This window comes from Oncorhynchus gorbuscha, linkage group LG17 (genome assembly GCF_021184085.1).
Source record: "Oncorhynchus gorbuscha isolate QuinsamMale2020 ecotype Even-year linkage group LG17, OgorEven_v1.0, whole genome shotgun sequence".
NCBI lineage: Eukaryota > Metazoa > Chordata > Actinopteri > Salmoniformes > Salmonidae > Oncorhynchus > Oncorhynchus gorbuscha.
In genome coordinates, this window is record NC_060189.1 from 43,943,214 (window position 1) to 44,015,302 (window position 72,089).

At 45.4% G+C, this 72,089-nt stretch overlaps 2 protein-coding genes across 2 annotated transcripts in view; one reads left to right on the forward strand and one right to left on the reverse strand.

Moving 5' to 3' along the window:
* Nucleotides 1-415: 415 nt before the first annotated feature.
* crip2 (cysteine-rich protein 2) lies at nt 416-57,494 on the forward strand. The gene is made up of 8 exons (XM_046308771.1): nt 416-565; nt 37,692-37,786; nt 53,508-53,565; nt 55,731-55,865; nt 56,193-56,261; nt 56,449-56,543; nt 56,818-56,875; nt 57,113-57,494. The coding sequence occupies exons 1-8, from the start codon at nt 523-525 to the stop codon at nt 57,178-57,180; spliced, it is 621 nt and encodes a 206-aa protein (XP_046164727.1). The 5' UTR covers nt 416-522; the 3' UTR covers nt 57,181-57,494.
* Nucleotides 57,495-67,793: 10,299 nt separating this feature from the next.
* crip1 (cysteine-rich protein 1) overlaps nt 67,794-72,089 on the reverse strand; it is a 7,967-nt gene continuing 3,671 nt past the window's right edge. The window contains exons 2-5 of the mRNA XM_046309239.1: nt 69,976-70,070; nt 69,087-69,144; nt 68,262-68,315; nt 67,794-68,061 (exon numbers count right to left, since the gene is read on the reverse strand). Coding sequence (XP_046165195.1) covers nt 68,272-68,315; nt 69,087-69,144; nt 69,976-70,070 — 197 coding nt within the window. The 3' untranslated portion in view covers nt 67,794-68,061; nt 68,262-68,271. The remainder of the gene's footprint in view (nt 68,062-68,261; nt 68,316-69,086; nt 69,145-69,975; nt 70,071-72,089) is intronic.

The window sequence follows — 72,089 nt, forward strand, 5'->3', positions numbered from 1 at the left end:
TGTGTGTTTCCCTCTTCTCCCTATAACATGTTTTTCAGTGTGGAGTTTACATTGAACCGTCAAATGTCAAGGCACCATCATGAGATAAATGATTATACTATATTAGCCCCCATCTCTCTCCATGGCCATTCAATCAGCCAGATAACTGATTTCAAATGTCAACGTCTGCCATTATCACGCACGCCCGTAGAAATTCCTACTCCTCTTCAGTGAAAGAGCGCATTGTGAATCAAACAAACACTGCCTACTCGCCGAGTTGAGAAAAAAAAGAAGGGGTAAAAGGATAGCAGAAAGTGGGTGGTTGAGTCAGTGGCTGAGCGCTCCCGTCCCACTCCGTAGACATCACCGTGCTCTACCGACTCCCGCCGGATCAGTGACTGACCGCGCGCTGGACCAAAGAAGTGAGGCGCGAGAGGCGGGGTTTATGCAAATGAGGCGCAGTGAGGAGACGCTCGAGCTTCAGCGAGGCACTTTGTGACCACCACTTCATATGATCTTTCGTCGATATAAAATCATCGCAACATGGCTTCAAAGTGCCCCAAGTGTGACAAGACTGTGTATTTTGGTAAGTTACTTGAATTTCCTGACTCTACTCTAGTTTGTGCACATGGTTCGTTGAGATTTATTCGCGAAATGACACCCGTGGGAAAGGATGCAAAGACCGTAACCTGCCACAGCTAGGCTAGCCACGTTATTATGTAGGGCATGTCCTTACCCAAAATCACGACATTTGTGTTTAGGCCTACAAGTTGGCACAGTTTGGCATTGTTTTACAATAGCTAGCTAACGTTACTGTCATCGTTACTAATTATCAAGGAGGACCAGCTTATCTAAGTAGTAGTAAGTCTCTGCTTTGTTGTCAAAAAATAACTAACGCTAGATAATATATCAAGTAAGTTAAATGACTGGATTTGTAAATGTACTATACTCAATAGATGATTTTCTAAATCCTACATGGTCCTTTAGTGTTCAGCATGGCACGTTCCTGACAATCCTAAGGTTTAGAACAACAGTTTAGTGGACACATCCTATGCAGTGTAAATACTGGAGTGATAGTAGAGGATTGGACTAGCTAACGTTAGTGTCTGAAGAACATCCATTCAATCTCACAATAACATCCTTGCCAAAATATGGGACATTTGTATGTATGCATTAAAATGTTTTTACATTTTTTTAAATCCTAAAATATTAGATGAATCGCTCAGTTGACACAGAACTAGGTCATAGCAGTAGTACATTTGTTGTGCTTGGGATATATACGCCTATGGCAGCTTTGGAGTTTGCCGCTCAGTCAGTGTCCTTGCTCACTCACTCAGTGCCAAGTGTGTGATAATGCCATATGCTGAAAATACTCAATATGAAGGGAGGCAGTGTAGCCTAATTTGGTGGTCAAGCTGTTTCAGATGTACCAAACCTGCTGTTCTGTCAACCATATAATATGCCCAGTCTGGACCACAAAGATATCAAAAAACTACTTTGGCAGTGTAGAACTGTGATTTACACACACGTTTGTCATGATTAAATCAATCACCTGATCGACGTGTGTGTGCTTGTGTTTTGCTGTCATCATGGAAAAAAACACAGTTATTCCTGGCTAGTTCACATCCTATCTCTAACTACATCACACACACACGCTCCATCTAGAACAGTGCTTGAACTGGTCATGGGTTCCAAATCAATTATGTGGACACGCCTGTTATATAATAACAGGCAGTGCACATGGCAGCTGCTCCTCATCCTATGGGCCAATAGGGCTGTGACGGGCATGGCATTTTGGATGACAGTTACTGGTTTCATCACGTTGTAGAGTCCATGTTACCTCAGAAATGGACTCAACAGCACAAACGCCCGGGCCTCCTGTCGTCAGTCAGTTGTGCGTTCCTCACAGCACCAACAAAAACTTTTTTTTAAAAACGTTTATGACTGTTATTTTATTTTCATGACGGTCTTCATCCAAAACCGTCGGTTATACGGTAATTGTGCCAGCCACACTCCCTCAAGTCAGACAACTAGAAGCATACGGGTGTAGGATCTTCATTTGAGCCAGTTTGCTGGAAATGTTCTTTATTATGTGAATTGTAATTAATGGTCATTTTTGTAGGGCTGATACATTTTTTGGGAAGGGAAAATCAAATTACAAACGTCAGAAGACTTTTTAAAACCTCAAATACACTGGAACAGTGGTCACCAAGTGGTTGTTTCAAGTGCACTATAGGCCTACCGCTGGCCAATCCGATGGCTCAGATTAACGTGTCTGCAGTAGCGTGCCAGGCTTGAAAGAAAGCTACAGCAAAGTTTATACTGTGATATCTCAAACCTTTTAAAACTCATGACTAGAGAGACTGTCAACGAACACAGCAAAGTGCTGCTGTTTTTATGACTGAGTTCATGTTTAAGTTCTTACTCAACACTGTCAACATTTTTTATTCAACACTTTTCTAGGCTATTAAAATGTGCGTTCTTCCAACACTGCAGCAGTAATGAATGAGTAGGAAAGTGTAGCTATAGGCTTGCATTGTTATCATTAGAGGCTTGGGTCTTTATTAATATCGGGGAATATAGTTCGTAGGAGTAACAACATGAATTTGTGCATGAGGCAGGAATAATGCGGTGCGACTTGAGTTTCGCCATCAGCTGGAAGAAGGTGACACTTTTTGGTCCGTGGAGGGAGGAAAGGGAGAACGGAGGGATGTTGAGAGGCGGACCCTCAGTCTGCTGCTCTCTCCCTCACTCCTCTGAGACTGAACATCAGATGAAGGCACCATCTGCCCAGTAAAGTATTTAAATGTATGCAAGTAATACAACAACGGATATATTACCGGTGTGATCATATAGCCTAGCTCAAATTTTTACATATATAAAAAAACAAAAAATGCTCTGAACAACAATGCATTGGCAGTGCAATTCAAGCAAAGCCAATATGAGGTGCTAATATATTGGTCTTAAATCTGAGCAGTACATCTCGGCTTGCATTTTGACTTAGAAAGTGATTTTGACTTAGAAAAGGTTGGTGACCACTGCACCACAAACTTCAAATGTACTGTCATGTTTGTCATTCATTGTCATGTCTTGTCCCTGTGCTCCCCATGCTATTCGTTTCCCTCTGCTGGTCTTGTTTGGTTCTATCCTTCTCTCTCCCCCCTCCCTCTCTCACTCTCTCGCTCTCTCTTCTCTCTGTCGTTCCGTTCCTGCTCCCAGCTGTTCCTATTCCCCTAATCATCATTTAGTCTTTCCACACCTGTTCCCGATCCTTTCCCCTGATTAGACTCCCTATTTATTCCTTTGTGATCCGTTCCTGTTCCGTCGGTTCCTTGTTTTGTATTCCATGCTGTAATTGCGTTTCGCCCTGTCCTGTCGTGTTTTTTGCCGTGATTGTGTATCACCCTGTCCTGTCGTGTTTTGTGCCTTCTTCAGACGCTGCGTGTGAGCAGGTGTCTCAGTTGACTACGGCCTGCGCCTACCCGGGCGACCTGCAGTCTGTGGCCGCTTCTCCAGTTGTTTTCCCCTCTACTATCTAGAGGATTTCAGTTATTCGGTTTTGAGCATTAATAAACTCTGTTTCTGTTAAGTCGCGTTTGGGTCCTCCTTCACCTGCATAACAGAAGGAACCGACCAAAGAATGGACCCAGCGACTTCAGACGCTCGTTACACTGTCGTCGAGATCCAAGGAGCCATGCTCGGCAGACACGAGCAGGAATTGTCTGCTGCTCGCCATGCCGTGGAGAACCTGGCCGCTCAGGTTTCCGACCTCTCTGGACAGTTCCAGAGTCTACGTCTCGTGCCACCTGTTACTCCCTGGCCTGCCGAGCCTCCTGAACCCAGGGTTAATAACCCACCTTGCTACTCCGGGCAGCCCACTGAGTGCCGCTCCTTTCTCACGCAGTGTGAGATTGTGTTCTCTCTCAACCCCACACATACTCTAGAGAGAGAGCTCGGGTTGCTTTCGTCATTTCACTCCTTACTGGCCGGGCTCGAGAATGGGGCACAGCTATCTGGGAGGCAAGGGCTGATTGCTCTAACAGATTCCAGAACTTTAAAGAGGAGATGATTCGGGTTTTTGACCGTTCAGTTTTTGGTGAGGAGGCTTCTAGGGCCCTGGCTTCCTTATGCCAAGGTGAACGGTCCATAACGGATTATTCCATTGAGTTTCGCACTCTTGCTGCCTCTAGTGAGTGGAACGAGCCGGCGCTGCTCGCTCGTTTTCTGGAGGGACTCCACGCAGTGGTTAAGGATGAGATTCTCTCCCGGGAGGTTCCTTCAGATGTGGACTCCTTGATTGCTCTCGCCATCCGCATAGAACGACGGGTAGATCTTCGTCACCGGGCTCGTGGAAGAGAGCTCGCATCAACGGTGTTTCCCTGCTCCGCATCGCAACCATCTCCCTCTGGCTTTGAGACTGAGCCCATGCAGCTGGGAGGGATTCGCATCTCGAATAAGGAGAGGGAACAGAGGATCACCAACCGCCTGTGCCTCTATTGCGGAGTTGCTGGACATTTTGTTATTTCATGTCCAGTAAGAGGCCAGAGCCCATCAGTAAGCGGAGGGCTACTGGTGAGCGCTACTACTCAGGTCCCTTCATCTAGATCTTGTACTACTATGTCGGTCCATCTACGCTGGACCGGTTCGGGTGCTACATGCAGTGCTTTGATTGACTCTGGGGCTCAGGGTTGTTTCATGGACGAAGCATGGGCTCGGAAACATAACATTCCTTTCAGACCGTTAGACAGGCCTACGCCCATGTTTGCCTTAGATGGTAGTCATCTTCCCAGTATCAAATTTGAGACACTACCTTTAACTCTCACAGTATCTGGTAACCACAGTGAGACTATGTCTTTTTTGATTTTCCGTTCACCGTTTACACCTGTTGTTTTGGGTCACCCCTGGCTTGTATGTCATAATCCTTCTATTAATTGGTCTAGTAATTCTATCCTATCCTGGAACGTTTCTTGTCATGTGAAGTGTTTAATGTCTGCCATCCCTCCCATTTCTTCTGTCCCTACTTCTCAGGAGGAACCTGGCGATTTGACAGGAGTGCCGGAGGAATATCATGATCTGCGCACGGTCTTCAGTCGGTCCCGAGCCAACTCCCTTCCTCCTCACCGGTCGTATGATTGTAGTATTGATCTCCTTCCGGGGACCACTCCTCCTCGAGGTAGACTATACTCTCTGTCGGCTCCCGAACGTAAGGCTCTCGAGGATTATTTGTCTGTGTCTCTTGACGCCGGTACCATAGTGCCTTCTTCCTCTCCGGCCGGGGCGGGGTTCTTTTTTGTTAAGAAGAAGGACGGTACTCTGCGCCCCTGCGTGGATTATCGAGGGCTGAATGACATAACGGTTAAGAATCGTTATCCGCTTCCCCTTATGTCATCAGCCTTCGAGATTCTGCAGGGAGCCAGGTGCTTTACTAAGTTGGACCTTCGTAACGCTTACCATCTCGTGCGCATCAGAGAGGGGGGACGAGTGGAAAACGGCGTTTAATACTCCGTTAGGGCATTTTGAGTACCGGGTTCTGCCGTTCGGTCTCGCCAATGCGCCAGCTGTTTTTCAGGCATTAGTTAATGATGTTCTGAGAGACATGCTGAACATTTTTGTTTTTGTCTATCTTGACGATATCCTGATTTTTCTCCGTCACTCGAGATTCATGTTCAGCACGTTCGACGTGTTCTACAGCGCCTTTTAGAGAATTGTCTCTACGTAAAGGCTGAGAAGTGCTCTTTTCATGTCTCCTCCGTTACTTTTCTCGGTTCCGTTATTTCCGCTGAAGGCATTCAGATGGATTCCGCTAAGGTCCAAGCTGTCAGTGATTGGCCCGTTCCAAGGTCACGTGTCGAGTTGCAGCGCTTCTTAGGTTTCGCTAATTTCTATCGGCGTTTCATTCGTAATTTCGGTCAAGTTGCTGCCCCTCTCACAGCTCTTACTTCTGTCAAGACGTGTTTTAAGTGGTCCGGTTCCGCCCAGGGAGCTTTTGATCTTCTAAGAGAACGTTTTACGTCCGCTCCTATCCTCGTTACTCCTGACGTCACTAGACAATTCATTGTCGAGGTTGACGCTTCAGAGGTAGGCGTGGGAGCCATTCTATCCCAGCGCTCCCAGTCTGACGATAAGGTTCATCCTTGCGCTTATTTTTCTCATCGCCTGTCGCCATCTGAGCGCAACTATGATGTGGGTAACCGTGAACTGCTCGCCATCCGCTTAGCCCTAGGCGAATGGCGACAGTGGTTGGAGGGCGACCGTTCCTTTTGTCGTTTGGACAGACCATAAGAACCTTGAGTACATCCGTTCTGCCAAACGACTTAATGCCCGTCAAGCTCGTTGGGCGTTGTTTTTCGCTCGTTTCGAGTTTGTGATTTCTTACCGTCCGGGTAGCAAGAACACCAAGCCTGATGCCTTATCCCGTCTGTTTAGTTCTTCTGTGGCTTCTACTGATCCCGAGGGATTCTTCCTTATGGGCGTGTTGTCGGGTTAACAGTCTGGGGAATTGAAAGACAGGTTAAGCAAGCACTCACGCACACTGCGTCGCCGCGCGCTTGTCCTAGTAACCTCCTTTTCGTTCCTGTTTCCACTCGTCTGGCTGTTCTTCAGTGGGCTCACTCTGCCAAGTTAGCGGGTCATCCCGGTGTTCGAGGCACTCTTGCGTCTATTCGCCAGCGCTTTTGGTGGCCGACTCAGGAGCGTGACACGCGCCGTTTCGTGGCTGCCTGTTCGGACTGCGCGCAGACTAAGTCGGGTAACTCTCCTCCTGCCGGTCGTCTCAGACCGCTCCCCATTCCTTCTCGACCATGGTCTCACATTGCCTTAGACTTCATTACCGGTCTGCCTTTGTCTGCGGGGAAGACTGTGATTCTGACGGTTGTCGATAGGTTCTCTAAGGCGGCACATTTCATTCCCCTCGCTAAACTTCCTTCCGCTAAGGAGACGGCACAAATCATTATTGAGAATGTATTCAGAATTCATGGCCTCCCGTTAGACGCCGTTTCAGACAGAGGTCCGCAATTCACGTCACAGTTTTGGAGGGAGTTCTGTCGTTTGATTGGTGCGTCCGTCAGTCTCTCTTCCGGGTTTCATCCCCAGTCTAACGGTCAAGCAGAGAGGGCCAATCAGACGATTGGTCGCATACTACGCAGCCTTTCTTTCAGGAACCCTGCGTCTTGGGCAGAACAGCTCCCCTGGGCAGAATACGCTCACAATTCGCTTCCTTCGTCTGCTACCGGGTTATCTCCGTTTCAGAGTAGTCTGGGTTACCAGCCTCCTCTGTTCTCATCCCAGCTTGCCGAGTCCAGCGTTCCCTCCGCTCAAGCGTTTGTCCAACGTTGTGAGCGCACCTGGAGGAGGGTGAGGTCTGCACTTTGCCGTTACAGGGCACAGACGGTGAGAGCCGCCAATAAACGCAGGATTAAGAGTCCAAGGTATTGTTGCGGCCAGAGAGTGTGGCTTTCCACTCGCAACCTTCCTCTTACGACAGCTTCTCGTAAGTTGACTCCATGGTTCATTGGTCCGTTCCGTGTCTCCCAGGTCGTCAATCCTGTCGCTGTGCGACTGCTTCTTCCGCGACATCTTCGTCGCGTCCATCCTGTCTTCCATGTCTCCTGTGTTAAGCCCTTTCTTCGCACCCCCGTTCGTCTTCCCTCCCCCCCCCGTCCTTGTCGAGAGCGCACCTATTTACAAGGTACATAAAATTATGGACATGCGTTCTCGGGGACGGGGTCACCAATACCTAGTGGATTGGGAGGGTTACGGTCCTGAGGAGAGGAGTTGGGTTCCGTCTCGGGACGTGCTGGACCGTTCGCTCATCGATGATTTCCTCCGTTGCCGCCAGGATTCCTCCTCGAGTGCGCCAGGAGGCGCTCGGTGAGTGGGGGGGTACTGTCATGTTTGTCATTCATTGTCATGTCTTGTCCCTGTGCTCCCCATGCTATTCGTTTCCCTCTGCTGGTCTTGTTTGGTTCTATCCTTCTCTCTCCCCCTCCCTCTCTCACTCTCTCGCTCTCTCTTCTCTCTGTCGTTCCGTTCCTGCTCCCAGCTGTTCCTATTCCCCTAATCATCATTTAGTCTTTCCACACCTGTTCCCGATCCTTTCCCCTGATTAGACTCCCTATTTATTCCTTTGTGATCCGTTCCTGTTCCGTCGGTTCCTTGTTTTGTATTCCATGCTGTAATTGCGTTTCGCCCTGTCCTGTCGTGTTTTTTGCCGTGATTGTGTATCACCCTGTCCTGTCGTGTTTTGTGCCTTCTTCAGACGCTGCGTGTGAGCAGGTGTCTCAGTTGACTACGGCCTGCGCCTACCCGAAGCGACCTGCAGTCTGTGGCCGCTTCTCCAGTTGTTTTCCCCTCTACTATCTAGAGGATTTCAGTTATTCGGTTTTGAGCATTAATAAACTCTGTTTCTGTTAAGTCGCGTTTGGGTCCTCCTTCACCTGCATAACATGTACTGCATTGCAGGAAGGTTCTTCTGCGAAAGTGTGATCAAATTAACATCTTACATCTGTACTGCAGGCAAATAAGAATTGAGATGAGAACCAAGTAATACATTAATACTGGCATTTTTCTAATCTTAGCAGTAATTGATTACTCCCCATTTATTTATACATTTTTTTATGTAACACACACAAACAGGGAAACAGACAGACACACACAATGCGAGCACACAGGGGAAGGGAAACAGCCTATTGAAGTTATTTTTACTGGGACTGCGTGTGGTGGGGTGAAGTGTTCACATCACAGTTGGGTGGAGTGCTGCCTCCTGCCTGGAGCATGCAAGTTTATCTGAAGTGCAGAATGGGGTTGGTGCTGGGGTTATGTGAACAACTGATGCTGGGGTTATGTGAACAACTGATGCTGGGGCTATGTGAATAGTTTTTTTTTTTTTTTTTTTAATGTAACCTTTATTTAACTAGGTAAGTCAGTTAAGAACAAATTCTTATTTACAATGACGGCCTAGGAACAATGGGTTAACTGCCTTGTTCAGGGGAAAAACAATAGATTTCTACCTTGTCAGCTCGGGGATTCGATCTAGCAACCTTTCAGTTACTGACCCAACACTCTAGGCTACCTGCCACCCCATGTAGAGGATATGTGAACACAACAGTTGATTCTGGGGATACAGTAGCTGTAACTGACAGCAGTCAGTCAGTGACTAGCCTCAGTGGTTTGCTTCAGAAGTCAGAATGGGAGAGTGGGTGAGTGAGTGAGTGAGTGAGTGAGTAACTAACTATAGCAGGGATGGGCAATGGGGGTGGGGGCCACAACAAATCTGAACTCACCATGAGGGTTTGCAGTGGCTTGCTAATTATTACAAGTTTAGATAGCTGGCTAGACTAACTTACCTATTTTAAAAAAAAATGTTTGCTGACATGGGCTAATTGAGTGACTGTCAATTAACTGCTGATGCAAAAAAATTTTTATAAATTGCACCTTGTGTATTCTACTATTCTAACTCTCAGCATCAAGTTAAGACCCCGACCTAATAACCCAACCCAAAACATTTAGGGATTGTTCTTATTTGGGAGCGGGGACAGGTAAAATTGATCCGCAGGCCTACAAAAGCTCCACGGGCCTATTGATCTGCGGACCTACAAAAAGTAACAGTTTTACTGGGAATAGTTCACGCTGTGGCTAGTCAGAACAGTCAGTGATGAGACTTGTGTGGTTTTGTCTGCATCATAAGTGATTATTGGAGATTATACAACGGGTGGGTTTAATCCTGAATGCTGATTGGTTAAAACTGCATTCCAGCCAGTGTCTATTCCACAAGGTACCACCGGCTAAATCTATGACATTAAAATGCCTCTTTACTCTGTTCCATCTGACTGTGCAATCCACTGTCTCATCAGCCCAGCCAGGCAAGTTATAAACTTAATCTCTTCTTTAAAAATCATCTAGACATGATGAATTTTCGTTTTAGACTAACATTTCGTTTTCAACAGCAGAGATATTTATAAACCTTGCAGTCTGTCTCCCCGACATTTGCAACATTGTTTCAGTATTCAAATTCGATCTCCAGCTGTCCCATAGTAATGAAAGAGTCGGGACGAGACAGAAAGGCAGGCAGGATTTCTCAGCCAGTTGAAGTCATGAATCAGCTAGCATCATTTTTATGGATATATACAGTGCCTTCGGGAAGTATTCAGACCTCTTGACTTTTTCCACATTTTATTACGTTACAGCCTTTATTCTAAAATTGATTAGCAATCTACACACAAAAACCCATAAAGACAAAGCGAACACAGGTTTTTAGAAAATTATAAAAACAGAAATACCTTATTTACATAAGTATTCAGACCCTTTGTTATGAGACTTGAAATTGAGCTCAGGTGCATCCTGTTTCCTTTGATCCATCCTTGAGATGTTTCTACAACTTGATTGGAGACCAGCTGTGGTAAATTCAATTAATTGGACATGACACCTGTCTGTATAAGGTCCCACAGTTGACAGTGCATGTCAGAGCAAAAACCAAGCCATGAGGTAGAAGGAGTTGTCCATAGAGCTCCGAGAGGCACAGATTGTGTTGATGTACAGATCTGGGGAAGGGTACCAAAACATTTCTGTAACATTGAAGGTCCCCAAGAACACAGTGACCTCCATCATTCTTAAATGAAAGATGTTTGGAACCACCAAGACTCTTCCTAGGGCAGAAGGGCCTTGGTCAGGGAGGTGACCAACAACCCGATGGTCACTCTGACAGAGCTCTAGGGTTCCTCTGTGGAGATGGGAGAACCTTTCAGAAGGATAACCATCTCTGCAGCACTCCACCAATCAGGCCTTTATGGGAGAGTGGCCAGACGGAAGCCACTCCTCAGTAAAAGGCACATGACAACCCACTTGGAGTTTGCTTAAAGGCACCTAAATACTCTCGGGACCATGAGAAACAAAATTCTCTGGTCTGATGAAACCAAGATTGAAGTCTTTGGTCTGAATGCCAAGTGTCAAGTCTTGAGGAAACCTGGCACCATCCCCATGGTGAAGCAAGGTGGTGGCAGCATTATGCTGTGGGGATGTTTTTCAGTGGCAGGGACTGGGAGACTAGTCAGGATCAAGGCAAAGATGAACAGAGCAAAGGACAGAGATCCTTGATTAGAACTTGCTCCAGAGCGCTCGGGACCTCAGACTGGGGGCGACGGTTCACCTTCCAACAGGACAACAACCCTAAGCACACTGCCAAGACAACGCAGGAGTGGCTTCGGAATGTCCTTGAGTTGCCCGGCCAGAGGCCGAACATTACATTTACATTTACATTTAAGTCATTTAGCAGACGCTCTTATCCAGAGCGACTTACAAATTGGTGCATTCACCTTATGACATCCAGTGGAACAGTCACTTTACAATAGTGCATCTAAATCTTAAAGGGGGGTGAGAGGGATTACTTATCCTATCCTAGGTATTCCTTAAAGAGGTGGGGTTTCAGGTGTCTCCGGAAGGTGGTGATTGACTCCGCTTTCCTGGCGTTGTGAGGGAGTTTGTTCCACCATTGGGGGGCCAGAGCAGCGAACAGTTTTGACTGGGCTGAGCGGGAGCTGTACTTCCTCAGTGGTAGGGAGGCGAGCAGGCCAGAGGTGGATGAACGCAGTGCCCTTGTTTGGGTGTAGGGCCTGATCAGAGCCTGGAGGTACTGAGGTGCCGTTCCCCTCACAGCTCCGTAGGCAAGCACCATGGTCTTGTAGCGGATGCGAGCTTCAACTGGAAGCCAGTGGAGAGAGCGGAGGAGCGGGGTGACGTGAGAGAACTTGGGAAGGTTGAACACCAGACGGGCTGCGGCGTTCTGGATGAGTTGTAGGGGTTTAATGGCACAGGCAGGGAGCCCAGCCAACAGCGAGTTGCAGTAATCCAGACGGGAGATGACAAGTGCCTGGATTAGGACCTGCGCCGCTTCCTGTGTGAGGCAGGGTCGTACTCTGCGGATGTTGTAGAGCATGAACCTACAGGAACGGGCCACCGCCTTGATGTTAGTTGAGAACGACAGGGTGTTGTCCAGGATCACGCCAAGGTTCTTAGCGCTCTGGGAGGAGGACACAATGGAGTTGTCAACCGTGATGGCGAGATCATGGAACGGGCAGTCCTTCCCCGGGAGGAAGAGCAGCTCCATCTTGCCGAGGTTCAGCTTGAGGTGGTGATCCGTCATCCACACTGATATGTCTGCCAGACATGCAGAGATGCGATTCACCACCTGGTCATCAGAAGGGGGAAAGGAGAAGATTAATTGTGTGTCGTCTGCATAGCAATGATAGGAGAGACCATGTGAGGTTATGACAGAGCCAAGTGACTTGGTGTATAGCGAGAATAGGAGAGGGCCTAGAACAGAGCCCTGGGGGACACCAGTGGTGAGAGCGCGTGGTGAGGAGACAGATTCTCGCCACGCCACCTGGTAGGAGCGACCTGTCAGGTAGGACGCAATCCAAGCGTGGGCCGCGCCGGAGATGCCCAACTCGGAGAGGGTGGAGAGGAGTTTCTGATGGTTCACAGTATCGAAGGCAGCCGATAGGTCTAGAAGGATGAGAGCAGAGGAGAGAGTTAGCTATAGCAGTGCGGAGCGCCTCCGTGATACAGAGAAGAGCAGTCTCAGTTGAATGACTAGTCTTGAAACCTGACTGATTTGGATCAAGAAGGTCATTCTGAGAGAGATAGCGGGAGAGCTGGCCAAGGACGGCACGTTCAAGAGTTTTGGAGAGAAAAGAAAGAAGGATACTGGTCTGTAGTTGTTGACATCGGAGGGATCGAGTGTAGGTTTTCTCAGAAGGGGTGCAACTCTCGCTCTCTTGAAGACGGAAGGGACGTAGCCAGCGGTCAGGGATGAGTTGATGAGCGAGGTGAGGTAGGGGAGAAGGTCTCCGGAAATGGTCTGGAGAAGAGAGGAGGGGATAGGGTCAAGCGGGCAGGTTGTTGGGCGGCCGGCCGTCACAAGACGAGAGATTTCATCTGGAGAGAGAGGGGAGAAAGAGGTCAGAGCACAGGGTAGGGCAGTGTGAGCAGAACCAGCGGTGTCGTTTGACTTAGCAAACGAGGATCGGATGTCGTCGACCTTCTTTTCAAAATGGTTGACGAAGTCATCTGCAGAGAGGGAGGGGGGGGAGGATTCAGGAGGGAGGAGAAGGTGGCAAAGAGCTTCCTAGGGTTAGAGGCAGATGCTTGGAATTTAGAGTGGTAGAAAGTGGCTTTAGCAGCAGAGACAGAGGAGGAAAATGTAGAGAGGAGGGAGTGAAAGGATGCCAGATCCGCAGGGAGGCGAGTTTTCCTCCATTTCCGCTCGGCTGCCCGGAGCCATGTTCTGTGAGCTCGCAATGAATCATCAAGCCACGGAACTTGAACCCGATCGAACATCCCTGGAGATAATTGAAAATAGTTGTGCAGCAACGCTCCCTATCCAACCTGACAGAGCTTGGGAGGATCTGCAGAGAAGAATGGGAGAAACTCAAATACAGGTGTGCCAATCTTGTAGTGCCATACCAAAGAAGACTCAAGGCTGTAATTGCTGCCAAAGGTGCTTTAACAAAGTACTGAGTAAAGGGTCTGAATACTTATGTAATGGTGATATTTCCGTTTTTTATTTGTAATACATTTGCTAAAATTTCTAAAAAAAACTATTTTTGCTTTGTCATTATGGGGTATTGTGTATAGATTGATGAGGGGAAAAAACGATTGAATCCATTTTAGAATAAGGCTGTAAAATAACAAAATGTGAAAAAATAAGGGATGTGAATACTTTCCGAAGGCACTGTACAAAGACATGTAAATTGAAAACGGGTAAAACGAAATGAAGTGCAACTAGTTTGTTGTCTTTCTTGCTGCAGTTTGAGGTGATTGTGTTAGCTGTGTTGTTGGCTACATCCTCTGAACAACAGTGTCCTGATGACTGAGCACATTCTCAGGCGGAATCGCACCTCATTAGCACCTCATTAGCTCATTGTTATGGATGTATCCAAATACAGCTTTAAAAAATTAAAATGTGGCTACGTTGCTGTTATTCTGGCTGCACTTTTTGACATGACTGTAAGTTAGTCGTAAGAACATTGCCAGCCAGTATGTCAATTGACAATTTAGAATGAACGACTGGATCGCGTCCATAGATACAGGACAAAAAGACTGAACATCTGGGTCGCGTCTCTGGCAACCAAACCGATAGAACGAACGACCAGCCAGCTTGGGTAGCAACCCTAGATTTGTGTCGGGATTGTATTTTGTGGAAGGATGAAATCGTATGAATAAATGAATTAAAATATGAAAATATGTTAATCATTGTTTAAATATTTTGGTAACCCATTGTATAAAAATTATAATGCTCTCGAAGTCAGTGTTTGGAGGGTATATTGGCATTCTCCTAACACCCGTGCCACTATATCCTCCAAACACCAGCTTCTCTGGCATTATCACTTAAGTGAGTAAGTGATGCAGTCTAGTCTGGGCGAGGCAGTTGGAACATCAGGTGGACTTCACAAAGGAATTCTAGAATGCAACTGTGTAGAACGAGCTGGACTTGCTGCCTTGTTACAATACCACCTAGACAACTCTCTTTAACCACCCTACCTGACTCACTTTAGCTGGAAGCGGTTGCTGCTACTGAATGTGCTGCATGGATTCAAGCAGCATGGTGGTTGACATGCGCTTTATCGATTAGGCCTACTATGCACCTTGCGTCCTACTATGGAGAATGGCTATGCCAAAGAAAAATATAAAATCCATTTGGAAAAGGATCATCTTAGCTCAAGCATTTCTACATTGAATTCTATGTTTGCCAGTATATATTTGGCGTTGCCATCTGTAGAAAAGGACCCGCCTTGCCTTGTCCAACCTCGTTGTCCAGTAATTGGCATTGCCCAATATTGGAACAGCGGGCATTTTATCTATACCTATTTCTTTCTTTCATTATTTTTTAAATTCTCTCTCTTTCTTGATACTATATAGACTGTCGTTTTAAACCCTTGGTGGTAAGCCACTGTCTGGAATGGAAACTTTTGCTTCGAAAGGAAGTGTTTTATTATTTTCCATTTGTTCTTTATTGGGCTGCTGTTAGCAGATGGTGACATTTAGTCGCGAGTAACTTAATACACATGTTGACTGTGTTAGTGGCGTTTTAAAGCCTTTACAATCATCTTATTTCAAATGTATTTTTGGTGTTAAATCTCTGCTTAGCTTGTGTCTCTACTTATTCATAGTGTTTCTATCCCATGAAGAGAATCTGTACCAGATTAAAGAATCAAGAGTATAAAGTAGGGTGTTGTTTAGCCTATATTTAGGATTCTCACGAATTTAAGCTAACTTAATGAAATCAAAATACATCCATAATAAAACCTTAGCCCAAGTCTAGGCAGAGAAAGAATGCAGAATGTCCCTTGGGTTAGCCTAGGTCAGGATGACTGCTTCTTCACTCGTTGCCGAGAACTCTTAACTCCCAGAGTGCATGGTGCACATCTGTCAGAAGAGAGTTCTAGTGTTCCAACTGCTGCAGCTCTACCGATGTAAAACTGTATTGGAAATGCACAGGGACTATTGATTGACGTGACTAGGACAGAGACCCACAGGGAATTGTGTTTGTGAGTGCATGCATGGTGGCACGGCTCAGTAAACCAAACGTGGACCTGAAATAGGCTAAGTGGGCCAATATAATGGCAGGCAGCATCACTTGTGCACAGCATGATAAGTGAAAAACTAGGAAGTGAATGATGCTGTGCTGCCATGACTCTATTCTATGTTAAATCTCTCTCTCCATCCCGTAACAATGTGCATATTGCCAAAGCATATAATTCCACACACACAATTCCCTGTGGGTCTCTGTCCTTAAGTGATTCATTTACAATATTAACATAATTGAAATAATTATCATCAAGATTGTCAATGGGACAATCAGGAACAACAATAATCAAGGGTAAAAAAAATCCATACAATGGACAAAAGCAATGGCATAGAGGACATTTGCTGGTTGGTTGTTCTGTCAGACACTGTGCCTTCTTTTATGGCAGGCTGCAATGTAGTGCGCTGCCATCCCACAGCGCTATGCGTCATCCATCAGCAGGATGGGTAGCCTATCCTCATCAGAGAGGTCTTTGAACCTCTCTCTCTCTATCCCTCTACATCTCTTTATCCCTCTCTTTAAAAAAAAATCATACTCTTTCTAAACCCAGGCCTTAAATTCCTCTCCTGAATCTAAATGAGGTGGCAAGGGGAGCGAGGCGGGATGGGGCGAGTGGAGGGGAGTTGATTGACATGGCTTGGTCTTTATTTAAAGCGAGCCTCAAAGTGCCTCCTGCATTATAATGAGTAGCAACACCTCTATTCACACAAGGCTCTTTCTGTCTTTTTCTGTGTATAGTAGCTACATGCAGTTGTCCTTTCAGGTTGCTAGAATACCTTAGTCCTCCTCTGAGAACAGGCTCTCAGGGCAGAAGAGAAGGATACCCTATTTCCCACACCGTAGGCTACACACTCATACACACACTGACAGACACACACTGAAACACACACACCGTACACACACAATCTGCTCTTTCTCCCTGTTCATGGTGGAGGACCCTGTTTACCACTTGGCTGCCCCTGGGGCTGACTGAATGCTCCACATTAGGCCTAGGCTACGTTATGTAATGTAATTTCTTGATTTGGTGCCTCATGTGGCATTGGGTTGCATAATAACCCTCAGAGCCGCTGTGAAACTATAGCTGGTCAAGGAAGGGCCCTGTTGTCTATCTGTATGCCTCTTCCAGTCACAGTTTGATCCTCTAACAGAGATAACACTATTGCGTCCCAATGGCACCCAATCCCCTATGTATGCACTACTTTTGACCACTGCACATAGGGAAGTAGTGCACTGTATAGGGTGCCATTTGGGACGGACTATGCTGTGCCCTTAAAATGTTGGCTCCCGAGTGGCGCAGTGGTCTAAGGCACTGTACCTCAGTGCTAGAGGCATCACTACAGACACCCTGGTTCAAATCCAAGCTGTATCACAACCGGCCGTGATTGGGAGTCCCATAGGGCGGAGCACAATTCGTCCTGGTTTGGTCGGTGTAGGCCGTCATTGTAAATAAGAATTTGTTCTTAACTGACTTGCCTTGTTAAATAAAGGTTTAATAAAACAGACGGTCGGTGCCTTTCTCAGTTCTTAATAATCAAATGTGTCAGTCACAGACGGGTGCATGGGACTCAAGCAGAAAAATTAGATTATACTCTGTTAATCTCCAAAGGGAAATCTCTTTGGGATACTAACATGCATAGTAGAAAACCAAAATATAGAATAAATACCTTTTACAGTGCACACTGATACTGTCTAAACTCTATGGTTCCTTAGGATATGATCCTTAAATAGAACTGATGTTTAGGCCTAATTTGTTTTTAAAATTATTATTATTATATATCTACACTACCGTTTAAAAGTTTGGGGTTACTTCGAAATGTACTTTTTAAAGAAAAGCAATTTTTTTTGTCCAAGAAAGTAAAAGTGCAATATGTGCTATGTAAGAAAGCTAACGTTTCAGTTCCTTGCTCAGAACATATGAAAGCTGGTGGTTCCTTTTAACATGAGTCTTCAATATTCCCAGGTAAGAAGTTTTAGGTTGTAGTTATTATAGGAATTAAAGGACTATTTCCCTCCATACCATTTGTATTTCATTAACCTTTGACTATTGGCTGTTCTTATAGGCACTTTAGTATTGCCAGTGTAACAGTATAGCTTCCGTCCCACTCCTTGCTCCTCCCTGGGCTCGAACCAGCAACACAGTGACAACAGCCACCATCGAAGCAGCATTACCCATGCAGAGCAAGGGAAACAACCACCCCAAGTCTCAGAGCGAGTGAAGTTTGAAACGCTATTAGCGCGCGCCAACTAGCTAGCCATTTCACTTCGGTTACACCAGCCTCATCTCGGGAGTTGATAGGCTTGAAGTCATAAACAGCGCAATGCTTGACACTCTGGCAAAACGCACAAAAGTGCTGTTTGAATGAATGTTTACGTGCCTGCTTCTGCCTACCACCACTCAGTCAGATATGAATATGAATATATGCCATTTAGCAGACGCTTTTATCCAAAGCGACTTACAGTCATGTGTGCATACATTCTACGTATGGGTGGTCCCGGGAATCGAACCCACTACCCTGGCGTTACAAGCGCCATGCTCTACCAACTGAGCTACTTAGATACTTGTATGCTTGTAGGCTCAGTCAGATTATATGCAATGCAGGACACGCTAGATAATATCTAGTAATATCATCAACCATGTGTAGTTAACTAGTGATTATGATTTATTGTTTTTTATAAGATAAGTTTAATGCTAGCTAGCAACTTACCTTGGCTTACTGCATTCGCGTAACAGGCAGTTAGTCTCCTTGTGGAGTGCAACGAGAGAGAGGCAGGTCGTTATTGCGTTGGACTAGTTAACTGTAAGGTTACAAGTTTGGATCCCCCGAGCTGACATGGTGAAAATCTGTCGTTCTGCCCCTGAATGAGGCAGTTAACCCACCGTTTCTTGGCCGTCATTGAAAATAAGAATGTGTTCTTAACTGACTTGCCTAGTTAAATAAAGGTATAAAAAAAAATTTAATCGGCAAATCGTCGCCCAAAAATATTATGAAAACTTGAAATCGACCCTAATTAATCAGCCATTCCGATTAATCGGTCGACCTCTAGTCTCAGCGTCAGCTGTGAAGAGTCGACTCCGGGATGCTGGCCTTCTAGGCAGAGTTCCTCTGTCCAGTGTCTGTGTTCTTTTGTCCATCTTTATCTTTTCTTTTTATTGGCCAGTCTGAGATATGGCTTTTTCTTTGCAACTCTGCCTAGAAGGCCAGCATCCCGGCGGCAGATAGCCTAGTGATTAGAGCATTGGACTAGTAGCCGAAAGGTTACAAAATCAAATCCCCGAGCTGACAAGTTAAACATTTGTCATTCTGCCCCTGAACAAGGCAGTTAACCCACTGTTCCTAGGCCATCATTGAAAATAAGAATTTGTTCTTAACTGACTTGCCTAAATTAAGGTAAAATCAAATCCCAGAGTCACCTCTTCACTTCTTTAATCAGCACAACAGTTTTCAGCTGTGCTAACATTATTGCAAAAGGATTCTCTAATGATCAATTATCCTTTTATAATGACACATTTGAATTAGCTAACACAACGTACCATTGCTACATAGGAGTGAGGGTTGCTGATAATGGGCCTCTGTACGCCTATGTAGATATTCCATTCAAAATCTGCCATTTCCAGCATTAACAATGTCTACACGGTATTTCTGATCAATTTGATGTTATTTTAATGGACCAAAAAATTGCTTTTCTTTCAAAAAACAAGGACATTTTCTAAGTGAACCCAAACTTTTGAACGGTAGTGTATATTTTTTATATTAAGACATCCAATCTGACTGCAGTGAAGCCGCTCTAATTTGGTTTTGGTCTAGGTGCAGAAAATCATTCATTTACACCCCGCCTACCCCTTTTATCTTCCTTAGCCAATTCAGCTGAACACTACCAACTTGTGTAGTGAACTCACCGCGTCTGAGAGAACCTTTTATTTAAACACTTACTGTGCTCGCTCTGTGACTCTGTGAAGGTGATGTGAATTACAAATAGCATTTGGTTCCACAAGTAAACAGCAGCCAGACCACAGGTGCAAAGTAACTTGCATACAGTACAATAGGCATCTCAAATGGCACCCTATTCCCTAAATAGCACACTACTATTATCCAGAGCCCTATAGGCCCTGATCAAAAGTGGTGCACTATGTAGGAAACAGGGTGCCATTTGGGACACATGCTACATCATTAGTAATCATTAGCAGTAAGTCACACAGTCCTGTACTAGGCATTTCAGCCTAGTACTTCTCTGAGAGCTATGTTGACCTACATGTAGCCTAGACTCTCCAGTTCAGAACACAATGTCCTGGCTGGTTAGTGGTTGCAGATGAGTTGGAGCTGAGGCTGTGTCTTCCATATTTAACCCAACCCCTCGGAATCAAAGAGGAGCGGAGGGCTGCCTTAATCGACATCCACATTATCGGTGCCCGGAGAACAGCGGGTTAACTGCCTTGCTCAGGGGCAGAACGGCAGATTTTTACATTGTCAGCTCGTGGATATGATCCAGCAACCTATCAGTTACTGGCCCAACGCTCCTACCCGCCAGGCTACCTGCCGCCCCGAAAGGTGAACAAGGCAAGGCAGAGAGGCTATGAAAATGGTGCTTTCCTCTTGACCAGTACAGACTAGTGTTGCACGGTACCACAGTAATATCACGGTACCAAAACATCATGATACTTATGATACCAACATCTTCGAATACCGTTGTACCGTTTCATATGATACTACCACATTTTTCAGCCCTACAGATCGAAAGAACCCACTGGCGCCCGTTAGAGAATGTTGATATACTCAGTTTGGTTTATATATTCAGTTGAATTGAAACAACAGCCACTAGTCTCTTGTATGCATGGGTCCACTTCACTATCTACTTTACTTCTATGCCCACATCACGTGGCATCTGTGATCAGCCAGCCCCATCCCCTGCCAGCCCACTCTCACAGCTTCGCTCTGTCCACTCTTCATGTACATCTATTCCTCCAATCAGTGTAAAAAAAAATAGAATTTAGCAGTGATGGCGAGCAGGGATGCAGACAGACCCTGATGAGTCTTCTGTTGTTGTACATGAGTTGTACATTTGTTACATTGGAACAGCACAGGGCAAAGCAAGCCGTGTTGAAACATTGTATCATTTCATCGCCTGTTATAACCAAGATCACAGGCCCAGAATAGACTTTGCAAGTTGTCAGAGAGGGAATATGGAGCACCGTTTCGCGACAGGCATGTTTACAGCTTTACAGCAAAGAAAAGGCTCGTCTCTAGTGGAAGCGGTAAAAACAATATGACCCATATTACCAGAGATGTCTTTTTTTACTTTCTATCGGGATTCGCACACATTTGATATAATTTCACAAACCATGTCGCTGGCCATTTTAAAATAATCCTGTGTCGCAAATTTTTGGTTTGATAACAAACAACATTGTTCAGTCATGTCACCTAGCTAGCTAACAACCTGGTAATGTAACTTGACAGTAGGTTTAGGCTAATTTGATTGGCACAGGAAGAAAGGAAAAGATGTGCTTCAAAGGTAGGATTCATATAGGCCTAATGTAAGCCTAAAGTGTATCACAAATCAATTTCTTTCTGGTGCTCCTTAAATTTTGTTTGTGGCCTAACGTATTAAAAGTTGGGAGCAGTGTTTGTGGGAATCCCTACTGTTAACTAGTGACCGGCGAAGGGGCGTACACGTCGGCTGGCCTGAAGACATTTTTTGGTGTGCACGAACATCACAAAATGTCATCATAATATATGCATCAACTGTTCTAAAATGTTGCGGATGGGAAGCATATTGATTTCTGTGCGTAAAAATGAGCACGGGACCGGAGTGATTTTTTTTTTATCGGGATGGGACAGGAAACCTCCCGGGTTCTAGAACTGTTGCAGGATCAGGATATTTAGGGGAAAAAATGGACAGGACAAGACGGGAAGAATGAATTTTCACTCCCGTGTCAACCTGAATATGATCCTATGTAGTAGCAGCACATCACATAATTTTGAACAAACAAAACACGTAATTGAATCACAGACTTTCGGACTTTCTGTATTGCTAGCAGTGTAGCACTTACCCATCTTGACCCACTAATGAAAGGTCATCCCCATCACCCTCATGATGTGGTAGTTAACAAGGTCAACACTGTTTATGATGTGTCAAGTCCTAAAGGACAACTAGCCTGTTAAAAACAATGGTAACGTTTTACATTAAGGTATAGCCAGTGGGCAGTGTGAGTTCTGATGACAGCTGAACAAAACATATTTTGCTTCTACTGCTGAGAAGCAGACAGAGGTCAGAAAGCGATTGATATGCCTGATACTGTACCTGTCCTGTATAAGCAGCTTAGCTGTGCTTTGAGCTCCTGTGGTGAGCTATGCTCTCCTCTTCAGTCTGTGGTTCCTTTGATCTCCTCTGCATAGTAAATATGGTCTTATCTTTTATCTGGCTGAAATATGTGAAATAACTCTTGTGACGCTATCCCTTACGCTCTGTTAGCAACCTGGTTTAACCCTAGGATGGAGGTGTGCTTGTGTTTAACCCCCTGTTGGCAACCTGGTTTAACCCTAGGATGGAGGTGTGCTTGTGTTAACCTTTTGTTAGTAGCCTGGTTTAACCCTAGGATGGAGGTGTGGTTGTGTTTAACCCTCTGTTGGCAGCCTGGTTTAACCCTAGGATGGAGGTGTGCTTGTGTTAAGTCCTCCTATGTTACCTCATCCTTTTGACTCAGGACGACTACGTCTGGATGAGCCATTTTTGTAACAAAGCAAACCTACAGTTGACAATGTTCACAGTGTGGGTAAAACTTGACTGTAAGGGGCTGTAAGGTGCATGTGAGGCCACAGCAACTGTTCACAGAACTGGTCTATCATAGACACACATCGGTCTTCCGGCGCCGAGAGAGATGGCCGCCTCGCTTCGCGTTCCTAGGAAACTATGCAGTTTTGTTTTTTTACGTGTTATTTCTTACATTAGTACCCCAGGTCATCTTAGGTTTCATTACATACAGTCGAGAAGAACTACTGAATATAAGATCAGCGTCAACTCACCATCAGTACGACCAAGAATATGATTTTCGCGACGCGGATCCTGTGTTCTGCCTTTCAACCAGGACAACGGAATGGATCCCAGTCAGCGACCCCCAAAAAACGACTCAGTGAAAGAGGGAAACGAGGTGGTCTTCTGGTCAGACTCCGGAGACTGCACATCGTGCACCACTCCCTAGCATTCTTCTCGCCAATGTCCAGTCTCTTGACAACAAGGTTGATGAAATCCGAGCAAGGGTAGCATTCCAGAGGGACATCAGAGACTGTAACGTTCTTTGCTTCACGGAAACATGGCTCACTGGAGAGACGCTATCGGAGGCGGTGCAGCCAGCGGGTTTCTCCACGCATCGCGCCGACAGAAACATCTTTCTGGTAAGAAGAGGGGCGGGGGCCTATGCCTTATGGCTAACGAGACGCGGTGTGATCAAAGACACATACAGGAACTCAAATCCTTCTGTTCACCTGATTTAGAATTCCTCACAATCAAATGTAGACCGCATTATCTTCCAAGAGAATTCTCTTCGATTATAATCACAGCCGTATATACTCCCCCCCCCCAAGCAGACCCATCGATGGCTCTGAACAAACTTTATTTGACTCTTTGCAAACTGGAAACCATACATCCTGAGGCTGTATTCATTGTAGCCGAGGCTAATCTGAAAACAAGACTCCCTAAATTGTATCAGCATATTGATTGCGCAACCAGGGCTGGAAAAACCTTGAATCATTGTTACTCTAACTTCCGCGACGCATATAAGGCCCTGCCCCACCCTCCTTTCGGAAAACCTGACCACGACTACATTTTGTTGATCCCTGCCTACAGACAGAAACTAAAACAAGTAGCTCCCCCGCTGAGGTCTGTCCAACGCTGGTCCGACCAAGCTGATTCCACACTCCAAGACTGCTTCCATCACGTAGACTGGGATATGTTTCGTATTGCGTCAGATAACAACATTGACGAATACGCTGATTCAGTGTGCGAGTTCATTAGAACGTGCGTTGAAGATGTTGTTCCCATAGCAACGATTAAAACATTCCCTAACCAGAAACTGTGGATTGATGGCAGCATTCGCGTGAAACTGAAAGCGCGAACCACTGCTTTTAATCAGGGCAAGGTGACTGGTAACATGACCGAATACAAACAGTACAGTTATTCCCTCCGCAAGGCTATCAAACAAGCTAAGCGTCAGTATAGAGACAAAGTAGAATCTCAATTCAACGGCTCAGACACAAGAGGTGTGTGGCAGGGTCTACAGTCAATCACGGACGACAAGAAGAAAACCAGCCCAGTCACGGACCAGGATGTCTTGCTCCCAGGCAGACTAAATAACTTTTTTGCCCGCTTTGAGGACAATACAGTGCCACTGACACGGCCTGCAACGAAAACATGCAGACTCTCCTTCACTGCAGCCGAGGTGAGTAAAACATTTAAACGTGTTAACCCTCGCAAGGCTGCAGGCCCAGACGGCATCCCCAGCCGCGCCCTCAGAGCATGCGCAGACCAGCTGGCCGGTGTGTTTACAGACATATTCAATCAATCCCTATACCAGTCTGCTGTTCCCACATGCTTCAAGAGGGACACCATTGTTCCTGTTCCCAAGAAAGCTAAGGTAACTGAGCTAAACGACTACCGCCCCGTAGCATTCACTTCAGTCATCATGAAGTGCTTTGAGAGACTAGTCAAGGACCATATCACCTCCACCCTACCTGACACCCTAGACCCACTCCAATTAGCTTACCGCCCAAATAGGTCCACAGACGATGCAATCTCAACCACACTGCACACTGCCCTAACCCATCTGGACAAGAGGAATACCTATGTGAAAATGCTGTTCATCGACTACAGCTCGGCATTTAACACCATAGTGCCCTCCAAGCTCGTCATCAAGTTCCAGACCCTGGGTCTCGACCCCACCCTGTGCAACTGGGTACTGGAATTCCTGACGGGCCGCCCCCAGGTGATGGAGGGTAGGCAACAACATCTCCACCCCGCTGATCCTCAACACTGGGGCCCCACAAGGGTGCGTTCTGAGCCCTCTCCTGTACTCCCTGTTCACCCACGACTGCGTGGCCACGCACACCTCCAACTCAATCATCAAGTTTGCGGACGACACAACAGTGGTAGGCTTGATTACCAACAACAACGAGACGGCCTAAAGGGAGGAGGTGAGGGCCCTCGGAGTGTGGTGTCAGGAAAATAACCTCACACTCAACTTCAACAAAACTAAGGAGATGATTGTGGACTTCAGGAAACAGCAGAAGGAACACCCCCCTACCCACATCGATGGAACAGTAGTGGAGAGGGTAGTAAGTTTTAAGTTCCTCGGCGTACACATCACAGACAAACTGAATTGGTCCACCCACACAGACAGCATCGTGAAGAAGGCGCAGCAGCGCCTCTTCAACCTCAGGAGGCTGAAGAAATTTGACTTGTCACCAAAAGCACTCACAAACTTCTACAGATGCACAATCGAGAGCATCCTGTCGGGCTGTATCACCGCCTGGTACGGCAACTGCTCCGCCACAACCGTAAGGCTCTCCAGAGGGTAGTGAAGTCTGCACAACGCATCACCGGGTGCAAACTACCTGCCCTCCAGGACACCTACACCACCCGATGTCACAGGAAGGCCATAAAGATCATCAATGACAACAACTACCCGAGCCACTGCCTGTTCACCCCGCTATCATCCAGAAGGCGAGGTCAGTACAGGTGCATCAAGGCTGGGACAGAAGCTGTTTTTCAGTCTCTCGATCTCAAGGCCATCAGACTGTTAAACAGCCACCACTAACATTGAGTGGCTGCTGCCAGCCACTTTAATAATGGGAATTGATGGGAAATTATGTAAAATATATCACTAGCCACTTTAAACAATGCTACCTAATATAATGTTACATACCCTACATTATTCATCTCATATGCATACGTATATACTGTACTCTATATCATCGACTGCATCCTTATGTAATACATGTATCACTATCCACTTTAACTATGCCACTTTGTTTACATACTCATCTCATATGTATATACTGTACTCGATACCATCTACTGTATCTTGCCTATGCTGCTTTGTACCATCACTCATTCATATATCTTTATGTACATAATCTTTATCTTTATTACACTGTGTATAAGACAGTAGTTTTGGAATTGTTAGTTAGATTACTTGTTGGTTATTACTGCATTGTCGGAACTAGAAGCACAAGCATTTCGCTACACTCGCATTAACATCTGCTAACCATGTGTATGTGACAAATACAATTTGATTTGATTTCACAACCTTCTCTCCCAGGGAACATGGGAGTCATAAGGATGGATCTAATAGAATCAGCATTGAGGAAAATTTGTTTCTGAAAACATGCCAAGCCCGATATGAGATGAGCCATGTGATAGACTATATCTCAAAGGGGAAGTGCTACGCTGCTATCAGTGATACAGATTTAGCAGAAAGTCGATGATGTGCTGCTACTTTGGATCATGTTCAGCAGGGAAGCCATTAGGCCTACTGTGAGCGTTATTCTTTGGACAGTTAAGTTCTCTAGCCTTAGTGGGGTCTCTGTCTGTCTCTGTTTCTGTGTGTGCGTGCGAGCAAGCCCAGGCGCTTATGGTCTGTGAAAACAGGGAGGGTAATTACGCCAGACATTAGCGGTGTGGGGAAATTATAAGAGGGAACTAGTAATTTAACAAGGAGGTCTACAGGGGGAAGGCTTCTAATGGGCAAGTGTCCCAAACGGCTTAATTACAGCAGTTTAATTATCAACAACGAGCCAGAAGCACCCAAACACCATAACTCTCACACGTGACCCACACACAAACACAGCACACACACATTCAATGGTTTTTCTTTATTGTACTATTTTCTACATTGTAGAATAATAAACTAAATAACACATATCATGTAGTAACCAAAACAGTGTTCAAATCACAATATATTTTAGATTCTTCAAATGGCCACCCTTTACCTTGATGACAGCTTTGCAAACTCTTGGCATTCTCACCACCAGCTTCACCTGAAATGCTTTTCCAACCATCTTGAAGGAGTTCCCACATATGCCGAGCACTTGTTGGCTGCTTTTCCTTCACTCTGCGGTCCGACTCATCCCAAACCATCTCAATTTGGTTAAGGTCAGGAGATTGTGGAGGCCAGGTCATCTGATAGAGCACTCCATCACTCTCCTTTTTGGTAAAATAACCCTGTCCTGTTGAAAAACAAATTATAGTTCCACTAAGCCCAAACCAGATGGGATGGCGTATCGCTGCAGAAGGGTGTGGTAGCCATGCTGGTTAAGTGTGCCTTGAATTTTTTTTAAATTAGACAGTGTCACCAGCAAAGCACCATCACACCTCCTCCTCCATGCTGCACGGTGGGAAATACACATGCAGAGATCATCCGTGTCTCACAAAGACGGTGGTCGGAACCAAAAATCTCAAATTTAGACACGAGGCCACATTTCCACCGGTCTAATGTCCATTACTCGTGTATCTTGGCCCAAGCAAGTCTCTTCTTTTTATTGGTGTCCTTTAGTAGTGGTTTTTTTTGCAGCAATTCAACCATGAAGGCCTGATTTACGCAGTATCCTCTGATCAGTTGATGTTGAGATGTGTCTGTTACTTAAACTCTGTGAAGCATTTATTTGGGCTGCAATTTCTGAGGCTGGTAACTCTAATGAACTTCTCATCTGCAGCAGAGGTAACTCTGGGTCTATTTCTGTGGCGGTCCTCATGAGAGCCAGTTTCATCATAGCGCTTGATGGTTTTTGCGCCTGCACTTGAAGAAACTGTCAAAATTCTTGACATTTTTCGTATTGACTGACCTTCATGTTTTAAAGTAATGATAGACTATCGTTTCTCTTTGCTTATTTGAGCTGTTCTTGCCATAATATGGACATGGTCTTTTACCAAATAGGCCTATCCTCTGTATACACCCCATACCTTTTCACAACACAACTGATTAGCTCAAACGCATTAAGAAGGAAAGAAATTCCACAAATTAACTTTTAAGAAGGCACACCTGTTAATTGAAATGCATTCCAGGTGACTACCTCTTGAAGCTGGTGGAGAGAATGCCAAGAGTGTGCAAAGCTGTCATCAAGGCAAAGGGTGGCTATTTGAAGAATCTCAAATATAAAATATATTTTGATTGAACACTTTTTTTGGTTACTACATGATTCCATGTGTGTTATTTCATAGTTTTGATGTCTTCACTATTATTGTACAATGTAGAAAATAGTACAAAATAAAGAAACACCCTTGAATGAGTAGGTGTTCTAAAACTTTTGACCGGTGGTGTATGCAATACGCATGCTGCACCCACACATCTCTGTGGCTGTTAAACAAAGTCTGAGAAGTCATCGCAGACAAATAATCACTAGACTACTCCGCCTTGGACAACACTGACACAACTACCACCATGCAACAGTACTGCCACAGTACTGCCACAGCTACCTCGTATATAGACCTCTTATCATACTATAACTGAAAATTGTACTGAAATCCACTCAGAAGGAAGACAACATAATGACTTCTGCCCTCACATATCTGATAGTGTTTACCTCACACAACTATTACCATTTAACGACTGAGTAGATAGAAGCAATCTATGAATGATTGTATGAGTGGATGTGTGTGTATGTGTTGCAATTTAGGTGTCATTTATGTAGGCCTACAGTAGCTGCCTTATATTGATAAAGCCTAACATAGGGCCCTTTACATGGTTTGCCTGATTCCATTTCGTTTTTTCTCAAATACTGTTTTCTCCGTTTCATTTTTCCATGTTCCCGATAAAAAAAATGATGATAATGGTTTTTGCTCTCAAAATTACACTTTTTAAATATAAAAGCATGTTCTAAGTCCACAACAATGCTTAAACCACATCAGGAGACTTTTGAGGTCTGGGAAAAATAGAAGAAATGTGGCTTTTGAGGTGTAGTTAGGCTACCCTTTAATCCAAGTGCGCACCAGCAAGAGACCATTGTTTGGTTAGCGATGTTTTTGTGGTGCTCATGTGATTGCATAGTTTGCAAAGCAAATGGCTACTGAATTGATGCATATAATCATGATATCATTCTGTCAGGTAGGCACAGGTTACTTTGTAGTTCACATTTAATTGAGAAGGTTTATGGGAAAGCTTGTCATTAGAAGGTTGTCATTAGCATCATCGCTAACGGCTGTACAAAGTGTAGACATGCGCCTGCATCACATACAGGTGCATTCCTGTGCCGTTTCTGGAAGTTTGCGGGAAAACATGAACCACTGATGCATTTTGTTCATGTTTTATGATTAACTCGGGCAAATTAATGCGTTTTCTAATACGTTCAATAGTTGATGTCCTAATTTCAATACATTTTTGAATATTGTTAAATTCCGTTTTAATGTCTGGATTCCGTGACTTTGTTCGGGTTCTCCACAACGTGGATTTGATAGGGTCCTACTAATATTCCTGTCAGACGTTATTAACCTCTAACATAGACTTCAATATACTTGAAATACAGTCAGATTTGGGGTTAAATCTATTTAAATTCAGTCAATTCCAGAAGTAAACTGACATTTCTATTTCAATTCAAATTTTCCTCATTAAAAAGCAATTGAATTGGAATTGACCCCAACCCTGAATACAGTATATAAATTGTGTGTTTTTCATTGAATGTAAAGTATTTACATGTGTACTGTAGGTTAAATATTTCAAAATTACGGTTGGTTGGTTGGACTAATTTCTACATCAGCTGTAATGTGGACCCATCTGTTCTTCAGCCCTTCAACACTGTAAGCCCCCCCTCTCTCCTCCATTTCCCTTTCCTGTCCCATCCCCCCATCCATCCCTTCTCCTCTCCCCTATCCACTCCAGCTGAGTACACACAGGCATTTGTAGTCTACTCCGTTGTAACTATTGCAACGCTCCTTTGATAATGGCATGTCCAATTAACCAACATGCACCTGACTCTTGAGGGCTGAGGGGCCTATAGGGGCAGTGATAACAGAGAGATATAGTTTGTTTGTGTGTGAGACAGAGACAAAGGGCACAAACATACAGCAAAACAAACAACCATCCTCCCACATCCTCCCCTCTCCAGCAGCAGACAGGAAGGAACAACATTCAGCCTGTGTTCCCCCTCTGCATCCTCTCTCCATTCTGCTCTTTTTCAATTGAATACACACAACACCCCAAGGCCAAATGGCCTTTGCTGTGGTTAAGACAATGGCTATTCAACATTCACACAATCCCATGGCAAAGGTTGGCATTCTACATCTACATCCACTACCATCATTCATCGGACCCTGGCTTTGAATGTGGTTTGATTTGTGAGGTACCAGTTACATTCAACACTAGGGTTAAAGTCACTCTCAGACACTTGGTTTCTTGTTGCACATACATTAGAATATATTTTCAGCATCCAGCTCTTTAAAATCTGAATTCCAAATCTACCCTAGGACCACAGACATTATGGTGATACTGTAGCTGTCTATCTTTATTTAATGCTTTCTGATTGGCTGGGTGGACATGTGGTATATACAGCAGTTGGCTTCCACCCCTCTAATCTTCTCAGATCTACAGAAGTGGCTAGAGAGTAAAGGGTTGATTTGGCATTCAGCATTGGATGTGTCCCTCTGTGGGGTGTGATTGGTACAGCCTCTGGGACACATGTGTTTGGGTCAGCTCCTGCTCCCTCAGGCTGGCTGATGCAACACCAGTGAAACTATAGCCCAACTTCCCTTCAATTCCCTGGCTCTGGAGGTCGTCTGTCGCCTCAGTCAAGGCGAGGTTTCCTCTCTCGCTCTCTCCCGCTCTCTCTCTTCGTCCGTCTTTATCCTTGTCAGCGTCCCTCCCTGAATTTAACAACCTTGTGAATTGGGCTTGCTGACGTAAATGTTCTCTCCAGGCTGCAGCCTGGAGCAAAGTGGATAAGTTAAAATACTGGCATCCCGTCTGTCTGTATTAGTGTTGTCACAATACCAACATTTTACTAACAATACAATACCAGGTCAAGTATCACAGTGGGAAAAAAATCTGTGATCTAGAGTCCTGTTCGCCCCGTCCCCCGGACACTTGTTTCCATTTTCTAAATGTTCTGCTCACGTGCTACAGAAATGTCTGTCACTGAAATTCACGGGGCCAGACGGATTACCAGGAAGGTGTAAGATTACCAGGAAGCATGCGCGGACCAACTGGCAAGTATCATCACTGACATTTTCAACCTCTCCCTGACCGAGTCTGTAATACCTACATGTTTCAAGCAGACCACCATAGTCCCTGTGCCCAAGAAAGCGAAGGTAACCGGCCTGAATGACTACAGACCCGTAGCTCTCATGTCTGTAGACATGAAGTGCTTTGAAAAGCTGGTCATGGCTCACATAAAACCATCATCCCGGAAACCCTAGACCCACTCTAATTCGAATACCGCCCCAACAGATCCATGAATGATGCAATCTCAATCACACTCCACACTGACCTTTCCTACCTGGACAAAAGGCACACCTATGTGAGAATGCTGTTCATTGACTACAGCTCAGCGTTAAACACCATAGTGCCCACAAAGATCATCACTAAGCTAAGGACCCTGGGACTAAACACCTCCTTCAGCAACTGAATCCTGGACTTCCTGACGGGCCGCCCCCAAGTGGTAAGGTTAGGCAACAACACATCTGCCACGCTGATCCTCAACACCGTGGCCCCTCAGGGGTGCGTGCTTAGTCCCCTCCTGTACGCCCTGTTCACCCACAACACCATTATTAAGTTTGCTGACGACACAACAGTGGTAGGCCTGACCACTGACAACTATGTGACAGCCTATAGGGAGGAGATCAGAGACAACAACCTCTCCCTCAACGTGAGCATGACAAAGGAGCTGATTGTGCACTACAGGAAAATGAGGGCAGAGCACGCCCCCATTCACATCGACAGGCTGTAGTGGAGCGTATCGAGAGTTTCAAGTTTCTTGGTGTCCACATCATCAAAAGACTATCATGGTCCAAACATACCAAAGACGCCTTTTTTTCCCTCGGGAGACTGAAAAGATTTGGCATGGGTCCCAAGATCATCAAAAAGTTCTACAGATACACCATCGTGAGCATCCAGACCGGTTGCATCACCGTCTGGTATGGCAACTGCTTGGCATCCGACTGTAAGGCGCTACAGAGGGTAGTGCGTACAGCTCAGTACATCACTGCTTCCTGCCATCCAGGACCTATATACTAAGCGGTGTCAGAAATTGTCAAAGACTCCAGTCACGCAAGTCATAGAATGTTCTCTCTGCTACCGCACGGCAAGCGGTACTGGAGCGCAAAGTCTAGATCTAAAAGGCTCCTTAAAGGCTTTTACCCCTAAGCCATAAGACTGCTGAACAGTTAATCAAATGACCACCCGGACTATTTGCATTGACACCCCCCCCCCTTATTTTCTTGTGTAATTTAATGTTTATTTTGTTTTTTTACTTTAGTTTATTTTGGAAATATTTTCTTAACTCTATTTTAATTAAACTGCATTGTTGGGATTGTAAGTAAGCATTTCACAGTAAGGTCTACACCTGTTGTGACAAATACAATTTGATTTGGCTGGAGGAATGGGAGGAAGGAATATACACTGCTCAAAAAAATAAAGGGAACACTAAAATAACACATCATAGATCTGAATGAATGAAATATTCTTATTAAATACTTTTTTCTTTACATAGTTGAATGTGCTGACAACAATCACACAAAAATTATCAATGGAAATCCAAATTTACCAACCCATGGGGGTCTGGAAATTAAAGTGGAATACCACACTACAGGCCGATCCAACTTTGATGTAATGTCCTTAAAACAAGTCAAACTGAGGCTCAGTATTGTGTGTGGCCTCCACGTGCCTGTATGACCTCCCTACAACGCCTGGGTATACTCCTGATGAGGTGGCGGATGGTCTCCTGAGGGATCTCCTCCCAGACCTGGACTAAAGCATCCGCCAACTCCTGGACAGTTTGTGGTGCAACGTGGCGTTGGTGGATGGAGCGAGACATGATGTCCCAGATGTGCTCAATTGGATTCAGGTCTGGGGAACGGGCGGGCCAGTCCATAGCATCAATGCCTTCCTCTTGCAGGAACTGCTGACACACTCCAGCCACATGAGGTCTAGCATTGTCTTGCATTAGGAGGAACCCAGGGCCAACTGCACCAGTATATGGTCTCACAAGGGGTCTGAGGATCTCATCTCGGTACATAATGGCAGTCAGGCGACCTCTGGCGAGCACATGGAGGGCTGTGCGGCCCCCCAAAGAAATGCCACCCCACACCATGACTGACCTACTGCCAAACCAGTCATGCTGGAGGATGTTGCAAGCAGCAGAACGTTCTCTACGGCGTCTCCAAACTCTGTCACGTCTGTCACATGTGCTCAGTGTGAACCTGCTTTCATCTGTGAAGAGCACAGGGCTCTTTACAGAATTTGCCAATCTTGGTGTTCTCTGGCAAATGACAAACGTCCTGCACGGTATAGAGGCGGAGGTAGCGGTGCTGCTGCTGGGTTGTTGCCCTCCTACGGCCTCCTCCACGTCTCCTGATGTACTGGCCTGTCTCCTGGTAGCGCCTCCATGCTCTGGAAACTACGCTGACAGACACAGCAAACCTTCTTGCCACAGCTCGCATTGATGAGCCATCCTGGATGAGCTGCACTACTTGAGCCACTTGTGTGGGTTATAGACTCCGTCTCATGCTAACACTGGAGTGAAAGCATCGCCAGCATTCAAAAGTGACCAAAACATCAGCCAGGAAGCATAGGAACTGACAAGTGGTCTGTGGTCCCCACCTGCAGAACCACTCCTTTATTGGGGGTGTCTTGCTAATTGCCTATAATTTCCACCTGTTGTCTATTCCATTTGCACAGCAGCATGTGAAATGTATTGTCAATCAGTGTTGCTTCCTAAGTGGACAGTTTGACATTTTAGTTAGATGTAAAATTACGTGACTAAGATCTCTGCAAAAATGTAAACTCAAGAAATCTGTCATTAATTTTAGCTGAATTAATGAATTCTGACTATTTTGAAGTGTATACAAGCTACGGCATCTTAAGATGGACAAACAGTACTGTTGCTGCTTTTTCTCATTTTTCAAGCGAAGATATGTAAAGGGAGTACGCGAGCACACTCGTTCGGTTCGGCTAGGCGATGCATGCGGAAGCCTTTAGCTGCTTTTCTGTCTGACCCCACTCAGCTGCAGCATCGTATTAGAGGAATCTAGGGGTGTACCGATGTCGGCATACTCATATTCGTAATCGTATCCATTTTATCACACTTGATACTCAATCGGATTTACTCATGATCAGAAAACCCGGAGGTGTGCTTTAAATGCCGGTAAAGACTATTTCTCAAGTGTGCAGGACACATGGCTTTCGACCTTCGTCTCTCCCGAGCCCGTACGGGAGTTGTAGCGATGATACAAGATGGTAGCTACTAACAATTGGATACTACGAAATTGGGGAGAGAAAAGGGGGTAAAATGACTAGCTACGGATTCTGATTCATACACAATGTTTGGAGAAGGGCAGACTTGTGCCTTGAGATGAGTGACTGTGAGTGAGTGAAACAGCCATGCATGTGTCTGTCTGTGGAAGTGAGAGCAGAGGAAGAGTGGCTTGTTCTAATCTAATCGCTGCAGCAAGCTCAACCGATACCCCGCCCGTTTCAATACAGACAGACGAACTAGGCAATGGCTGTTTAGAGCTTCACACTGTTTGAGTGAAAGAGAAGCATGCTGGCAGCTGATTTGATTTTCTTTTACTGATGTCGTATTCGGAAAATTCTCCATATCCGTTATGATACTCGTTTTGTCCGAGTACTCGGCACACCAAGACTCTTCTCAGGCAAGCCTGGTTGTAGGTTGATAATGTTTGCGTTGCATCAGGGACAATATTAGCATTTTACCCTAACCCTTTTCCTAACCTTAACCTAATTATCCTAACCTCCCACGTTAATTATCCTAACCTGCTTCGAAAAGTCACTTCTGCTAGTCAAAATCGGCAGATTTGCCCTGAGAACAGTCTTGGTTTCCACTAATGCGATACAGCTGCTTTGTGTGTGAGTAGCCATAGCAACTGCTCCATTTGGCTGCTGCTCAACGCTCATGAGACAGTTGCCTATACACAGCAGATAACAACCACATTAAGAGAGTGAACCGAAGAAAGGGGAGGGGGGAAATGGCTATTTATTTTGTAAAGAATTTAATAAGGTAACTATATTAGGCCTACACAGTTTTTTTGTATGAAATGCTCCACACATTACATATTTATAACCCCCCCACCCCTTCCCCCCCTCAAAGTAAGCTCATAACTATTCCTGTACTGCCCAATCCTGTAAACTGTCTATCCTGTCCTGTCCAGACCTTGACAATAGAACTTCACGGAATCCCGCAGGAATGAGAGTCAGCCTTTACTGGGTGTTATTATTCAGAGTTACAGTTATATTCAAATATATTATAGGGCCCTATAGTTTTTGCGAAAAACTAAATGCAATCAGGTGAAAAAAAGAACCAATTTTTTATAGGGACAAAATATTGGCACCCTTGCACTTTTCTTAAATAATTCCCTATTTCTTCTCAAATAAGTTCAAATTGAAAAAAACATTTGGTCCCCAGACCTTATTGGATTTTTGACATTGCAAAACCAATTAGAATTTTGTTGACATAAGTTTAAACAATTTGTTTAGAAAATAAATACAAGGCATGGACAAAACTATTGTCACCCGGAGCTAGTACTTGGTTGCACAGCCTTTGGCCAAGATAACTTCAGACAAACTCTTATTGTAGCCATCAATGTGCTTGCTGCATCTTTCTACTCGCTGGCCACTCCAGAACAGTCCAGTGTTTCTTCTTGAACAATTCCTAGTTGTTTTTTGATGTGTTTGGGATTGTTATCCTGCTGGAAGACCCACAACCTTCATTGGAGACCTGGTGTTTGGATACTTGGTTGAACATCAGTCCCCAAAACACCTCATCTGCTGATTTCAGGATGGCTTGCACACGTGCAAGGTCCCCAGTGCCAGAGGCAGCAAAGAAATGCCACAGCATTCAAGGAACATAACACCCTCACTAAATATGGGGGAGGTTGGATAATGCTGTGGGGTTGCTTTGCTGCCTCTGAAACTGGGGGGATTGAATGTGTGTAAGACATCATGAAATCAACTGATTATCAAGGTGTTATGGAGTGCAATGTTCAACCCAATGTCTCTTTTGAAGGTTATGGGTCTTCCAGCAAGACAACAACCCCAAACACATCAAAAGCACCCAGGAATGGTTCAAGAAGAAACACTGGACTGTTCTGGAGTCGCCAACGAAGAGTCCAGATGTGAATCGCATCCAGAACCAATGGCAAGATCAGAATCATAATAATAAATAACCCCTTTTAGCAGACGCTTTATCCAAATTGACTGTCATGTATGCATTCATTTTATGTATGGGTGGTGCCGGGAATCGAACCCACTACTGTGGCTTTACACGCGCCATGCTCTACCAACTGAGCTACAAAGGACCAAAACAGTAGTTAGTGGAGGGTACCCCTCAAACATCGATGAATTAGAGCAGTTTGATGCTGAAAAGTGGGCAAAATTCAAGCTCATTGGTGGCTCCAAGAAGCGATTGTTGGCAGTTATCTTGGTCAAAGGCAAGGGTGCCAATATTGTATGTTCTCTAGCCATAGTGGGAAAGGTTCACACTGTGTGTGTTTGTGCCTCCAGTCTCCCAGGCTGGATAATGGTATGCGTGTGTGTGGTATCTTATAGGGGGAGTGGTTAGCTGGAGGATAGCCAGCGGATAGACAGCCGGACCATCCCCCTACACTGTAACACACACACACTATAACTCACACACTCATAACGCAGACACCCCTTTTAACAACTTCTCTCATCTTACAATAATAACATCCATTTAAACTGAAGAGCTGTTTATTTGTTCAGTTTATCACCTAACCCTCATACAATGACAGTGGGCTGGCATACCCTTCTGTCCCTCTGCACACACAACATGCACACACACAAACACACAATGACAGCTCCTGTCCCTCCTATCCCACTCATAAATTATCTTTGGACACTATCACTGTTTGATCAGAAATCATTGATTTAGAGGCTAATCTGTGATTTGGGGGAATTTCCCCTGACCCCTGTAACTATTATCACTGGTGATATGTTCAGGTTAGGCTGTGTTATGTTGTGTTTGTGGGAGTTCCAACTGTAGTTACTGTCTACATCCTCCTTTTGTTTTAGTGCAGTTGACAGTGAAACTGTCTTGGAGACAAAATGAACAGCCTCATCAGAAGTCAGTCGCTGAGCTGAGGGGGATCTGAAACAATCCTTCTGAAACAATCCTGCTCACTCCAGGTGGAGAAGCGAGGGAGGGAGAAATGGGGCGATAAGGGAGGTGTACTGTAGGAAGCGGCCTGACGTCCGGCTGATTGTGGCCTGCCATGATTAGAGAAGGTTTTTCCTGTAGTGAAGTTAGCTGGCCCTGTAGGCCTCTTCTGGACCATTGTCTGGGGGGAGGGAGGTGGGTATAATTGGAAACTTGGCTATAATTAGGACCACTCCTGTCTGGGGAAGTGTCTGGTCTGGTCTGGGAGAGAGACTAAGACTGGTGAAAGGGGATAGTAGAAACAGGGTGGATGAGGAGGAGTGGGGTTGGGGGGGGCAGATCAGAGAGGGGGATGAGGGGGGGGGGGGGATATAGAGAGAGAGGAAGGGGGAGGAGAGGAGGGATATTAAGGGATCTGGGCTAGCTGTTGACACCCTGCTCTCCAGCTGTACTCGGCCTCATGCATATGCCGTCTGTCTGTGTGGTGATGACATTATTACAGCAGCGTCCTGTATAGTGCACTAGCACCCTCAGACATTATCCTAATGCTCCTTTCTCTGAGCTCTGAGGAGGCAAGAGAGGAATCAGTGGAGTGAACAGAGAATCATTCTACTGTAAAGCAATGACCTATATTCTCTAAGGAAATTAAAGTTACAGCCTTCTGAGAGATAAGGATGTGTAGTCATTGAAATCAGTGAAATGCCTCATTATTTAAGCGTATTTACACTCATGGCGTCTTCTCGTCCTCGCTCGCTCTCGCTCTCCTCTCACGCTCTATCTCCTTTCTCTCATCTCTCTCTCTCTAGCTGAGAAGGTGTCATCTCTGGGGAAGGACTGGCATAAGTTCTGTCTGAAGTGTGGCCGCTGTAACAAAACCCTGAACGCAGGGGGACATGCTGAGGTGAGCGATAATCAATGATGTCTATGGGTCTATAGGCTCACAGGCATAGGATCAAACCCTATAGGTCCACGAGGTATAACCTAATCGGGAAAACCACGTTTTATATTGACTGATTGACACACACAGACACTCACACACTCAATTCAATTCAATTCAAGGGCTTTATTGGCATGGGAAACGTGTTAACATTGCCAAAGCAAGTGAGGTAGACAACATACACTCACTCACACTACATCCAGATACGGTGGAAGTCAGAGGTTTACGTACGCCTTAGCTAAATACATTTAAACTCAGTTTTTCACAATTCCTGACATTTAATCCTAGTAATAATTCCCTGTTTTAGGTCAGGTAGTATCACCACTTTATTTTGTGTAATGTCAGAATAATAGTAGAGAGAATTATTTATTTCAGCTTTTATTCAATACACCACATTCCCAGTGGGTCACAAGTTTACATACATTCAATTAGTATTTGGTAGCAGGTAGCCTTCCACAAGCTTCCCACAATAGGTTGGGTGAATTTTGGCCCATTCCTCCTGACAGAGCTGGTGTAACTGAGTCAGGTCTGTAGACCTTGTTCGCACATGCTTTTTCAGTTCTGCCCACAAATCTTCTATAGGATTGAGGTCAGGTATTTGTGATGGCCACTCCAATACCTTGACTTTGTTGTCCTTAAAGCCATTGTGCCACAACTTTGGAAGTATGCTTGGAGTCATTGTCCATTTGGAAGACCCATTTTACAACCACGCTTTAACTTCCTGACTGATGTCTTGAGATGTTGCTTCAATATGTCCACATCATTTTCCATCCTCATGATGCCATCTATTTTGTGAAGTGCACTAGTCTCTCCTGCAGCAAAGAGCCCCTACAACATGATGTTGCCACCCACGTGATTCACAGTTGGGATGGTGTCCTCAGCTTGCAAGCCTCCCCCTTTTTCCTCCAAACATAACGATGGTCATTATGGCCAAACAGTTCTATTTTTGTTTCATCAGACCAGAGGATATTTCTCCAAATAGTACTATTTTTGTTCCCATGTGCAGTTGCAAACCGTAGTCTGGCTTTTTTATGGCGGTTTTGGAGCAGTGGCTTCTACCTTGCTGTGTGGCCTTTCAGGTTATATCTACCACACGGAACCCCACTAATCCTACCGACGGAAACGCACGAGGTGGCTAATAACAGACCTCCATCCTATGCTAGCTTGCTACCGATGGCCCAGCTAGCTGTCTAAATCGCCGTGACCCCAACCAACCTAACTACTCACTGGACCCTTTTGATCACTCGACTAAGCATGCCTCTCCTTAATGTCAATATGCCTTGTCCATTGCTGTTCTGGTTAGTGTTTATTGGCTTATTTCACTGTAGAGCCTCTAGTCCTGCTCACTATACCTTATCCAACCTATTAGTTCCACCACCCACACATGTGATGACATCTCCTGGTTTCAATTATGTTTCTAGAGACAATATCTCTCTCATCATCACTCAATACCTAGGTTTACCTCCACTGTATTCACATCCTACCATACCTTTGTCTGTACATTATACCTTGATGCTATTTTATCGCCCCCAGAAACCCCCTTTTACTCTCTGTTCCAGATGTTCTAGACAACCAATTCTTATTGCTTTTAGCCGTACCCTTATCCTATTCCTCCTCTGTTCCTCTGGCAATGTAGAGGTGAATCCAGGCCCTGCAGTGCCTAGCTCCACTCCTATTCCCCAGGTGCTCTCTTTTGATGACTTCTGTAACCGTAATAGCCTTGGTTTCATGCATGTTAACATTAGAAGCCTCCTCCCTAAGTTTATTCTATTCACTGCTTTAGCACACTCTGTCAACCCGGATGTTCTAGCTGTGTCTGAATCCTGGCTTAGGAAGACCACCAAAAATTGTGACATTTTCATCCCAAATGACAACCTTTTCAGACAAGATAGAACTACCAAAGGGGGCGGTGTTGCAATCTACTGCAAAGATAGCCTGCAGAGTTCTGTCCTACTATCCAGGTCTGTACCCAAACAATTTGAACTTCTACTTTTAAAAATCCACCTCTCTAAAAACAAGTCTCTCACCGTTGCCGCCTGCTATAGACCTCCCTCTGCCCCCAGCTGTGCTCTGGACACCATATGTGAACTGATTGCTCCCCATCTATCTTCAGAGGTCGTGCTGCTAGGCGACCTAAACTGGAACATGCTTAACACCCCAGCCATCCTACGATCTAAGCTTGATGCCCTCAATCTCACACAAATTATCAATGAACCTACCAGGTACCTCTCCAAAGCCTTAAACACGGGCACTCTCATAGATATCATCCTAACCAACTTGCCCTCTGCTGTCTTCAACCAAGATCTCAGCGATCACTGCCTCATTGCCTGCATCTGTAATGGGTCAGCGGTCAAACGACCTCCACTCATCACTGTCAAACGCTCCCTGAAACACTTCAGCGAGCAGGCCTTTCTAATCGACCTGGCCGGGGTATCCTGGAAGGATATTGATCTCATCCCGTCAGTAGAGGATGCCTGGGTATTTTTTTTTAAATGCATTCCTAACCATCTTAAATAAGCATGCCCCATTCAAGAAATTTAGAACCAGGAACAGATATAGCCCTTGGTTCTCCCCAGACCTGACTGCCCTTAACCAACACAAAAACATCCTATGGCGTTCTGCATTAGCATCGAACAGCCCCCGTGATATGCAGCTGTTCAGGGAAGCTAGAAACCATTATACACAGGGAGTTAGAAAAGCCAAGGCTAGCTTTTTCAAGCAGAAATTTGCTTCCTGCAACACTAACTCAAAAAAGTTCTGGGAGAATAAAAACACCTCCTCCCAGCTGCCCACTGCACTGAAGATAGGAAACACTGTCACCACTGATAAATCCACCATAATTGAGAATTTCAAAAAGCATTTTTCTACGGCTGGCCATGCTTTCCACTTGGCTACTCCTACCCCGGTCAACAGCACTGCACCCCCCACAGCAACTCGCCCAAGCCTTCCCCATTTCTCCTTCTCCCAAATCCAGTCAGCTGATGTTCTGAAAGAGCTGCAAAATCTGGACTCCTACAAATCAGCCGGGCTAGACAATCTGGACCCTTTCTTTCTAAAATTATCTGCTGAAATTGTTGCCACCCCTATTACTAGCCTGTTCAACCTCTCTTTCGTGTTGTCTGAGATTCCCAAAGATTGGAAAGCAGCTGCGGTCATCCCCCTCTTCAAAGGGGGGTGACACTCTTGACCCAAACTGCTACAGACTGATATCTATCCCACCTTGCCTTTCTATGGTCTTCGAAAGCCAAGTCAACAAACCATTTCGAATCTCACCATACCTTCTCTGCTATGCAATCTGGTTTCAGAGCTGGTCATAGGTGCACCTCAGCCACGCTCAAGGTCCTAAACGATATCTTAACCGCCATCGATAAGAAACATTACTGTGCAGCCGTATTCATTGATCTGGCCAAGACTTTCGACTTTGTCAATCACCACATCCTCATCGGCAGACTCGACAGCCTTGGTTTCTCAAATGATTGCCTCGCCTGGTTCACCAACTACTTCTCTGATAGAATTCAGTGTGTCAAATCGGAGGGTCTGCTGTCCGGACCTCTGGCAGTCTCTATGGGGGTGCCACAGGGTTCAATTCTTGGACCGATGCTCTTCTCTGTATACATCAATGAGGTCGCTCTTGCTGCTGGTGAGTCCCTGATCCACCTCTACGCAGACGACACCATTCCGTATACTTCTGGCCCTTCTTTGGACACTGTGTTAACAACCCTCCAGGGAAGCTTCAATGCCATACAACTCTCCTTCCGTGGCCTCCAATTGCTCTTAAATACAAGTAAAACTAACCTCTTTCCCTACTGTATTTATTTTTTATTTTGCTCCTTTGCACCCCATTATTTTTATTTCTACTTTGCACATTCTTCCACTGCAAATCTACCATTCCAGTGTTTTACTTGCTATATTGTATTTACTTTGCCACCGTGGCCTTTTTTTTGCCTTTACCTCCCTTATCTCACCTCATTTGCTCACATCGTATATAGACTTGTTTATACTGTATTATTGACTGTATGTTTGTTTTTACTCCATGTGTAACTCTGTGTCGTTGTATGTGTCGAACTGCTTTGCTTTATCTTGGCCAGATCGCAATTGTAAATGAGAACTTGTTCTCAACTTGCCTACCTGGTTAAATAAAGGTGAAAAAAAGACTTGTTTTACTTTGGATATATATAATTCTGTACCTGTTTCCTCCAGCATCTTTACAAGGTCCTTTGCTATTGTTCTGGGATTGATTTGCACTTTTCGCATCAAAGTACGTTCATCTCTAGGAGACAGAATGCGTCTCCTTTCTGAGCGGTATAACGGCTGTGTGGTTCCATGGTGTTTATACTTGCGTACTATTGTTTGTACAGATGAATGTGGTACCTTCAGGCGTTTGGAATTTGCTCCCAAGGATGAACCAGACTTGTGGAGGTCTACAATTTTTTTCTGAGGTCTTGGCTGATTTCTTTTGATTTTCCCATGATGTCAAGCAAAGAGGCACTGAGTTTGAAGATAGTCCTTGAAATACATCCACAGGTACACCTCCAATTGACTCTAATTATGTCAATTAGCCTATCATAATCTTCTAAAGCCATCACATAATTTTCTGGAATTTTCCAAGCTGTTTAAAGGCACAGTCAACATAGTGTATGTAAACATTTCACCCACTGGAATTGTATTGTGAAATAATCTGTCTGTAAACAATTGTTGGAAAAACTACTTGTCATGCATAGAGTAGATGTCCTAACCGACTTGAAACCTATTGTTTGTTACAAAGGAATTTGTGGAGTGGTTGAAAAACGAGTTTTAATGACTCCAACCTAAGTGTATGTGAACTACCGACTTCAACTGTAGATCAGTAGCTCTCAAGACGACATTACCATCACCGTTCTATAGGCCTAGAGATTAGCCTACAGCTGTACTCTGTAGATGTGCTGCCTGTGTCCTTGCTGAAGGTTAGCTGTGACTTCATGACCTAGCCAGCCAGCCCATAGAAATACCAGTACAATATATTATAAAACTGTTCTATTTCATTCAATGAGTCAGCCATTCTATTTTCACCATGTCTGTGTTTTATAATGAATACAATATATCACCGCCAGTCCTCTCATATCTCCTGCATACACTCTTAGTATGACTCAGTATGACTCAGCACTGGTCCCTGGGCCTGGATCAGAACAGAAAGGAAGGAGAGGTGTACATGCAGCCTTTTTCATGACCTAGCAGTCAAAAGCATTCTATTTCCACCTTGTCTGTACATGAAGACTGAATATCCCCTTCAGTCATCCCTCAAATAAACTCAGCAAAAAAAGAAACGTCCTCTCACTTCCAACTGCGTTTATTTTCAGCAAACTTAACATGTATAAATATTTGTATGAACATAACAAGATTCAACAACTGAGACATAAACTGAACAAGTTCCACAGACATGTGACTAACAGAAATTGAATAACGTGTCCCTGAACAAAGGTGGGGGGTCAAAAGTAACAGTCAGTATCTGGTGTGGCCACCATCTGCATTAAGTACTGCAGTGCATCTCCTCCTCATGGACTGAACCAGTTTTTCCAGTTCTTTCTGTGAGATGTTACCCAACTCTTCAACCAAGACACCTGCAAGTCCCCAGACATTTCTAGGGAGAATGGCCCTAGCCCTCACCCTCCGATCTAACTGGTCCCAGATGTGCTCAATGGGATTGAGATCCGGGCACTTCGCTGGCCATGGCAGAACACTGACATTCCTGTCTTGCAGGAAATCACGCACAGAACGAGCGGTATGGTTGGTGGTATTGTCATGTTGGAGGGTCGTGTCAGGATGAGCCTGCAGGAAGGGTACCACATGAGGGAGGAGGATGTCTTCCCTGTAACGCACAGCGTTGAGATTGCCTGCAATGACAAACAGCTCAGTCTGATGCTGTGACACACTGCCCCAGACCACGACTGACCTTCCACCTCCAAACCGCTCCCGCTCCAGAGTACAGGCCTCGGTGTAACGCTCATTCCTTCGACGATGAGCACGAAGCCGACCATCACCCCTGGTGAGACAAAACCGCGACTCGTCAGTGAAGAGCACTTTTTGCCAGTCCTGTCTGGTCCAGCGACGGTGGGTTTGTGCCCATAGGCGACGTTGTTGCCGGTGATGTCTGGTGAGAACCTGCCTTACATCAGGCCTACAAGCCCTCAGTCCAGCCTTTCTCAGCTATTGAGGACAGTCTGATCACTGATGGAGGGATTGTGCGTTCCCGGTGTAACTCGGGCAGTTGTTGTTGCCATCCTGCGCCTGTCTCACACGTTCACGCAGATGAGCAGGGACCCTGGGCATCTTTCTCTTGGTGTTTTTCAGAGTCAGTAGAAAGGCATCTTTAGTGTTCTACGTTTTCATAACTGTGACCATAATTGCCTACCGTCTGTAAGCTGTTAGTGTCTTAACGACCGTTCCACAGGTGCATGTTCATTTAATTGTTTATGGTTCATTGAACAAGCATGGGAAACGGTGTTTAAACCCTTTACAATGAAGACCTGTGAAGTTATTTGAATTTTTACGAATTATCTTTGAAAGACAGGGTCCTGAAAATGGGACGTTGGGAGTTTATAATGGCGCCGGAGGGGATGGGTGCCGTTTTATGGGCTCCTTAACAACTGTGCTATTTTGTTATTTTTTTTTCTCATGGTTTGTAACTTATTTTTTACATAAAGTTGATGCTACCGTCTCTTATGACCGAAAAGAGTTTCTGGACATCAGAACAGCGATTACTGACCCCGAACTGGACGAAGATATGTTCTTTTAATGAGTCCTACGCGAAGAATATACTGCTTTCCGGAGACCAGGCCCAGATCCCTGCCATTCACGTGAAGAAAAGGCGGAGATACAGAGGGAGACGGTCAGTTCTATTGGCCAACGTGCAATCACTGGAAAACAAACTGGATGATCTATGATCGAGACTGGCCTACCAACGGGACATTAAACACTATAATATCTTATATTTCACTGAATGACGACACGGATAATATAGAGCTGGCTGGGTTTTCCGTGCATCGGCAGGACAGAGCAGCTATGTCTGGTAAGGCGAAGGGTATGGTGTCTGTCTATTTGTCAATAACTGCTGGTGCGCGATGTCTCATATAAAGTAAGTTTTGCTCGCCTGAGGTAGAGTGCCTTATCATAAGCTGTAGATCGCATTATTTACCAAGAGAGTTATCATCTACAGTTGAAGTCGGAAGTTTACATACACCTTTGCCAAATACATTTAAACTCAGTTTATTTCAGCTTTTATTTCTTTCATCACATTCCCAGTGGGTCAGAAGTTTACATACACTCAATTAGTATTTGGGAGCATTGCCTTTAAATTGTTTAACTTGGGTCAAATGTTTCGGGTAGCCTTCCAAAAGCTTCTCACAATAAGTTGGGCGAATTTTGGCCCATTGGTCCTGACAGAGCTGGTGTAACTGAGTCAGGTTTGTAGGCCTCCTTGCTCGTACACATTTTTTCAGTTCTGCCCACAAATTTTCTATAGAGTGAGGTCAGGGCTTTGTGATGGCCACTCCCATACCTTGACTTTGTTGTCCTTAAGCCATTTTGCCACAACTTTGGAAGTATGCTTGGGGTCATTGTCCATTTGGATGACCCATTTGCAACCAAGCTTTAACTTCCTGATTGATGTCCTGAGATGTTGCTTCAATATATCCACATAATTTTCCATTCTCATGATGCTCATGGACTACATGAAAAGGAAGGCCGATCAGACCCCCATTAACATCGACGGGGCAGTAGTGGAGTGGGTTGAGAGTTTCAAGTTCCTTGGTGTCCACATCACCAACAAACTATCACGGTCCAAACATACCAAGACAGTTGTGAAGAGGACACCTTTTCCCCCTCAGGAGACTGAAAACATTTGGCATGGGTCCCCAGATCCTCAAACAGTTATACAGCTGCCCATCGAGAGCATCACCGCCTGGTATGGCAACTGCTTGGCATCCGACTGTAAGGCGATACAGAGGGTAGTGTGTACGGCCCAACACATCACTGGAGCCAAGCTTCCTGCCATCCAGGACTTTTATTTATTTATTTATTTATATATATATATATATATATATATATATATACTAGGCAGTGTCAGAAGAAGGCCCAAAAAATTGTCAAAGGACTCCAGTCACCCAAGTCATAGACTGTTCTCTCTGCTACAGCACGGCAAGCGGTACCGGAGCACCAAGTCTAGGTCCAAAAGGCTCCTTAACAGCTTCTACCCTCAAGCCATAAGACTGTTGAACAATTAATCAAATGGCCACCTGGACTATTTACATTGACCCACCCCCCCACCCCATTTGTTTTTACATAGCTGCTACTCATTGTTTATTATCTATGCATAGTCACTTTACCCCTACCTTTACAAATTATCTCAAATTACCCCTGCACATTGACTGGGTACCGGTACCCCCTGTATATAGCCTTGTTATTGTTATGTAATTTTATTGTGTTACTTTTTACTTAACACTTTCTTGAACTGCATTGTTGGTTAAGGGCTTGTAAAGTAAGCATTTCATGGTAGTCGGCATATGTGACAAATAACATTTGATTTGATATTGGTTATGTGAAACAGCCCTGTCCCTTGGTCTGGATCAGAACAGAACAGGAAGGAAAGAAGGATGTGATTTCTGCAGCTTTATATGACACAAAAGTAGTAGATACTAGATGCAGTCCTAGCCTGGGTTGTTTAATCTCTCTCTCATCATTACATCATGTCCTGTGTAGCTCAGTTGGTAGAGCATGGCGCTTGTAACGCCAGGGTAGTGGGTTCGATCCCCGGGACCACCCATACGTAGAATGTATGCACACATGACTGTAAGTCGCTTTGGTTAAAAGCGTCTGCTAAAAGGCATATATTATTATTATTATTATTCTTTCTCCATGTCCTCTCCACAATTTCCCTCCAGACACCAGTAGATAAGCCTGGTCCCAGATCTGGTTGTACAATATACTGTAAATAGATCTTGGACCACGCAATAACCAAATCCAATACAGCACAAACAGATCTGGGACCAGGCTTTATCCAAATCCAATACAGCACAAACACATCTGGGACCAGGCTTTAACCAACTCCAATACAGCACAAACAGATCTGGGACCAGGCTTTAACCAACTCCAATACAGCACAAACAGATCTAGTAGTGTACTATAAGAAAAGACAAGGAATGTAGTCTGTGTGCTGTGAGGAGATCCCAGGCACAGTACAGCAGAGGTCAGGGTCTCTATAAGCAGAGGACAGGGGAATAACGATGGGGGAGATGGCACCACTGCCCCCTGGGGCTCCATGGATGGCAGATGGCAGAGTCAATAGGTCATCAGTATACTTCCCATCCGAAACCGTAATGAACAGTTTGTGCATGTGTTATGATGACATATTGTAATGTTTTTGTTTGTTTTGGTCTTCTGTAAGGTTTTTTTTCAGCTGTTCGTGCACACTAATACTTTTTTTCAAGGCAAGCTGAAGTTCAGTTCAGGCTGAAGTTGAAGTTCAGTCTACGCCCCTTCGTTGGTCATTGGTCAACAGTAGTGATTCTTGCAATTTGAGAGACAACTTGATTTCACGCACATTTTTTCACTTGGGAAATACTGCAATATCTTAGATTCATTCTGACTATTTTGTGGAAGTGTATACTGGCTACGGCGCCTCAAGATGGACAAACAGGCTGTTGCATCTTTTTCTCTTTTTTTAAGTGAAGGTCTTTTTTTAAGGGAGTATGCGAGTTCGGCTAGCCGCCAGCCAACTGTAGCATACAGAAGCCTTTAGCAAGCCTCCATAGTACACATTATGCACACACACACAGACCAAGCCTTCATCCTGGCTCTATCCAAGGAGGAGGTCATAACTGTGTTACGACACACAGAGAACCTTCCAAGATCATGTTTGTACTAATTCCCCTCACCATGGGTCCTGATACAGGTATATCAAATCAAATCAAATCAAATTTATTTATATAGCCCTTCGTACATCAGCTGATATCTCAAAGTGCTGTACAGAAACCCAGCCTAAAACCCCAAACAGCAAACAATGCAGGTGTAAAAGCACGGTGGCTAGGAAAAACTCCCTAGAAAGGCCAAAACCTAGGAAGAAACCTAGAGAGGAACCGGGCTATGTGGGGTGGCCAGTCCTCTTCTGGCTGTGCCGGGTAGAGATTATAACAGAACATGACCAAGATGTTCAAATGTTCATAAATGACCAGCATGGTCAAATAATAATAAGGCAGAACAGTTGAAACTGGAGCAGCAGCACAGTCAGGTGGACTGGGGACAGCAAGGAGCCATCATGTCAGGTAGTCCTGGGGCACGGTCCTAGGGCTCAGGTCCTCCGAGAGAGAGAAAGAAAGAGAGAATTAGAGAGAGCATATGTGGGGTGGCCAGTCCTCTTCTGGCTGTGCCGAGTGGAGATTATAACAGAACGTGGCCAAGATGTTCAAATGTTCATAAATGACCAGCATGGTTGAATAATAGTAAGGCAGAACAGTTGAAACTGGAGCAGGAGCATGGCCAGGTGGACTGGGGACAGCAAGGAGTCCTCATGTCAGGTAGTCCTGGGACATGGTCCTAGGGCCCAGGCCAGTTGAAACTGGAGCAGCAGCATGGCCAGGTGGACTGGGGACAGCAAGGAGTCATCATGTCAGGTAGTCCTGGGGCATGGTCCTAGGGCTCAGGTCCTCCGAGAGAGAGAAAGAAAGAGAGAAGGAGAGAATTAGAGAACGCACACTTAGATTTACACAGGACACCTGAATAGGACAGGAGAAGTACTCCAGATAAACAAACTCAGATTCGGGGTATACAGTTGATAATGGGCCTGGGTCTTACCACGCAAAGGCAAAGGGAGCAGGATGAGCGGTGGTGGTGTGTGTGTGTGTGTGTGTGTGTGTGTGTGTGTGTGTGTGTGTGTGTGTGTGTGTGTGTGTGTGTGTGTGTGTGTGTGTGTGTGTGTGTGTGTGTGTGTGTGTGTGTGTGTGTGTGTGTGTGTGTGTGTGTGTGTGTGTGTGTGTGTGTGTGTGTGTGTCTCACGAGGAAGGGGGCTGTATGAGGTCAGATTCGGGGTCAGGGAAAGACTAGGGCTGTGACGGTCATGGATTTTGGATGGCGGTAGTTGGCCAGCCAAATGATTGCAGTCACCGTAATTAACCGTTCGGATAGTGAAAAAAGAAACACTGTCATTTTCTCCTCTCCTCCACTCTTGACTGCATGTGCCGCCATAGAAATAGAATGAATAGAACTGGTGTCTCAATTCATGTCAATGATGGCATAATGGGTGGCCTGGAGGCCATTGCGATTCTACTAATAGGAGCAAAGCAGGAAGCAAAAGGAGGAAGTAAAAGCAGGAAGTGTACCCATCAACACGTGTGGTGGTTTGTTGATTCAACTCAATTGACATTACTTAAAATACATTCCATTGCATGAGGCGCATCAGTTAATATGGGGCTGAGGCGCATCAGTTAACATGGGGCCTTTTTTAACTAGGCAAGTCAGTTAAGAACAAATTCTTATTTACAATGGCGGCCTACCCTGGCCAAACCCGGACGATGCTGGGCCAATTGTGCGCTGCCCTATCGGACTCTCAATCACGACCGGTTGTGATACAGCCTGTAATTGAACCAGGGTCTGTAGTTATGCCTCTAGTACTGAGATGCAGTGCTTTAGACCGCTGTGCCACTCGGGGGCCCTTATTCAGCACGGTCAATAATTTGATCAGCACTTTTATAAGCCATAAAGTGTGCATTCTCCCTATTTCCACTCACACTACATACAACCAGCACTGCAGCGGCAATTAATGAGTGTAGCAAAGTGTTTCCATAAGTTTGCGTTGTTATTATAAGCGGCTTGTCTTTTATAATATAGAGGAATATTTCGCTTTCTCTGGTCATAGAAGTGTTTACCATGAGGAGCCAAGGATGGAATCAGAGCAGTCGTCGAAGTTGAGGTGTGCGTCTGAGAGTGTGGAGGAGTTATTGGACAAATTGGAGGAGAGTGAATGGAGGGGAGATTATGAGACATTCGAGGAGTTGTTGATAAAATTGGAGGAGAGTGAAGAGAGAGAGCTGTCGGTTTGGCACAGTATTACACGGCACTCGTCCTGAGGTGCGTGCTGGCCGTCTGGTTAAGACTGTGCCAGCCTCATGCACCAGGCCTCCTGTGCACCTCCCTAGCCCTGCACGTCCTGTGCCAGCTCAGCGCTACAGTGCTCCTAGCCGTGCTACCCATGGCGGGCGTTTACTGGTCAGCCACCGTGTTATGCGGTGGAACGCACGGTGTCCCCAGTACGCGTGCTTAGCCCGGTGCGCTACATCCCAGCTCCCCACATCTGCCGGGCTAGGGTGAAGATCCAGCCAGGGCGGATGGTGCCAGCCCTGCTCTCAAGATCTCCAGTACGACTTCACGGTCCCGTCCATCCAGTGCCACCTCCACGCACCAGCCCTCCTGCTGGCAGCCCCCCGCACCAGGCTTTCTCTCCATCCTTTGTCTACAGGTGCTCCTGCCTGTCCAGAGCTGCTAGAGTCTTCCGCCTGTCCAGGGCTGCTAGAGTCTTCCGCCTGTCCAGGGCTGCTAGAGTCTCCCGCCTGTCCAGGGCTGCTAGAGTCTCCCGCCTGTCCAGGGCTGCTAGAGTCTCCCGCCTGTCCAGGGCTGCTAGAGTCTCCCGCCTGTCCAGGGCTGCTAGAGTCTCCCGCCTGTCCAGGGCTGCTAGAGTCTCCCGCCTGTCCAGGGCTGCTAGAGTCTCCCGCCTGTCCAGGGCTGCTAGAGTCTCCCGCCTGTCCAGGGCTGCTAGAGTCTCCCGCCTGTCGAGGGGTGCTAGAGTCTCCCGCCTGTCCAGGGCTGCTAGAGTCTCCCGCCTGTCCTGAGCCGCCAGTCTGCAAGGAGCCGCCAGGGCCGCCAGTCTGCAAGGAGCCGCCAGTCTGCCAGGAGCCGCCAGAGCCGCCCGTCTGCAAAGAACCGTCAGTCTGCAAGGAGCCGCCAGGGCCGCCAGTCTGCAAGGAGCCGCCATTCTGCCAGGAGCCGCCAGTCAGCCAGGAGCCGCCAGAGCCGCCCGTCTGCAAAGAGCCGTCAGTCTGCAAGGAGCCGCCAGTCTGCAAGGAGCCGCCAGAGCCGCCAGTCTGAAAGGAGCCTCCAGAGCCGCCAGTCTGAAAGGAGCCTCCAGAGCCGCCAGTCTGAAAGGAGCCTCCAGAGCCGCCAGTCTGCAAGGAGCCTCCAGAGCCGCCAGTCTGCAAGGAGCCGCCAGTCTGCAAGGAGCCGCCAGTCTGCAAGGAGCCGCCAGTCTGCAGGGAGCCGCCAGTCAGCCAGGATCTGCCAGAGCAGTCAGTCAACCAGCCTGAGCTACCTCTCTGTCCTGAGCTACCTCTCTGTCCTGAGCTACCCCTCGGTCCTGAGCTACCCCTTGGTTCCGAGCTGCCCCTCGGTCCTGAGCTGCCCCTCGGTCCTGAGCTACCCCTCAGTCCAGACCTGCCCCTCAGTCCTGAGGAGTTTGTTTAGTCCAGTGGGGTTTTAGTAGGGTTGCCAGTCCAAAGTCGGCGGCGAGGGACGGGAGGAGACTAAAGTGGATAAAGACTATGGTGGAGTGGGGTCCATATCCCGCGCCAGAGCCGCCACCGTGGACAGACGCCCACCCAGAACCTCCCCTATGGATTTAGGTGTGCGGCCAGGAGTCCGCACCTTGGGGGGGGGGGCTACTGTCATGCCCTGGCCTTAGTTATCTTTGTTTTCTGTATTTTGGTTAGGTCAGGGTGTGACATGGGGGATTTATGTGTTTCGTCTGGTCTAGGGGTTTTGTATGTTTATGGGGTGTTTTCTAGTCTAGGTGATTATGTAAGTCTATGGTTGCCTAGATAGGTTCTCAATTAGAGGCAAGTGTTTATCGTTGTCTCTGATTGGGAACCATATTTAGGCAGCCATGTTCTTTGGGTATTTTGTGGGTGGTTGTCTTCTGTCTTTGTGTCTATGCACCAGATAGGTCGGTTTAGTTTTTTTCAAATTTGTTGTTTTGTATTTTGTAGTGTTCACGTGTATTGTCCTTATTAATAAACATGTTGAACACTAACCACGCTGCATTTTGGTCCTCCTCTCCTTCAACGGAAGAAAACCGTTACAGAAGTAACATCATTAATTGGTGCATGAGGCAGAAATGGATGTGGGAAATTGGAAAGGCGAATGTCTCCTCCTATTTGTGTCTGGGAAGTGAGTGGGCTAGGCTCTGGGCTCTGGACTGGGATAGTTGATCCATCTTTAGGGTACTCATACCGCAGTGAATTATAACCACACACTAGGCTGGGTAATCCATCTTTCAGGTCCTACTGGTCCTGCTGTAGGGAAATACAACCAGAACTGTGAGGGGACCAGAGCTGTCTAGTAGACACAATGAAGCCCTGTGTGCTGGACCTTCCCTCCTGACAAACCCATCAGTGCCTATTAGTCAGAAAGAGAGACTAATATTACCAGAACTTTTACTGTATAGGCCCCATAGATGTTACAACCCCTGCGGATCTGTGTCTGTCTAACACACACACACACTGTGTCTGCCTGTCTGTTTCTAACTCCTGTTACAGCGCTACATGTACTTCCTGTCATGGGTAATACATTATAGATAGTTGAGAAGAGAAACAGGCTGTTTTCTACTCTGGGTTTCTGAGTGGAATAAGATGCCACGTGGGTGTGAAGAGATTGTGCGACTAAAGCAGTTTGTTCCCACAGTCGGCATTGGCACGTGGCCTTGTGCTGTGGCGTTGGTACCATAGCCTCCTTCATCCCCCTCTGCCTGTCCATTTTGGCTGTATCTCAATTCATCCACTCTCTTCCCGTCCTACTCACTGTATTGGATGAGACCTTTTTTGACCTTTTTCTCCAATCCATTTTGTCGAGGCGGCAAGGAGAGAAATTGAGGAATGGCGGAAAGATTAGTTAGGAAAGAGCTCTGGACTGGATGTCTTCTCTCTGGCCCAGGCCCTGATCCCTCTGCTGCCCGTCCATGCTGTTACATGACCTTTTGATATGACCACTGGCAACTATTACATGACCACCATCATCCTAGCATGCATTAGGAGGGACATAGGGTCCTAACAGACTCATCTCTAAGCCTTCGACTGACCTCTGTCATCCTACAAGGCCCATACACGCTAGGTAGGGTTGCAAATATCTGTGGGGGGGAAACGTACTGAACATGACCCAGTATTAGGGTTGCAAAATGCTGGTAACTTTCCCTAAATTCCCAGGTTTCCCAGAAATCCTCCAACCAGGATTTCTGGGAAACCTGGGAATTTAGGGAAAGTTACCAGCATTTTGCAACCCTAATACTGGGTCATGTTCAGTACGTTTCCGAATGATTTCCACCTACTTAATAGGACCCTGATGTGAGGTGTTTGATTAATCAACAGTACTGGTCTCCTGTTTACAACCACAACTGATACCTGGGCTGGAACATTGTGACACATTAGAAAATGGAGATAAAGCCAGACTGACTGTCTTTCTCTTTCTCAGGAGGCTGTGGTGTTTTTTTTCTCTGTCTCTCTCCTACACACACACACACACACACAATCCAATAACCTTTTTTTCCAAAGATGCATGAGTCTGGCTAGAAGATGGAAATTGCCAAGCTATGGTTGTCAGTCTTGTGAGGTTTGGGCTTATAAATGTCATTTACTCACCGTCAGTCATTCTTCTTCTCTTTATTCCCTGTCTACAGCATGATGGGAAGCCCTTCTGCCACAAACCTTGCTATGCTGCCCTCTTTGGACCAAAAGGTGAAGTACATCTTACTATTGTCATAAGGCATACATTAGATCAGGATGGCAATTCCGTGGTAAAAGAATGATGTTCAAATGTTTTACTTACTTTAAAGTCATACCAAAAACAATGTTTGCAAAGTTTAACAAACTATACAACTATACTATATTAATTACAAACTATACAACTATGCACAAGGACAACTTTTAACAATTTCAACTGAAAACTTTCCAAAAACACATTCACTTGAAGAAAAGTGAGGACACAAAGTTTGGTAACAGAATGACGGTACAAACAACGCAAACCGTCATTCTGTTACCAACTTTGCATCTGCACTGTTCTTCAAGTAAATGTGTTTTTGTCAAATGTTCAGTGGAAGTTGTTAAAAGTAGTGAATAGAGTTGTGTGGTTAGGGGTATTCAAATCCTTCCCTACTAGGTCTGGAGCCTTCTGGTTTTCTGTTCTCTTCTACACTACTGTTAAAAAGTTTGGGGTCACTTAGAAATGTCCTTGTTTTTGAAAGTATAGCTATTTGTTTGTCCATTAAAATAACATCAAATTGATCAGAAATACAGTGTAGACATTGTTAATGTTGTAAATGACTGGTGGAGCTGGAAACTGCAGATTTTTTATGGATTATCTACGTAGGCGTACAGAGGCCCATTATCAGCAACCATCACTCCTGTGCTCCAATGCCACGTTGTGTTAGCTAATCCAAGTTTATTATTTTCAAAGGCTAATCGATCATTAGAAAACCCTTTTTGAAATTTTTAACACAGCTGAAAACTGTTGTTCTGATTTAAAGAAGCAATAAAACTGGCCTTCTTTACAATAGTTGAGTATCTGGAGCATCAGCATTTGTGGGTTCGATTGCATGCTCAAAATGGCCAGAAACAAAGAACTTTCTTCTGAAACTCATCAGTCTATTCTTGTTCTGAGAAATGAAGGCTATTTCATGAGAGAAATTGCCAAGAAACTGAAGATCTCGTACAACGCTTTGTACTACTCCCTTCACAGAACATCGCAAACTGGCTCTAACAAGAATAGAAGGAGGAGTGGGAGGCCCCAGTGCACAACTGAGCAAGAGGACAAGTATATTAGAGTGTCTAGTTTCAGAAACAGACGCCTCACAAGTCCTCAACTGGCAGCTTCAATAAATAGTACCCGCAAAGCACCAGTCTCAATGTCAACAACGAAAAGGCAACTCCGGGATGCTGGCCGTCAAGGCAGTTGCAAAGAAAAAGCCATATCTCAGACTGGCCAATAAAATTAAAAGATTAAGATGGGCAAAAGAACACAGACACTGGACAGAGGAAGATTGGAAAAATGTGTTATGGACAGACAAATCTAAGTTTGAGGTGTTCGGATCACAAAGAAGAACATTCGTGAGACGCAGAAAAAATGAAAAGACGCTGGAAGAGTGCTTGACGCCAAATGTCAAGCATGGTGGAGGCAATGTGATGGTCTGGGGGTGCTTTGGTGGTGGTAAAGTTGGAGATTTGTAGAGGGTAAAAGGGATCTTGAAGAAGGAAGGCTATCACTCCATTTTGCAACGCCATGCCATACCCTGTGGAAGGCACTTAATTGGAACCAATTTCCTCCTACAACAGGACAATGACCCAAAGCACAGCTCCAAACTATGCAATAACTATTTAGGGAAGAAGCAGTCAGCTGGTATTCTGTCTATAATGGAGTGGCCAGTAGTCAACCGATCTCAACCCTATTGTGGGAGCAGCCTGACCTTTATGGTACCTAAGAAGTGCCTATCAAGCCAATCCAACTTGTGGGAGGTGCTTCAGGAAGCATGGGGTGAAATCTCTTCAGATTACCTCAACAAATTGACAACTAAAATGCCAAAGGTCTGCAAGGCTGTAATTGCTGGCTGTAAATGACTACCTCATGAAGCTGGTTGAGAGAATGCCAAGCGTGTGTAAAGCTGTCATCAAGGCAAAGGGTGGCTACTTTGAAGAACCTCAAATATAAATAATATTTTGATTTGTTTATCACTTTTTTTGGTTACGACATGATTCTATCTGTATTTTTTTCATAGTTTTGATGTCTTCACTATTATTTTACCATTTAGAAAATAGTACAAAATAAAGAAAAACCCTTGAATTAGTAGGTGTGTCCAAACTGATCTAAATCTAAACTCTGACTTCTCTCTACCCTATGACCACTGAAGGTGTGAACATTGGCGGAGCAGGGTCCTATGTGTATGAAGCCCCCGTCAGCAATAACCTAGCCTCTACTGACTTGAACGCCCCCCCCAAGCCTGCTGAGGAGAAGAAAGTGTTTGCACCCAGGGCACCTGTCAAAGGTACATGCTAGTGTGTGTGTGTGTGTGCATGTTCTTTCGCACATGCATGTGTATGTGTCCACATATGTAACTGAAGACATGGGAAAAGTTGTGAAATAGTGAAAGTAGCTGCCTACAGATGTGATTTTGATATTAAGGGGAAGTAGACTTGGTCTTCCTGCTGACTCAGTGATGAGACAGTGATGAGACCTACTATACAGGCCAGGCTCACACCAGGGATGGTCCCAGTGGACTTTCTCAAGCTGTTCACACTGCGTTTTCCCACAGTTGCAGACCAGAGGCTATGTGTGTGTGTGTGTGTGTTCTGACTCTTCTGTTTCTTTACAGCTTCCAGCATCACCACCTTCTCTGGTGAGGCCAACCTGTGTCCCAGGTGCAGCAAGAAGGTCTACTTTGGTAAGTAGCCACGGCACACTACCAGGCTCAGAATAAACTGTTGGGTGTTAGATTACAACTGGACCTGTCGTTGCCATGGTGACGTGTCCTCCTGTGTGTCTTTTCCTTTTGAATGACATTTGAGCATTCCCGACACACCTGCCGCTGAGGTCATTGATTTCTAAGTTATTGTGTGTGTGTATGGCAGCTGAGAAGGTGACGTCCCTGGGGAAGGACTGGCATCGGCCCTGTCTCCGCTGTGAGAGGTGCAGCAAGACCCTGGCCGCCGGCAGCCACGCAGAGGTAGGAGAGATGAGGGGAGGGAGAAAGGGATAAGGAGGGGTGTGAAAGAGGCAGGAAATTTAAACAGGAAGGGGCCAGCTGCAAAAAAACAATCAATTTTCAAGGGAATCCGTCTGAGCAGGGCACAACAAAGAATTAGGGAGTCTACACAGCACCTTGCTCAAGCCGGTTTTCTTGAATGCACCTGAATGGCATAAATGCGTCATAATAATGTTCTGAATGAATACATGGTATGATTGCGCATTTTCATACAGTGTCTTTTGTGTTATAACAGCATAATGGCCAGCCATACTGCCACAAGCCATGCTATGCTTGTCTCTTTGGACCCAAAGGTAGGTGCTTGTCTTTACTCAACCACTAGGTGGTGCTGTTGTCCATAAATATTAGCTATACTTTAACAATAGCCTATGCTGGGTGTTATCGCTGTTAAAAGAAACTGCTTATATTGCACTTCCTACATAAAAGTGACGCAAAACCACCAAAAGAAAATAAGTGATTTGTTATACTGTAACACATTTTCAGCATTTGATACTGATGCCTGTTTGTCTGTGGTGTTCTTGTGTCTCCAGGAGTGAACACTGGAGGTGTTGGCAGCTACATCTATGAGAAGGAGGTCAGCACAGAGGCCCAGCCCTGAGCTACTGCGGTCTGTCCCGTCCCCAGCCTCAACCTAAGCTCTCCAATACTAATACCACAATCCAACACAGTATTATTAACACCATGTTTTAGCCCCTATAGCTCCTTCTATAAGCAGCCCTGAGAGACCCAAGGCCTCTCTTCCAGCTCCTCCCATTTAACCCCTGACCCCAAATATTTCACCACCTGGCCCAGCCCATCTCAGGCTCCTAGCACTGCAGCCCTCTAATATACACTAATATATATACACTAATATACATATACACTGACCAAAAGTATGTGGACACCTGTTCGTCGATTACAAAATCATGGGCATTAATATGGAGTTGGTCCCTCCTTTGCTGCCACAGCAGCCCCCACTCTTCTGGGAAGGCTTTCCACTAGATGTTGGAACATTGATGCAGGGACTTGCTTCCATTCAGCCACAAAAGTATTAGTGAGGTCGGGCACTGATGTTGGGCGATTAGGCCTGGCTCGCAGTCTGTGTTCCAATTCATCCCAAAGGTGTTTGATGGGGTTGAGGTCAGGACTCTGTGCAGGCCAGTCAAGTTCTTTTACACCGACCTCGACAAACCATTTCTGTACGGACCTCGCTTTGTGCACGGGGGCATTGTCATGCTGAAACAGGCAAGAGCCTTCCCCAAACTGTTGCCTCAATGTTGGAAGCACAGAATCGTATGCAATGAATGTTATAGTATGCTGTAGCGTTAAGATTTCCCTTCACTAAAACTAAGGGGCCTAGCCCGAATCATCAAAAACATTGGGGCAGGTAGCTTTCTCCTGGCATTCGTCCGTTGGGACTGCAAGATGGTTAAGCATGATTCATCACTCCAGAAAACGCATTTCCACTGCTCCAGAGCCCAATGGCGGCGAGCTTTACACCACTCCAGCTGATGCTTGGCATTGCACATGGTGATCTTAGGCTTGTGTGCAGCTGCTCTGCGATGGAAACCCATTTCATGAAGCTCCTGACGAACAGTTATTGTGCTGACGTTGCTTCCAGAGGCAGTTTGGAACTCAGTAGTGAGTGTTGAAAATGAGGACAGACTATTTTTACACTCTTCAGCTTTCGGCGGTCCTGTTCTGTGAACTTGTGTGACCTACCGCTTGTTGCTCCTCAACGTTTCCACTTTACAATGACAGCACTTACAGTTGACTGGGGCAGCTCTAGCAGGGCAGAAATGTGACGATTTGACTTGTAGGAAAGGTGGCATCCTGTGATCGGTTCTTATAAATCACAAGTGCCGTAATATCGGCAGGTGCTTTTTCAAATCTTAAAAAAATAAACAATCTCTAAAGCTTTGCATGGAACAAAATGTTATGTTTGTCATAATAGTTTCTTTTTTTCCCCCATGTGCTGGTATTTTTTTTGTGTTAAGATTATTGCGTATTAGTTCGATGCCACGTTGAAAGTCACTGAGGTCTCCAATATTTGTCTATGGAGAGTGCATGGCTGTGTGCTCGATTGTATACACCGGTCAGCAATGGGTGTGGCTGAAATAGCCACATCCACTCATTTGAAGGCGTGTCCACATACTTTTGTATGTATAGTGTAGCTTGACTCTTCCCAAACACTTTATTAAATTATATTTTATTTACACTTCAAAAAGAAAATATAATTTATGGAACACAATTTAACCCTGAGTGGGTTCTTCATATTACTGTATGGAGCTACCATTCTCTCTCCCACTGAAACATAAGTTCTTCACCTTTTATGAGTTCATGATTAGTTTATGTCATGTTTATGTATATTTACGAGCGTGGATATAAGCACATTATAACCCCATATACAATGTTACTTTAATAACTGCAATAAAACATTTGTTTTATTTCCCTTTTATTTAATTTTAAGCACCCCTAACGCAGCCTTTGAGGGGGAGTTTAGAGACGAGACCAGGTGAAATAGGTCGTATGATCCCTGTCTGTAACATAACACATCTATTTCCTCAGAGTAGTGATACATGGTGTTTTTAGGGGAGGTGTTGCGTTGTCATGGTAACATACTGACAGGCATGCAGGTGTACCTGGGAGAGAGGGAGTAGTCTGGCGGCAGGTGCTGGTGTTGCTGTTTCAGGACAGGAGCACCACTTTAAATCCCTCCTGCTAGATTTATGGGTTAAGACCTAGATTTATACAGTTTTGGACGCCCGACTACATTCCTGATCAAATGGATGATATAAAAAAAAGTATCTGGGGTTTAAGTTCCAAAAAGAGTCTGGATCATTTTAAAAGATGGTATTTTAGGGTTGTGGGTCAATAAGGGTAGCCAGGTTCATGATCTGTTTGTACTGTTTTGCCTATGGTCATTGCACGTCAATGGATACCATAGTATCCACACAGCACATACACATCTGGAACCAGGCTATTTTGAGGGTCCTTTTACTGGGTTGACATGGTACAGTAGATTGTTTATGCACAGTACTGCATTGGGTTCCAGACATGGAAATCCTTTTAAATTGGGTTTGAAATAAACAGGATGTGTTTATTCATTTATTAAGAATAAGAAGACTATACCGGTAAAATTGCATAAGGAAAGTGCATTGTACTACGGCTATGGGACAAATGAATGAAGGAAGGAAAAGAAGCTGGGGCAACATGAACTTGTAGGATATAGAGTGATGACCATCGATATGGTCAGAATGTTACTGTAGTAAGAAACCCTTGATGTATTTCTACCTGAGATTTCTATGAGCTAACTGAAGTATTATACCTTAGTAGGAGGTAGCCAATAGAAACACAGGTGCATCTGAAATGGCACCCTGTTCCCTGTTTAGTGCACTAATTTCGAACAGGGCTCCCTTCAAAAGTATTGCACTATGTAGGGAATAGGATGCCATTTTGGGACGAACACATAGTAACTGAAACACTGCAGACAAAGCATTATGTTAGAATGTGCTTTAGTATTATATATATATATATATATATATATATATATATATATATATATATATATATATATATATATATATATAAAAAAAATAGGACTGTTGTGATGATTTGATTGTAATGATCTGTTATGAACTGTTTTGTGTAGTAAGGCTTGATTAAAACACTTCAGGAGTCACTGTTTGTAGAGAAATAAAATGGCTGCACTTCAGTCCTGCTGCTTCCGTCTTCTTAATCCCTTAATTAAACTTTCTATATATACTGTTGATCTGATCTCCTGTGGTTTGTGTGTGTGTGGGGGGGGGGGTTATCCCAGAGCATATAAATATACTGTACATCTTTACACTTACAGTGCCTTCAGAATGTATTCATACCCCTTGATTTATGCCACAAGTTGTTGTGTTACAGCCTCAATTCAAAATGAATTAAATATACATATTTTTTCTTCCATCAACACACAATACCCCATAATGACAAAGTGAAAACATGTTTTTAGAAATGTATTGAAGATGAAATACATAATGCCATTTACATAAGTATTCACACCGCTGAGTCAGTACTTTGTAGAAGGACCTTTGGCGGCGATAACAGCTTCGTCTTGGGTATGTCTGTATCAGCTTTGCACATCTGGATTTGGGGATATTCTCCCAGTCTTCCTTGCAGATTTTCTCAAGCACTGTTAAGTTAGATGGGGAGTGGTGAACGGCTATCTTTGTCTTTTCACAGATTTTCAATGGGATACAAGTCTGGGCTTTGGCTGTGCCAATCAATGACTTTCACAATCTTGTTCTGAAGCAATTCCAGCGTTGTTTTGGCTATGTGGTTAGGTCATTGTCCTGTTGGAATGTAAATCTTCACCCCAGTCTAAGGTCGTTTGCATTCTGAAGCAGGTTATCTTCAGGGATTTGCCTGTATTTTGGCTCCATTGTTCCCTCTATCCTTACCAGTCTCCCAGTCCCTGCCACTGAAAAGCCTCCCTGTAACATGTTGCTGCCACCTCCATGCTTCACGGTAGGGATGGTGTTAGACGGGTGATGTGCTGTGCCTGGTGATTACGCTTTGCATTCAAGCCAAAGAGTTAAATTTTTGTCTCATCAGGCCACAATTTTTCATGTGCCTTTTTGCAAACTGCACGTGTGTTACATCCTTGTATATTACCAAGGTGATTTCTCCTTACAATAAACACATGTCACGGTGGTTCGCTACACTGAGTCATGAGATCATCTGTCATTAGTTTTAAAGTAAACTATTGCATGCTAGGCTGGGCAGAGTCAAATATGTCAAGGAACACACAGAGACGTGTGCGTGCGCACACCTTCACACATAAACACACAACTGGGTATGAATGGAAAACAATCAGAGGGTAGAGTGATTACTTATTAATAGTTGCTCGTGCCCTGCCCACACCGTGTATGGAGACAAGGTACACATACACACACAGTCAATACAACAGAACAGACCATGTAACTCATGATAACCTTTGACCAACCCCAACCTGCTTCTTCATGTTACATACCATTAGGATTTATTTGGACCTTATTCTGCTCTGGTTGTGTGGGATTTTTGTTGTGTGAATGTCACAACACACACACAACATTACTTCCATTACCCCGGGAATCAGCTTCTGTCTGTCAACAAAGGCTTGGATGCTATGGGCAAGTTATGCATGTGTAGTGGGGCAGTGGAGGCTGCTGAGGGGAGGACGGCTCATAATAGTGGCCGGAACGGAGCAAATGGAATGGTATTGAACACCTGCAAACCATGTGTTTGATGTATTTAATTCCATCCCGCATATTCCACTCTAGCCATTACTACAAGCATGTCCTCCCCAATTAAGGTGCCACCAACCTCCTGTGTGAAGGTATGAACAGTAATTCTGTTTACTGCGTGCTACTGCCTGCTATTGTTTGTAAGGTTTACTGACATCTTTAGTATGCGTGGGCTGGTTCTGATGATTTACATTCATAATGCCTTTAAGTTAAAAACACACACACACACAGTAACTCAGGTAGCAGTCCCTCAAGATGTACCCAGACCTAGCTCCTTGTGTGAAGGCAGGGGACTCCCCCAGTTCTCCCCAGGGCAGTGGACTCCCCCCAGCTCCCCTCAGGGCAGTGGACTCCCCCCAGCTCCACTCAAAGCAGGGGAGGTCCAGGTGTCTGTCCACATGGTCTAAACTGTACAGTATGTGAGGTTTGGGCATCTGGTCCAGAACAAGTAGTTACATTCCTACTTTACAACATAATGCCATTCATTGCAAAGTGGAGAGGGATGTGAATGTGTTTAATTGTGATTATGTTCATTTGCTAGTCCCAGGTTTAATTGCTCACTAATACGGAGGTCCTCATTAAAACCCACTGGAGGATAGGAGCAAGAATGAAGCAGGCCTGGGTTCAAAGGGTATTTGTTCTCTTTCAAATATTTTGAGTGTTTGATTGAGCATGCCTGGGTGGCAAGCGGACAGGGTTTACCGATTGGGATTAATCTGTTGAGTCTATTGTGTCAGGCAAAATCAAAATCAACCACAGCTAAAGCATTCGAATAAAACAAATCCTATTTGACCCCCAGTCTGGAGTGTAACTTGTATCGCTTGTGTCAGCCAGGCTTTAGTCTGGTGAGGACAGGAAGTCTTACAGCCAACCAGGCTCATCATCATACCGCTGCTACCTGGGGCCAGAGCCTTTCTCCCTGGACCATCTGATGAATGATTCAGAGTGTGGAGAAGTTAAAGAGTGATGCTGGCTGCCTGGCAGAGTGCTTATGGCAGCTGAGCCCTCCCCTTTATACTTCATCCTTATAAGCAAATTGCAACAGGCCCTATTTATACACATCTGCTGGAGTGTGTTGCACACCTTCCAGATGCATCCAGCAGCCATAAGCCGCCCAAGGTCTGCCCTGTCACTGGACAGAGGGATAGGAAGGAAGCAAGAGAGAGGGATGGGAGGATGGAGGGAAAGGAGGGATGAGAGAGGTGGGAATATCTGAAGCTGCCATGCATATTCAATTGTGGAAACCAGGTCCAGATTTGACTGTAACCGCCATTGCTCATCCATCCCTGAATTGCTAGCGCACGCACGCACGCACGCACGCACGCACGCACGCACGCACGCACACACACACACACACACACACACACACACACACACACACACACACACACACACACACACACACACACATCCTTCCAACACGGGCCTGTAGGATGCACAGTGAATGATTATGGATCTCTGTTGAAGACAGTCAGCCTCTTTACACAATTGATACGTTAAAGAGGGGACTGGTTCATGCTTCATGGTTTACAAAAAGCACTCCCTGAGTTGCCATTCCTCAAGACAAGAGTCCATATTTGGCACGTTCTGGAGTTACACACTCAATTCTTTATTGTGTAGCGTGCTCCGAACGGGTTCCGGAGGTGGTGTGGTGAGTGTTTTGTTCTCGGAGTGAGAAACATGGGACTTAGCAACTCTCACGCAAGAGCGTTCATGTGCAGTTTAGTCCAGCTGGAGAGAGAATTATTATTCCTCCTACAGACCATTATTGCAATTTTAAGTCCAAGTGAACATGGTAGCTGCTAACACCTGGTATTGCAATCGTTCAATGTATCTGTTCCATAAGCTGTCACTGCAATTTCATACTGTACAGAGGGAAAATGATCATTCAGTATATATTTCTGCCCTCCCAGCCAATCCTTGGACAAACGGACAAAATTATACATAATGACTCAATTATGGTGCCCAAAGTGCAAATATGTCTGTCTGTGAAGTGGAAAAAGTAGAAATAAAAATGGAGTCAGTAATGTAATGAGTCTTCATTTCTCCACTTCGGGAATTGGCTTAAGAAAGTGAAAAAGCCTATGGTTGCTTTGCATCTACTTTATACCGCGAGATCACAGTAGCACTTCAGTTTCCAGATGCGCTAGAGAGCCTGGAAACTCTGAGCAACACATGAACCATGTTAAAACAATTCAAATAATAGACAAAAAAAAAATCCCGGTAAAAACGTCAAGGGCACTTTGAAATCAAAAAACAATCTTATAGAGAGACGCTTACACACCGATGTTGAGTTGAAACGTGCTGGGCAAAGGGGTATTTGCGTGGGTACGTGCGTCCGACAGGCGTGCATGCCTGCCTGCGTGTGTGTGTGTGTGTGTGTGTGTTACAGAGCTTTTAGAATTGGCCGAGTCCACTTCTTTTAAATGAATTCCATGACTCAGTGACTGAGTGCGTCTGATAACGTCTTAAAGAATACGTCCTTTCCAATAGTATTGTGTTTTACTGATGGAAACTGGAGAAATATCCTGCCATAAAACAGTGAAGTTGACGCCTCTGAGTCTCCGCCTGCCTGCGCTTGTAATCTTGCCGAGTTGTAGAGTTGCTCTTTCGTATTCAACAGTTCTGAGCCTGATGCCCTCTCACTAGTACAATGCCACAGCTTGGGAGTCCTAAAGCAGTAGGCGTCTTATCAATTGACCCAAACAGATGTGTGTTGTCCCATACCTCATTCTGCAGACAATAGGAACGCCTCATATGAGATCTCCACTCTGCACTACGCATTTCTTCATATTATCCAACATAAGTAGGAGCTACAGCCCTCGAACTCAAATCTGGGCCTTGAAGCCAGTTCCACTGCTTTTTCCACTCGTCACCTCTAATCAGGGACTGATTTGGACCTGGGAAACCAGGTGGGTACAATGAATGATCAGGTAGAACAGAGAAGTAAGCAGTAGTCCTGACCTCTTGGGTAAGATTTGACTATGAGTAGGGTAAGTGTCAAGACACTACATTATTCTAGCTTTCCCCATTGAAGGTTTTCTTACTATCTTTCCATCATGTATCACACCTTTGCTATTAGACAACTACAGATGTACCGTTGAGACAGCAGTTTCTTGTTATTACTCTGACTTGCATCCTGAGTCATTGTGCACAGACCAGACTCACCACATGAACTAATCTGACTCCAGACTACAAAAACGGCACCCTCTCTTTATAGTGCACTATTCTTTGACTTGGGCCCATTGGGCTCTCGTCAAAAGTAGTGCTCAAAGTAGGGTATAGGGTGCCATTTGGGACACCATTTCTGACTTTAGAGCACAAGCACACTGCAGGTTTCACTTCCAAAGTATAAAAAAAACTAGAAGGGTTACATGACTACGGTGGTGGCAGTTAGCAGTCTGTCCTCCCTGCGTTGAAAGCGTATTGCCATGAAGAGAGAGAGAGAGAGAGAGAGAGAGAGAGAGAGAGAGAGAGAGAGAGAGAGAGAGAGAGAGAGAGAGAGAGAGAGAGAGAGAGAGAGAGAGACAGAGAGAGAGAGAGACAGAGAGAGAGAGAGAGAGAGAGAGGGAGAGAGAGAGAGAGAGAGAGAGAGAGAGAGAGAGAGAGAGAGAGAGAGAGACAGAGAGAGAGGAGAGAGAGAATGCAACATTCTGCTTCGAAAAGTACAGACCCTGTGCTCCCCCATTCGTCCAAAATTATTTGGAAATAAACAATTTGGTCTTCTGTCATTGGAACTCATGTGGAACTTTACGAGTTGTTTTGACGTGGTTGGCACGGAGAGAAGTATGTTAAAATATTCCAACCACAACTGAAGTAAATTTGTATATTTTATCTGAGTGAGCATGTGCATGGAATTTGTATATTCAGCTTATATTTTCATTGTGGTTACCAGCTAGGGGAAGATTAGGGATAAGAGAAGGGATGGGAGAGAAATGCACCATTTCACAGATGTTGTTACTGATCACCCCTCCTCCCCCACCCCTCCTTCTGTGACCAGTTGGGCATGCCTAGCTGTCTGTGGTATGGCTTAGTGGAGAGTGACACTGAAGGTCTTTGTTCAAGAGGAGAGGGTGAGAGCAAGGGAGAGAGCAAGGGAGAGAGAGAGGAGAGAGAGAGAGGAGAGGAGAGAGAGAGAGAGAGAGAGAGAGAGAGAGAGAGGAGAGAGAGAGAGAGAGAGAGAGAGAGAGAGAGAGAGAGAGAGAGAGAGAGAGAGAGAGAGAGAGAGAGAGAGAGAGAGAGAGGAGAGGAAAGGAGAGGAGAGAGAGGCAGAGACAGAGAGAGTTCCGCGCCGGCCGGTTGTCGGGTGTCTGTTGGGTCTTGTTTGTGTCTGTTACTGTGGTAACAGTGGTGGGTCAGTCGGTCCTGTGACAGCGGATGGGGGGAGGGGAGTTAGTGAGGTGGCTGCCAGCCAGCTGCTGGGTGATGGAGGGCGAACGGGTGGCTGGCCGTAACCGTGGAGTTGAGGGTGTTTCCTCGGAACAGGGTGTGGCAGCGGAGGCTACAAAGGCCACGAGGAAGTATCTGGCTTTCCCTTCTGGCCATGGGACAGATTGGGACAAATCCCAGACCCACCCGTCCGCTCCCTTTAAGACTCTGGTCCAGCCAGACCTCTCATCCTCCCTCTCTCCCTCCATCCTCCCTTCAGTACTTTGGTCCAGCTGTTTAGTGGACAGGGTGGGTGTGAGAAAGAGCAGAGGGCTGTGTCCCATGAATCATGTCTCTATGAGTGGATGGGCCTGGCCAATGGAAGTGGATAGGGACTTATTCAGAAGGATAATGTCAGAATGTTTGTATCATAGAAGTGGATAGGGGTGTTCTTTCCCCAAGGATAAGGTCATAATGTTTATATCACATTCCTATCACTTAATGTCAACGATAATTGCCTGGCCCACGGGTGTAGACAGGGACTTTTATCTATTAGTAACACTTCATGTCAAAAACGAATTTATGTTCCTCTCTTTTACTGTCATTAGCTAAATGTTAACAATCGCCGACGTGTGACGTGGCAAAGGGTGTGAATCAAAGTAGAAAAAGTAGTAGCCCATATATTTACTGCAATGTCGAACGATTTCTATTCCTGCTCTCGTCCGTAATCCTGCGTCCACAACCTAGTCCAATTTGATTACTGACTGAGTTAGTGTTCAGTGCCAACTGCCAAGGCGTGTGGACACTGACAGTGTAAGGGACAATTATCTATGGTTGGCCTGATGCCGATGTGATTGTGTTCTGCTTTTTTTCCTTTTTTCCTCTTGCACTCTTGAACACGGTTGTCATGACTTCGGCTGAGGTTCGGCTCCTCTCCTTGTTCGGGCGGCGTTCGGCGGTCGACGTCACCGGCTTTCTAGTCCTCTCACCGGTCCATGTTTCCTTTTTGTTTTGCCTTGATTACACACACCTGATTTCTATTCCCTTACTATGGTCCTTATTTAACCTCTCGTCTCCCTTTCTGTTTTGTCCGTGATTGTTTTGTGTTACCGTGTGTGTTGGAGGGTTTTCTCTTTACGTTTCCTCGTTGGAGATATTGGAGTTAGTATTTCGTTATTAATATTTTGAGTAAAGACTTTTGTGTTTTTCCCTCAAACCTGACTCAGACAACGAACCCAGCACTTTGTTACAACGGTGGACATGTCCATTGCTCTGTATGTAACTACCACATGTCATAATGGGTGAGCGCCTAACTGAGACAGGAGAAATGTTATATACTAAAGTATACTGAAACCTTGGGCGTGTTCCTCTGCCCAGGTGTTGCTGATGCCTGCCAAATCATACAATGCCTGGATAGGTATTTTACGTATCACCTAACCACATCATATGTTATAACAATCTGTCAGTCAACGACACAGTCTATGATGCGGCACACAAACCGTTGGTTGACGCGTGCCACGTCGGAGCGGGGGGGGGACGCAACCCTTGTAAAGTACAAGACCACGAGAGATGAATGAATAGGAGAGAATAAAACATTTTGAAAAAGAGTGTTTAATCAGAATTTAAGAACAAGTAAAGGAACAGAGAGGTTCTCGTATACCCCTCCGATCCACTAGTGGGAATAGAGAGCATCTCTGCTGTGTATTAAGGCTGATTCCTCTAGACAACACAAAGACAGAAAATAACACAAAATGGTGGTTCCCGAAAAGGAACTTCTTTGGTTGTTTGTTTTGGTTCAGTATGGTATGGAGGATGTTGTAGAATGCAGAGTTGCCTTCTTCTTGCTGTGGTTGGTGAACCTGCAAAGAAAGGAGAAGATGTTCTGTTTGTATTTTGTTTTATTTAACAAAATACAATGTTTGTAGCATTTGTAAGGCTAAGATTGGCGGTGAAGGTATTGTCTGCATGTATTTGTTTTGTTTCTATATTAAGGTCTATTTGAATGGGAGTGATATCAATGGGGTTGGTCTATCTTTGGAATGAGTACACTGGCCTGTACCTGAGTGGCTCTACTTTGTGAATGTGTGGCTTTCAGCTCCTCCACGTCCAAAACCTGTTTGAGAGAGAGAGAGAGAGAGAGTGTGTGTATTGGCTCAGGAGACTGTATACTGTATGTCGGCCAAACATTTTGCAATTAAGTTTCAGGAGGAAATGGGAGCAGCGGAACCACAACAATGGAAACTCCAGTGGTCTCTGACCCCATTCCACAGCAGCCCTTCTAGAGCCACCACGTGGAACCGACAAGACCAGGCGATATGACCTCGGCTATGACTGCCACTGTTCCTATTCCGACGGACAATTCCAACTATTTATCTCATTCAGGATATCTCAGTCAATGCACAGCCGAAAGAACCGAGGAGGACCATTATGCGTCGAGGAGCTAGCTTACTTTTTTAAAGCGAACGAGCGTGTTTGAGCAGATAGGTTGGTAGGTTACCCATATCCAATGAGATAAATAGATACGACGTTAGCATGATGACCACAATGATATTTGTGGAAGCCTGAACCTCACCGAGGTGGGTATTGTAAAGGTTACAATGAGCTCATTCAGTCACAGGTTCGTGTAAGGAGGACAGTGATCCTGGACTTTCCATACAGGATATAAGTGCCTGTATATCGGGCGATGTACGTACGCCGTGGCTCCAATGTCACTGAGCTCCACTTATCAATTGTTATCTTGTTCCATGTATTCTGAGCCCACAACATAGAAACACCCTAGGTAATATGGGTTATGGTAATATAATTATGATATCTTTACTGAGATAGATTGTTAAGGCACCTTGCACACCAAGGGCCATTACAACAGGAATGAAGAAGAACTCACCTTTAGGCCCGAATAGTGCAGAGTAGCAGGGGTTGTTACAATAAGGCTTGCCATCGTGCTACAGATAGAGAGAGAGAGAGAGAGGGTACAAGCTGTATTAGTACCAGGCTGATTAAAAATACCAGGTTTTTGATTGTATCCAGACTTTCTACACAATCTGTGTGATAGGTCAAAATTCTTATGAAAGATTTATGGACCAGAATGTGGGCTTAAATACATGCTCCGGAATGACAACTAATACTTTTAAAACCTCCCGTTTTAGGCTGAATGTGTCAATGTGTCGTTCATTCTAGGCATAATCAAATTTCTAATGTGAAAGCGACTGTTTTTCCCCCATTTTCCCCCATGTGGGCCAGACCCCTAGCAATTTGAGTTCTAGCCAATGAGCTTCAGCCCCTCGCAATTTGAGTGACAGTTAGCAAGACACACACACAGTAGAACGAGAGCGAGGGCAATGGCGTGGTGCAGATATCGCCACATATGTGACATAGTACCCATTTTTCAGAGACCACTTTTGGCTCGTGAACGCAACTTTCAGAACTACTGGCCAGAAATAAATAGAAAAGTACCGGGGAATCTCTTTAATGGTACTTTATGAGAAATATGATCTGTGATAAAGCAAACAAACATACATATATTTTTTATTCCAATATCATTATTTTCATTGAAATATTTGTCAGCTAATAATCCAGTGCGAGAGGCATGTGAGGTATGTGTGAGGTGTGTGTGAGGTGTGTGCACGAGCGTGTGTGTGTGTGTGTGTGTGTGTGTGTGTGTGTGTGTGTGTGTGTGTGTGTGTGTGTGTGTGTGTGTGTGTGTGTGTGTGTGTGTGTGTGTGTGTGTGTGTGTGTGTGTGTGTGTGTGTGTGTGTGTGTGTGTGTCGTCTGACCTCTGCGTGTGATCCGGCCGACAGCGTTTTGCTGCACTTCTCACACTTCAGACAGGGCCTGTGCCAGTCCTTCCCCAGTGAAGTCACTCTCTCCGCTGTGAGACAAAGAGATAAACAGACACGTTTAGCTAATGGACACGGCCCACTCACAACGACATGCATCCTCCCACATCGCACAGAGTGCCACCGTTCCACACAGAGAGGGGCATTGGGGTCTGCAGAGGGTATGGATACTGTGAGCTCCATGGTCAAACGCTGCAGGTCTAGCCTAGGACCAGCACAGTGTTGATTTCCCTACCCACACACACAGATAACGCGTTTACTCACAAGAACATTAGGAGGGTGTGGTGGTTGGCTGAGCCTCTGAGAAAGAGAGAGAGAGAGAGAGAGAGAGAGAGAGAGAGAGAGAGAGAGAGAGAGAGAGAGAGAGAGAGAGAGAGAGAGAGAGAGAGAGAGAGAGAGAGAGAGAGAGAGAGAGAGAGGGGAGACTCCCAATGGAATTTGCACTCCCTTCCCTCTTTCCCCTCCTTTTGGCATCATAAAAACCTGATAAAGAGAGTCTTTATATCCGGTCTGAACTGTGAGGAATGATTTGCAACAAACAGCCATCATGGCTGGCGATGGTCATTAAACAGGGAGGGAATCAATAGTCATGTGTTTCAGGAGTTTTATGAGACGAGGTGTTCAAGCTTGGAGGGCTGTGTCTGCTGAGACCTATCCCATGATGCAACGGGAGAGAGAGCCAAATAATAATTTACTGTGTCTGATGGGAGCCAAACGCTGCTCAGTTCATGATACTGAACACACACACACACACCAAACGCACGTACGTGCACGAGCGCACATGGGCGTACGCACACGCGCACGCGCACACACACACACACACACACACACACACACACACACACACACACACACACACACACACACACACACACACACACACACACACACACACACACACACACACACACACACGCACACGCTCCATGCCAAACAAGAGGCCAACTCCCAAGCATTACGGGCAGGAGGTGCACAGGGTACAAAACCGCGCTCGTGAAGTTTCGTCATAAATAAACCCGAGAAAAAGACAACTCACCGGAGAATAACTTTACTAGTACCATCTGTGGATACGGATGGACCTGAGGGTCGTGCTAAGTCTCACTCAAGCAAAGATGCAAAGCAAATGTTTCAGCACTGAACGGCAGATCCACCACGGGAGCTCTTGCTTCACTGTTGGAATGGCTGTAAGTTACTCTGAAGGCCTCTCCGTATTTGCAGAATTGCATTTGACTACAGGGTATGACCGAGTTCATGCACAGTGGGCCTACGTGTCATTGGGTATTACTCGTCAGGTCAGGGATCTATAGTGTGCGTATGGAGCCAACTGCTCTCTCCGTTGTTTTGTGGATTTTTTTCAATTATGGTTGGAAGAAACGGAATAATAGGACCTGATTACACCACACTGAAACCAGGAAGACAGAGAACTAACCTAAACCCAGTCAACTAGAATCAGTCAGTCAGTCAGTAGAGTCAGTCAGTCAGTGGAGTCAGTCAGGGAGTCTTACAACATTCCAGCTGGCTCTGTAGAGGATGGGTGGAACACTCTGGGCCAACACTAATTACTGTACTTTACTTCCAATAACAAGGCATGGGGATCAGGAAACCAAGAAGGGACGTCCCGCTTCACTACGCTGGGCCAGACTATAATGGTGCTGCTGGGTCTTAGGTTGAGTTACAGTGTCAGAGGGTAACATAAGGAAAGCTGTTGGGTTTAACAGACCTCACTCCCACAGTGGCCGACACATGAACAAGGTCTATTCTGATGAAACGAGCAACATTCCTTCACTTCTGTTCTGACCACTGGCTATGTGACTAGTCAGGTCATTCCGAAGGCATCAGAGAGAGCTGTTGTCCGTCCGTCTGTCTGTGGGTGTGTGAATAAAGTGCATGCTGGTGTAATTGTCACTGGGGTGGGACTGACTGGGGTGTGTGTGTGTGTGTGTGTGTGTGTGTGTGTGTGTGTGTGTGTGTGTGTGTGTGTGTGTGTGTGTGTGTGTGTGTGTGTGTGTGTGTGTGTGTGTGTGTGTGTGTGTGTGTGTGTGTGTGTGTGT

What these genes read in the sequence shown, in the direction of transcription:
- crip2 (XM_046308771.1), top strand. Translation starts at nt 523, where the DNA reads ATGGCTTCAAAGTGCCCCAAGTGTGACAAGACTGTGTATTTTG. An exon ending in TGCCCTCTTTGGACCAAAAG is followed by an intron (nt 53,566 to 55,730) that starts GTGAAGTACATC and finishes TGACCACTGAAG; the next exon opens with GTGTGAACATTGGCGGAGCA. An exon ending in CCGCCGGCAGCCACGCAGAG is followed by an intron (nt 56,544 to 56,817) that starts GTAGGAGAGATG and finishes GTGTTATAACAG; the next exon opens with CATAATGGCCAGCCATACTG.